Consider the following 72,089-nt stretch of genomic DNA (forward strand, 5'->3'; position numbering starts at 1 on the left):
CTGTAAATTCTCATAGATTTTAATTATGCATAGAGTCAAAATGTACCTAACATATGACAGGCATTTGTTGATTAAGTAAAGAAGTTAAGATTAGAATGAGGTAAGTTTGCCACCAGCAACAAAAGCATTTGAACCATAATTAACTGCCATGGCTTTATGGGCATTTATCCAGACCCAATCTGTGAACTTTATTAGCTTCACTTTATGTTTGCATAAAATCTAATGGGGTGTTTTATTTTGTTCTTGCAGATACTCTAATTGTAATATATTTTGTAGGGTATAACCATCATTTACATGGATGCTAAGATATAGCATCACTTGCATATATTAAGGAAAAAAGAGAAATACTGTGAACTATTTAAATATTTTCATATAACACTGTATTTCAGTATTAGAGGAGAGAATAAGTATTAAAACATATGGAATAAACAAACTTATGTTACAGAATAACCCAATAAAAATCAAATGCATTTCTAAAACTAGGATCTCATTAGTTTCTTTTTATTAGTTTTCTAAGAAAATATAGAAAACTTCAAGAATAGTAGAAAAAACAGCTAAATATAAACAAGTTTCTTTATAGAAAATTAGAAAATGTTTTTGTAATCCTGTGTGCCTAGGACTAAGACCTATTAAAACTCCAAATAATTAAAACTAATCTTATCTTACCTGAAATTCTATTTTATCCATAGGGGTTCTGCATCAGATTTTAGTAAAGAGGATTATTTCTAAATAGGACTATAATGATATATTTTTATTGATACAGCAATGTTCCTCAAGCTTGTACAATTGTTCTCTGACTCAAAATGATTGAAAATAGCTTCAAAAGACTCTAATGAGTTTAAGGAATGCTATAGATTATTTTTTCAATGCCCTTTTCATGGAGGATGGGTCCAGAGATGGAGAAAAATTAAATAGTTGTGGGCTCTTACTCTCAATGAATCTAGAGAATAAACATTGTTGAGGGAAGCCCAAGGAAACATCTTCCCATTTACTGGGGAATGTAGACTCCAGGCTATCTAATTAACTAAAAATGGAATATAGTGCAAAGAGCATCTGACATACTCCATTAAGCATTTTCCCAAACTTCACAATTATTTTGCATTAGCTTGGGAGTTCTAATTTTAATTTAATTTTCCCCCAAACATACACTTGGCTTTCTTACATTTGCACCACTGTTATGAGAGAGCTTCCTACTCAGTCATGGGGCAGAGGGAGAGCTCACTAATTTAGACAAGGAGATTATAGTCACTAGGTTGGGGTAAGTGGAATTTGGAGTATTTTCAAGTAAATTAATCTTAATATGTCTGAATAACAAACACCTGAAACTAAAATATTTTAAATTTCTTGGGTAACTTAATTTAATCTATAAAATATTTGTATTAACATCATTCTATGAAAAAAATGTACTTTAAAAATGCCCCAAAAAAGAAAAATATATGTCTCAAACAATTTAAATACACTTTGAACAATCTTCTTCTACAAGGAGGCAATATAATAAAGACAACTGATACCCTCCTTGAGAGTCCTGTGGGCTTTTGTAAAGTATATGAACCTCAAGTTATTTAACAGTCTGAGCCTCAGGGTTAACATCTGAAAAAAAAAGACAATAGTAATATCTAATTCATTATATTTTTGTGAAATCTAAATAAAATAATGTTAAACAGAGTATAACTTTTGGTATTACAATAGAAAGTAAACATGAGTTCCTTTTCTGTCCATTCACTGAAATGATTGGTTTCAGGTTAATGATTTAGTTTCAGGTGTTTGTATATTCAGACATACATCCACAAGAAATATAATATGAATTAATAAAGCATTGCCTTGTATGAAATGCTATTGATAAAAGATTGAAGTCATGTTTGCATAAAAGTGATGAAAGTATGTCCTATTCCTACTTATGCTATAAACATGAAATAAATATGCTGAGGTTATAGACTATGGGAGGGCAAGAAACAAAATTAATAGAAGCAAAATCTAAGGTATAGGAAAAGAGGAAAACTGGAGGGAAGATGAATCCTAAATAGTGAAAATGGCTCACACTGTAATCATCTGAAGACTGGAGGAAAAGAACCAGGAGAAATACACCAGATACAATAAAGGAATAGCATTTTTAAAATTTTAGAGAGAGAGTGATAGAGTGCATGAGTGGGGAGAGGGGGAGTGGAGGACGGAGAGGGACAAGCAGACTCCTCACTGAGCACAACGCTAGATCAGGACCTGTACTGAAACCAAGAGCTGGCTGCTCAACCGACTGAGCCACCCTGGTGCCCCAGGAATAGCATTTTAAAATATAAAGAACCTTTATAGATCAATATAATGGACATTAAAGCTTCTATGGAAAATGTGACAAAGACAAAATGACAGCTTAAAAGAAAAAATAGGCATTAAACATATGAAAAACTTTTCTGCTTTTATAGGAATAAAGTAACCTAAATATCATTTGTCACCTAGCAAAGTAGTAAACCTCATAATATAGTAATAGTAATAGTAGTAATAGTAATAGTAATAGTAGTAGTAGTAGTAGTAGAGGAAGAAGAAACAGTACAGTAAAACCGATGCTCTTACCAACTGCTGATGTGAGTGTAAATATGCTATACGTACACCCTTTCTTGGAAGCAACTGCAAAATATCTATTGAGAACTGTTAACAAGAGTTTGTATTTTCTAAGTAATTCCACTTCTAAGAAAATAATTAGATGAAAAAATTACATGTAAGGATGTTATTTTCAACACTGATTTACAACACTGAAAATTATCTAAATATCTCAATTAAGGATTGAATAGAAAAAATGGTAAGTAAGCTACGATATCTGTACAGTAGACCATTAAAGAACCAATAAATATATTCCTTTGAATTTTTAGAAACAGGCATTGTTTTCCCTTCCCACAAAAACATAAAGTGTAATATTCTGGAAATTATAGAATCTTGAATAGATACAACAAAATCTTGTCATAACTTTGGTAAGAAAAAATTGTATCTACTAAACTTAAGAAGACAGAGATGGGGAAAGGAGAACAGAGATTTAGGAAAGTGGATCTCTGTGCCAAGGAAGCACACTCATGAGTTAGAGCAGTCATTTATTTTTATTTTTTTAAAGATTTTTTTTTTATTCATTCATGATAGACAGAGAGAGAGAGAGAGAGAGAGAGAGAGAGAGGCAGAGACACAGGCAGAGGGAGAAGCAGGCTCCACGCCAGGAGCCTGATGCGGGAATCAATCCTGGGACCCCAGGATCATGCCCTGGGCCAAAGGCAGGCACCAAACCGCCGAGCCACCCAGGGATCCCCAGAGCAGTCATTTAAATACCCATACTAACCAATATATTAGGCTACTAATTTAAAACTTAAATTGACATTTTTTATTCATAAAATACATTGAGAAGAAATGAATTCAATGTAACTCTTGAATTAAGAATATGAGCTTTGAGGGACACCTGAGTGGCTCAGTTGGTTAAACAACCAACTCTTGGTTTAAGCTCAGGTCAAGATCCCAGAGTCAAGAGACAGAGCTGGGGCCTCTCCACACTCAGCAGGGAGTCTGCTCAAAGATTCTCTCTGTCCCTTCACCCACTGACATGCACACACTGTGCATGCTCTCTCTTCCTAAAATAAAGAAATGTCTTTAAAAAAAAAAAGAATTTGAGCTTTGAGTTCATGCAGTGCTGGGATTGAAAGTCCATTCTTTCCAATTGTTGATGATTTAGGAAAGTTATTTAACTCTTCCAAGTCTTAGTGTTCAACTATAAGACGACCTATCATACCTGAGGAATAGTGTTAGGATGAGGTTTGGATTAATGTCTAATTGTATGTAAAGTATGTAGCCTATGGCTAAAAAGATGGCAGTGATTGCTAGTGTGGTTTCATGGCATTTATTATTACCCAAGCCCCAAAAAAACCATTTATTTAAAAGCCTTTGATTCATTAATTCTATTCACAATTCTTAAAGACCACCATTTGTCAGGAGCTATGTGCACAGCTTCCTGGATGTGAAGATAAATGAGTTACAACCTTAGTTTGCTGCCTTAGCTCTATCTGGTAGTGTGCTAACTAGGGCAAAGGATGCTACCATCACCTCTGCCTTTAAAGCCCCATATCCAGAAGAGTAAAAAATTATAATATAATAGTGAAAGTACCATTAGAGAATGATGTGAAAATGGCTTTAGGAGCTCAAAATAAGAATAACTACCTTGACAATGAAAAAAAAAAAAACCTTCAAAAACTGAAGGCAACTAGAATATTCACTAGAATAGATTTAGAATAGATTTTTGTATCTTTCCCTGTGACTGAAAATAGCATGTTCTCACTTTTCAAAAAAACAAAAAATGAAGATACCTGGTTTGTTTTAGAGGTGTAAAGAAAAAAGCAATGGCATTTTATTTGTATGTCATGTCTACAAATAAGGAAATATCTGACATTTAGGAATTGTAACGATCCCTAAACAAATTTCCATTCAAATTGCCAAAATATATATAAAAGCAGAAGTCAGCAGAAAGGAGTAAGAAGAACATAGGCAGGTTTGACAAGCATCTAAAGCATTATTGTTGCAATAGGGTCTTATATACAATTTCATCTATATCATTCAGCAAGTTCTACTGCAATTACCTAGACAGAGTGGCTGCTGGAGAGGAAAGCAGGGAGATGTTTCAGTGCTCCATTCTGTTCCTGCAATTACTTTGCCGTAGATAGCACCCTAGTTTCAAGGGGAGACAGTGGAAGGAGATGCGATAAGGTGTTAGCATTTAAAGGCATAAGTGAAGGATAACTTTTAACAAAGAGAAGTTTCAAGTCACAAGGAATTTATTTAAGTATCTTATTAAATGAAATGTCCTCTGCAAGCTTAAAAGAATTTGGGCTCAATCCTGGTAAGTAGAGAGATCTGTGAGTTCTGATGTGGAGGGTGGAACCCAGCTGGGGAATTCCCCAAGAGAAAGGGGAATGGGTAGAAAGGAACTTATCTCTGGTTTAAGCTGGACTTCAAGTGGTAGCCATGGTGGAAGTAACCACTATGGTGACTGGAGGTTGGGGCAGAGTGGAGCTCAACCAGAGAGAGAAACAGCTGGCCAGGGCTGGCATATTTCTCAGGCTCAAACACATGGGATGTTGTTTAGAGTAAGGAATCAGCATAGCTCACTCCTGGGAGTTTCCAATTTTATCCACAAACATTATACAAGGAAGGTACTACTGATCACTAACCTGGTTTAAGGTCCTTCCTATGGAGCTTCTCACTTCTGATCTCATTAGTTCTCTGTCCTTCCTTGTGCTTATGGGTATCTTGGGGTATTACAGGTAGGAGAGTAGGGGAAATAAATGTGTTTCCTGGAATTGTAGAAAAAGTAAATGTAAGCAAGAACATATGGTGTATGAGGGATAAAAGGGAAGCTGAGACTGAGAAGATGGACTGGTGCATGGTTAGAAAAAGCCTGATTAGTCACCACCAAGTTTAGATTTTAATTGTTCCATAGGCAATAAGAAACTAGTGGAAGGGTATCTGCAGGGGAGTGATATGCTTCAGCCAGGCATTTTGAAAAACGTAACTATGGAGGGTATTTGGGTAGGGTAGGGAACAAGCATTTGAGACAAGGAGATCAGTTAGGTAACTATTACTATAGTTAAAGAAAGAAATAACAATGTTGAACCAAGACAGCGTAGCAGTAAAGGGAGAGAAAAATAAAGAAAAAGTTTGGGAAAGAGAGCCTTAAATGTGAGAGAGAGGGACAGGAAGAAGTGACAATGACTAATGCTTTTAATCTAAGCAAATATAAAGCTAGTGATGCCATCTATACAGGATGAAGGAAGGAGGTTGGGGGAAAAAGGTAATGAATTTATTTTAAAGTATGCTGAGTGTGGAGTAGCACTATAACCATTAATGGAAAACAAAACAAAACCAAAAAACCCAAAACTTAAATTTTAAGGCCATTTTTTATTCCCATCATGTAGATGACTAAAGGAAATCTTAATGTTTTGAAACCTCAAAGCTAGGTGGTGATTTCTTACATTACAAAAGGATTCTTTATTCTGTACAAAGTGGTTCCCCTTAGACTCAAATCATAATTTTGCCCGATGCATCAAAACTATGATTGATTATTTAATATTTAGTTCTAGCAATAAATAAGAAGGTATTACTTTGTGATAGAATAATGTAAATGCAAACAAAAATTCCCTAGAATAAAGTGAGGCGATAATGAGAGGAACAGAAGGAAAGGAGAAGGCGAGGTGAGGAGAAAGGCAGAAAAAGTCACAAAGGGAGAACTTGAATCTAAAGGCAAGAGTAAACAGGAAGAGCAAGAGGGTGAAGCATCTACACTTTGTAGATGGGTAGAGAATCATACTTAAGGAAAAAAAGAAATACTCTGATGTAAAAGATCACACAGAGCACCTTTCTCCACTCCAATACTCAGTTTGTCCTGTGTGTTCTTGAGAGTTAAAAGAAAAGCCTCCTTCAGGGAGAAGCTTTGAAATCATCTTGCAATCTCTAAAGCCCCAAATTCTGCCCTTTAATAGCACTGTGACCTCAGGAGAGTGGTGTAACCTCAACCTCAATGTCTGTATGTGTGAAACAGAGATAATGCCTAAATGACTGATCTGAAAATTGAATGAGATAATGTAGTTTGGTATCTGGCACATGGAAAGCATTCAACAAATGGTAATTATTATTATGAATAAGAAAAAATTCATACATGGTTCCACATAATTTCATATTCCACCTTTAGGTATTTTTTTTTATAAATTAATTTTTATTGGTGTTCAATTTACAAACATACAGAATAAAACCCAGTGCTCATCCCGTCAAGTGTCCCCCTCCGTGCCCGTCACCCATTCACCCCCACCCCCCGCCCTCCTCCCCTTCCACCACCCCTAGTTCGTTTCCCAGAGTTAGGAGTCTTTATGTTCTGTGTCCCTTTCTGATATCTCCCACACATTTCTTCTCCCTTCCCTTATATTCCCCTTCACTATTATTCATATTCCCCAAATGAGTGAGAACAAACACTGTTTGTCCTTCTCCGATTGACTTACTTCACTCAGCATAATACCCTCCAGTTCCATCCACGTTGAAGCAAATGGTGGGTATTTGTTGTTTCTAATGGCTGAGTAATATTCCATTGTATACATAAACCACATCTTCTTTATCCATTCATCTTTTGATGGGCACCGAGGCTCCTTCCACAGTTTGGCTATTGTGGACATGGCTGCTAGAAACATCGGGGTGCAGGTGCCCCGGCGTTTCATTGCATCTGAATCTTCGGGGTAAATCCCTAACAGTGCAATTGCTGGGTCGTAGGGCAGGTCTATTTTTAATTCTTTGAGGAACCTCCACACAGTTTTCCAGAGTGGCTGCACCAGTTCACATTCCCACCAACAGTGTAAGAGGGTTCCCTTTTCTCCACATCCTCTCCAACATTTGTTGTTTCCTGCCTTATTAATTTTCCCCATTCTCACTGGTGTGAGGTGGTATCTCATTGTGGTTTTGATTTGTATTTCCCTGATGGCAAGTGATGCAGAGCATTTTCTCATGTGCATGTTGGCCATGTCTATGTCTTCCTCTGTGAGATTTCTCTTCATGTCTTTTGCCCATTTCATGATTGGATTGTTTGTTTCTTTGGTGTTGAGTTTAATAAGTTCTTTATAGATTTTGGAAACTAGCCCTTTATCCGATATGTTATTTGCAAATATCTTCTCCCATTCTGTAGGTTGTCTTTGAGTTTTGTTGACTGTATCCTTTGCTGTGCAAAAGCTTCTTATCTTGATGAAGTCCCAATAGTTCATTTTTGCTTTTGTTTCTTTTGTTTTCGGGGATGTATCTTGCAAGAAGTTACTGTGGCCAAGTTCAAAAAGGGTGTTGCCTGTGTTCTCCTCTAGGATTTTGATGGAGTCTTGTCTCACATTTAAATCTTTCATCCATTTTGAGTTTATCTTTGTGTATGGTGCAAGAGAGTGGTCTAGTTTCATTCTTCTGCATGTGGATGTCCAGTTTTCCCAGCACCATTTATTGAAGAGACTGTCTTTCTTCCAGTGGATCGTCTTTCCTCCTTTGTCGAATATTAGTTGACCATAAAGTTCAGGGTCCATTTCTGGATTCTCTATTCTGTTCCATTGGTCTATGTGTCTGTTTTTGTGCCAGTACCACACTGTCTTGATGACCACAGCTTTGTAGTACAACCTGAAATCTGGCATTGTGATGCCCCCAGCTATGGTTTTCTTTTTTAAAATTCCCCTGGCTATTCGGGGTCTTTTCTGATTCCACACAAATCTTACAATAATTTGTTCTAAGTCTCTGAAAAAAGTCCATGGTATTTTGATAGGGATTGCATTGAACGTGTAAATTGCCCTGGGTAGCATTGACATTTTCACAATATTAATTCTGCCAATCCATGAGCATGGAATATTTTTCCATCTCTTTGTGTCTTCCTCAATTTCTTTCAGAAGTGTTCTATAGTTTTTAGGGTATAGATCCTTTACCTCTTTGGTTAGGTTTATTCCTAGGTATCTTATGCTTTTGGGTGCAATTGTAAATGGGATTGACTCCTTAATTTCTCTTTCTTCAGTCTCATTGTTAGTGTATAGGAATGCCATTGATTTCTGGGCATTGATTTTGTATCCTGCCACGCTACCAAATTGCTGTATGAGTTCTAGCAATCTTGGGGTGGAGGCTTTTGGGTTTTCTATGTAGAGTATCATGTCATCGGCGAAGAGGGAGAGTTTGACTTCTTCTTTGCCAATTTGAATGCCTTTAATGTCTTTTTGTTGTCTGATTGCTGAGGCTAGGACTTCCAATACTATGTTGAATAGCAGTGGTGAGAGTGGACATCCCTGTCTGGTTCCTGATCTTAGGGGAAAGGCTCCCAGTGCTTCCCCATTGAGAATGATATTTGCTGTGGGCTTTTCGTAGATGGCTTTTAAGATATCGAGGAAAGTTCCCTCTATCCCTACACTCTGAAGAGTTTTGATCAGGAATGGATGCTGTATTTTGTCAAATGCTTTCTCTGCATCTAATGAGAGGATCATATGGTTCTTGGTTTTTCTCTTGCTGATATGATGAATCACATTGATTGTTTTACGAGTGTTGAACCAGCCTTGTGTCCCGGGGATAAATCCTACTTGGTCATGGTGAATAAGTTTCTTAATGTGTTGTTGGATCCTATTGGCTAGTATCTTGTTGAGAATTTTTGCATCCATGTTCATCAGGGATATTGGTCTGTAATTCTCCTTTTTGGTGGGGTCTTTGTCTGGTTTTGGAATTAAGGTGATGCTGGCCTCATAGAATGAATTTGGAAGTACTCCATCTCTTTCTATCTTTCCAAACAGCTTTAGTAGAATAGGTATGATTTCTTCTTTAAACGTTTGATAGAATTCCCCTGGGAAGCCATCTGGCCCTGGACTCTTGTGTCTTGGGAGATTTTTGATGACTTCTTCAATTTCCTCCCTGGTTATTGGCCTGTTCAGGTTTTCTATTTCTTCCTGCTCCAGTTTTGGTAGTTTGTGGCTTTCCAGGAATGCGTCCATTTCTTCTAGATTGCCTAATTTATTGGCATAGAGCTGTTCATAATATGTTTTTAAAATCGTTTGTATTTCCTTGGTGTTGGTAGTGATCTCTCCTTTCTCATTCATGATTTTATTAATTTGAGTCTTCTCTCTCTTCTTTTTAATAAGGTTGGCTAATGGTTTATCTATCTTATTAATTCTTTCAAAGAACCAACTCCTGGTTCTATTGATCTGTTCCACAGTTCTTCTGGTCTCAATTTCGTTGAGTTCTGCTCGAATTTTAATTAACTCTCTTCTTCTGCTGGGCGTCGGGTCGATTTGCTGCTTCTTCTCTAGCTCCTTTATGTGTAAGGTTAGCTTTTGTATTTGAGTTCTTTCCAGTTTTTGAATGGATGCTTGTATTGCGATGTATTTCCCCCTCAGGACTGCTTTTGCTGCATCCCAAAGATTTTGAACAGTTGTATCTTCATTGTCATTAGTTTCCATGAATCTTTTTAATTCTTCCTTAATTTCCTGGTTGACCCTTTTATCTTTTAGCAGGATGGTCCTTAACCTCCACGTGTTTGAGGTCCTTCCAAACTTCTTCTTGTGATTGAGTTCTAATTTCAAGGCGTTATGGTCTGAGAATATGCAGGGGACGATCCCAATCTTTTGGTATCGGTTCAGACCCGATTTGTGACCCAGTATGTGGTCTATTCTGGAAAAAGTTCCATGTGCACTTGAGAAGAATGTGTATTCAGTTGAGTTTGGATGTAAAGTTCTGTAGATATCTGTGAAATCTATCTGGTCCAGTGTATCATTTAAAGCTCTCGTTTCTTTGGAGATGTTGTGTTTAGAAGACCTATCAAGGGTAGAGAGAGCTAGATTGAAGTCACCAAGTATAAGTGTATTATTATCTAAGTATTTCTTTACTTTGGTTAATAATTCGTTTAAGTATTTGGCAGCTCCCACATTCGGGGCATATATATTGAGGATTGTTAAGTCCTCTTGTTGGATAGATCCTTTAAGTATGATATAGTGTCCCTCTTCGTCTCTCACTACTGTCTTCGGAGTGAATTTTAGTTTATCTGATATAAGGATGGCTACCCCTGCTTTCTTTTGAGAACCATTTGAATGGTAAATGGTTCTCCAACCTTTTATTTTCAGGTTGTAGGTGTCCTTCTGTCTAAAATGAGTCTCTTGTAGACAGCAAATAGATGGGTCCTGCTTTTTTATCCAGTCTGAAACCCTGCGCCTTTTGATGGGGTCATTAAGCCCGTTCACGTTCAGAGTTACTATTGACAGATATGAGTTTAGTGTCATCATGATATCTATTTAGTCCTTGTTTTTGTGGATTGTTCCACTGAACTTCTTCTTAAAGGGGAATTTTAAGAGTCCCCCTTAAAATTTCTTGCAGAGCTGGTTTGGAGGTCACATATTCTTTCAGTTCCTGCCTGTCTTGGAAGCTCTTTATCTCTCCTTCCATTTTGAATGAGAGCCTTGCTGGATAAAGTATTCTTGGTTGCATGTTCTTCTCATTTAGGACCCTGAATATATCCTGCCAGCCCTTTCTGGCCTGCCAGGTCTCTGTGGAGAGGTCTGCTGTTACCCTAATATTCCTCCCCATGAAAGTCAGGGACTTCTTGTCTCTTGCTGCTTTAAGGATCTTCTCTTTATCTTTGGAATTTGCAAGCTTCACTATTAGATGTCGAGGTGTTGAACGGTTTTTATTGATTTTAGGGGGGGATCTCTCTATTTCCTGGATCTGAATGCCTGTTTCCCTTCCCAGATTGGGAAAGTTTTCAGCTAGGATTTGTTCAAATACATATTCTGGCCCTCTGTCCCTTTCCGCGCCCTCGGGAACCCCAATTAAACGTAGGTTTTTCTTCCTCAGACTGTCATTTATTTGCCTTAATCTGTCTTCATGGTCCCTTAATTGATTGTCTCTTTTTTCCTCAGTTTCCCTCTTTGCCATTAACTTGTCTTCTATGTCACTCACTCGTTCTTCCACCTCGTTAACCCTCGTCGTTAGGACTTCTAGTTTGGATTGCATCTCATTCAGTTGATTTTTAATTTCTGCCTGATTGGATCTAAATTCTGCAGTCATGAAGTCTCGTGAGTCCTTAATGCTTTTTTCTAGAGCCACCAGTAGCTGTATAATAGTGCTTCTGAATTGGCTTTCTGACATTGAATTGTAATCCAGATTTTGTAGCTCTGTGGGAGAGAGGGCTGTTTCTGATTCTTTCTTTTGAGGTGAGGTTTTCCTTCTAGTCATTTTGCTCAGTGCGGAGTGGCCAAAAACAAGTTGTATTGGGAAAAGGAGAGAAAGAGAAGGAAAGAAAAGAGAAAAAGAAAAAAGAAAAAGAAAAGAAAAAGGAAAGAAGAGAAGAAAAAGGGAAAGAAAAAGAAAGAAAGGTGAAAAAAAAAGGGGGGGTGGGGGAAGCAATCAGAAATCAAAAAGAAAAGAAAAAAGAAAAGCAAAAAAAAAAAAAAAAAAAACACGGGGGAGTATTTCTGTAGACTTTAAGTCCCTTGACTTCCCCTGGAACTGGTCCGTCCAGCTGGTCTTCTGGGGGAGGGGCCTGTTGCGCTGATTTTCAGGTGTTAGCACTTGGGGGAGCTGCTCTGCCCCTGCCTGCTGCAGGGCTCAGCGGGGGTTGTTTACCCCGTGAGGTCTCAGGAGGAACAGTCGCAGTTTCTATGGCAACTCTGGAAGCCTGGATTCAGCCTCCGCAGGAACTTCGGGGCTCGGGGCTCTCGGCTCTCCGTCCGCAGGGCCTGGAGGCTCCGGGGCGGGGCCGCTGATCTGCTCAGCTCGGGGCAGGAGCGTCCTCGCTGTCCTGGGCCCTCCCGGCCTCTGCCCGTCCCGGGGGAGGCCGGATCCTGGGCTGTGTCCCGGCGCCCTGTGCTCCGGGGCCTGCGCTGTGGGATTCGCGCTCCCGCCCCGCAGCCCCCTCCGCGGAGCCGCCGCCCGAGCCCCTCCGAGCTGCTCCGGTCGGTCCCCGCCGTGCGCGCTGCAGCCCTTAGGGAGCTCGGAGCACTCTCCTGCGCTCGCAGGTGTCTGTTAGTGTCCCCGGGAGCCCGAGGGCATCCCCGCCCTCCTGGGTCCTGCTCCAACTCCCTGCGAGCCCCTTTCCGCCCGTCCGGGAAGGCTGGTGCAGCTCCTGCTCCTCCGGGACGGGGCTCTCCTGTCTTGGGGACACTCGCCCCGGCCTCAGCCCGGCTCCTCGCGGGGCCCCTCCCCCTCGGAGGCCTTTTGTTCCTTTATTTCTTTTCCCCGTCTTCCTACCTTGATAGAAGCGTGAACTCCTCTCACTGTAGCATTCCAGCTGGTCTCTCTTTACATCTCAGGCCGAATTCGTAGATTTTCAGGATGGTTTGAAGGTTATCTAGGTAATTTGTTGGGGACAGGTGATTTGGGGACCCTACTCTTCCGCCATCTTGCCCCTCCTCCCCCACCTTTAGGTATTAATTCATTGCCCTTCCCAGCTGTCTTTCATTAATGAAAGTCCACCCTGGGAAGAATAACCTCTTCCAGGTCCTAACATAGTGTGGACTATAATCCTTCAATTGATCCCATTTTCTAAGCACAAGGAGGGACTTAGGATAGCTTGATTCCAAAACTACATATAAAAAAAAAAAAATAAACAACACCACCTCAAAAACCTACAGGGGTAATGGAGAAAACACCATTTAAGAATGGCATGGCCTGGAGGGGATCCCTGGGTGGCTCAGCGGTTTGGCACCTGCCTTTGGCCTAGGGCGCGATCCTGGAGTCCCAGGATTGAGTCCCACGTCGGGCTCCTGGCATGGAGCCTGCTTCTCCCTCCTCCTGTGTTTCTGCCTCTCTCTCTCTCTCTATTATGTCTATCATAAATAAATAAATAAATCTTAAAAAAAAAAAAAATAATGGCATGGCCTGGGGATCCCTGAGTGGCTCAGCGGTTTGGCGCCTGCGTTTGGCCCAGGGCGTGATCCTGGAGTCCCGGGATCGAGTCCCGGGATCAAGTCCCAGATCGAGTCCCGCATCGGGCTCTCGCCATGGAGCCTGCTTTTCCCTCCTCCTGTGTCTCTGCCTCTCTCTCTCTCTGTCTATCATAAATAAATGGATAAATCTTACAAAAAAAAAAAAAAAGAATGGCATGGCCTCCCCCAACATCAAATATAACGAAAACAATTAATATGATTCCTGACTTTCTCTTAATAAAATCATTGTGTATGAGACACAAAATTTCAAAGAAAATTATGAGAAGGAGGCACAGAGTAAAAAGAGTATAAATTTTAGCAAGAAGTGCCAATGAGAGTGTAGAAGACGTATGAAATGAAAATTTGACATTGTGCTCAGGATTCTCAAACGTAAGCAAAGATATCAGAGATGAGTTAGGGGGAAAATCCTCAGAAATTAAAGAACAAGTCTGAGTCTAGACACCAGTCTACAAACAAAGGACTCCAGGATAGAGAGAGGATAGAGTTTAATGAAAAGACCATCCAACCACCAGTAAAAGTGGATACCTATTGGATTTCCCATCTAGAATTTCATTGCTTCATTTATGTTTCTTTTTTTTTTTTTTTTTTTTTTTTTTTTACTGAAAAAGTAATATTTACTGGTATTTCAGAATCAACATTAGCTGTCAGGAGAATTTCCACATATCCTCCTTGTCAAACTTGTTCAAAATACCTTTAGGGCTCTTTTTTTTTTTTTTTTTTTTTGAAACTGGACCACTCTCTTGCACCATACACAAAGATAAACTCAAAATAGATGAAAGATCTAAATGTGAGACAAGATTCCATCAAAATCCCAGAGGAGAACTCAGGCAACACCCTTTTTTTTTTTAATTTTTATTTATTTATGATAGTCACACACACAGAGAGAGAGAGAGAGGCAGAGACACAGGCAGAGGGAGAAGCAGGCTCCATGCACCGGGAGCCCGACGTGGGATTCGATCCCGGGTCTACAGGACCACGCCCTGGGCCAAAGGCAGGCGCCAAACCGCTGCGCCACCCAGGGATCCCGGCAACACCCTTTTTGAACTTGGCCACAGTAACCGGAGAAGGACAGTGTATGTTCTCATTCATTTGGGGAATATGAATAATAGTGAAAGGGAATATAAGGGAAGGGAGAAGAAATGTGTGAGAAATATCAGAAAGGGAGACAGAACATAAAGACTTCTAACTCTGGGAAATGAACTAGGGGTGGTGGAGGGGGAGGAGGGCGGGGGGTGGGGGTGAATGGGTGACGGGCGCTGAGGGGTACACTTGACGGGATGAGCACTGGGTGTTATTCTGTATGTTGGTAAATTGAACACCAATAAAAATTAATTTATAAAATAAAAAAAAGAGCCCCATTTATGTTTCTTTTACAACAAAATTGTCTCTCAATATTGATTCATGAGATTCTATAAGCTATTTTTGATGTTACTATATTAATAATTCTTCAGATTTCCTGTAGCAAAAATGGATATTAAATTTTAAAAAATTCAATCTTTATAAAGAGAAGATAATTTTAAAGGTGAAAAGAATTTAATAAAAATAAAAAATGCTATCATAAGTTTATAATACTACATGTGCCCACTTCCCATTTTAAAGGTGATTAATTCATCAATTTGTGGAATAAAGAAATCAAAACTTGATACCATGTACTATAATCTCTGGTGTTATTATAGTATCATGTTTTTAAACTAAATGGGGGCACCTGGGTGACTCAGTCAGTTAAGCATCTGCCTTCAGCTCAGGTCATGATCCCAGGGTCCTGGGATCAAGCCCCACATTGGGCCCCTGCTCCATGGGGGTCATGCTTCTCCCTCTGCCTGCTGCTCCCCCTGCTTGTGCTCTGTCAAATAAACAAATGAAATCTAAAAAGTAAAAATAAATACACCCTAAATATAACATTTTTTTCATCATGATAAGTATATCTTTAATCCCCTTCATCTATCTCACCCCCCCCACACACACACACACCACCACCTCCCTTCTGGTAACCATCTGTTTGTTCTCAATAGTTAACATTCCATTTCTTGGTTTGTCTCTCTGCCTTTTTTTCCCTTTGTTCATTTGTTTTGTTTCTTAAATTCCTCATATGAATGAGATCATACGTTATGTCTTTCTCTGATTTCACTTGGCATTATATTCTCTAACTTTATTGTAAATGGCAAGATTTCATTCTTTTTATGGCAGATTAATAGTTCATTATATGTACAAACAACATCTTCTTCATCCATGCATCTATTGATGGACACTTAGGCTGCTTCATAGTTTGGCTATTCTGAATATTGCTGCAACAAACATAATGGTGCATGTATCCATTTGAATTAGTATTTTTGCATTTTGGAGGTAAATACCTAGTGGTGCAATTACTGGATCATAGGGTAGTTCAATTTTTGATTTTCTAATGAACCTCCATACTGTTTTCCAAAGTGGTTGCAACAGTTTGCATTCCCATCAACAGTGCACAGGGTCTATATCCTCACCACCACCTGTGGTTTATGTTTCTTTTTTTTTTTTTTTTTAAGATTTATTTATCCATTCATTCAGAGAGAGCGAAGAGAGAGGCAGAGACACAGGCAGAGGGAGAAGCAGGCTCCACGCGGGAAGCCCGATGTGGGACTCGATCCAGGGTCTCCAAGATCACACCCCGGGCTGCAGGCGGCGCTAAACCACTGCGCCACCGGGGCTGCCCTTCTGTTTCTTATTTTAGCCATCCCAACAGGCATGAGGTGATATCTCATTGCAGTTTTGATTTGCATTTCCCTGATGATGAGTGATGTTAAGTATATTTTCATGTGTTTGTCAGCCATCTCTAAGTCTTCTTTAGACAAATGTATGTTCATGTCTTCCTATTATTTAATTGGATAAGTTGGTTTTTTTGTGTTTGTTGAGTTATATAAATTCTCTGTATATTTTGGACACTAACCTTTTATCAGATATGTCATTTGCAAATATCTTCACTCATTCAGTATACTCTCTTTTACTTTTGTTGATAGTTTCCTTTGCCGTGCAGAAACTTTATTTTGATGTAGTCCCAAGAGTTTATATTTGCTTTAATTTCCTTTGCCTCAGGAGATATATCTAGAAAAATGTTACTATGGCCAATGTCAGAGAGAATACTGTCTGCGCTCTCTTCAAGGATTTTTATGGGTTCAGGTCTCATATTTAGGTCTTTAATCCATATCGAGTTCATTTTTGTGTATGGTGAAAGAAAGTCGTCCAATTTTAATTATTTTCCATGAACCTGTCCAGTTTTCACAACACCATTTGTTGAAGAGATTTTTTCATTGTATATTCATTCCTCCTTTGTCAAAGATTGACCATATATTTGTGGGTTCATATCTGGGTTTTCTATTGACTCTATTGATCTGCATGTCGATTATTAGGCCAGTAACATGCCATTTTCATTACTATCACTTTGTAATATAACTTGTAATCTGAAATAGTGATATTTCTAGCTTTTCCTTTTGCAAAACTGTTTTGCCTATTCAATGTCTTTTGTGGTTCCATGCAAATTTTAGAATTATTTTTTTCTAGTTCTGTTAAAAAAGCTATCGGTATTTTGATAGGAATTGCGTTAAAGCAATAGATTGTTTTGGGTAGTATGGATATTTTAACAATATTTTTTTCTTCCAATCCATGAGTAGAGCATGTCTTTCCACTTCTTTTTGTAGGTTTAAATTTCTTTCATTAGTGTTTTATAATTTTCAGAGTACAAGTCTTTCACCCCTTTGGTTAAGTTTATTCCTAGGTGTTTTACTGGTTTTGGTGCACCTGTAAATGGGATTGTTTTATTAATGTCACTTTCTGTTGCTTATTAGTGTATAGGAATGCAACAGATTTTGAACACACTAATTTTGTATTCTGTGACTTTACTAAATTCTTTTATCAATTCAAGTAGTTTTAGGGTGCAGTCTTTAGGATTTTCTATGTATCATATCATGACATCTGCAAATAATGAAGTTTTACTTCTTCCTTACCAATTTGGATGATTTTATTTCTTTATGTTGTCTAATTTCTGTGGCTAGAACTTCCAGAACTATGTTGAATAAAAGTAGTGAGAGTGTTCCTGACCATAGAGGAAAAAGCTCTCAGTTTTTTCACCATTGAGTAAGATGTTAGCTCTGGGTTTTTCATATAAGGACTTTATTATGTTGACATCTGTCTCTTCTAGACCCACACTGAAAAGAGTTTTTAGAGGGATCCCTGGATGGCACAGTCGTTTGGCGCCTGCCTTTGGCCCAGGGCGTGATCCTGGAGACCCAGGATCAAATCCCACGTTGGGCTCCCAGTGCATGGAGCCTGCTTCTCCCACCGCCTGTGTCTCTGCCTCTCTCTCTGTGTGACTATCATAAATACATAAAAATTAAAAAAAAAAAGAAAAGAGTTTTTAGAAATGAATGTTGTACTTTGTCAAATGGTTTTCCTGCATCAATTGAAATAACCATGTGGGTTCTATCCTTTCTCTTATTGATATGATAAATCACATTAATTGTTTTGCAAATATTGAGACACCAGTGCATTCTGGGAATAAATCCCACTTGATTGTGGTGTATGATTTTTAAAATGTACGTTGGAATTGGCTTCCTAATATTTTGTTGAGGATTTTTGCATCTATATTCATGAGAGATATTGGCCTGTAGTTTTCTTTTTCTTTTCTTATCTTTTTTTTTATTTTTTTTATAATGTCGTTACCTGGTTTTGTTATCAGGATGATACTGGCTTCAGAATGAATTTGGAAATTTTCCTTCTGCTCCCATTTTTTGGGATAGTTTGAAAAGTATAGGTATTAATTCCCCTTTATTTTTTTAAGATTTTATTTAAATTCCAGTTAGTTAACATATAGTTAATTTACAGTAAAATTAGTTCAGGTTCAATTTACTGATTCAACACTTCCATACAACATCCAATGCTCATCACAAGTTCACTCTTTAATCCCACCTTCTTTAAACATTTAGTAGAATTTGCCTGTGAAACCATCTGGTCCTGGACCTTTGTTCTTTAGGAATTTACTGATTACTGACTCAATTTCATTGCTGGTAATTGATCTGTTCAATTTTTTTTATTTCTTCCTTCCTTAGTTTTGGTAGATTATATGTTTCTAGTAATTTATCCATTTCCTTTAAGTTGTCCAATTTGTTGCCATATAGGTTTTCAAAATATTCTATTACAATTGTTTATACTTCAGGATACCCAGTTGCCTCTGTGGTTAAGCATCTGCCTTTGGCTCAGGATGTGATCCCAAGGGTCCAGGATGGAGTCCTACATTGGGCTACATGCAGGGATCCTGCTTCTCACTATGCCTGTGTCTCTGCCTCTCTCTGTGTGTGTCTCTCATGAATAAATAAATGAAATATTTAAAAGAAATTGTTTATATTGCTGTGGTTTTTGTTATTTCTTCACTTTTCTTAGACATTTTGTTTATTTTGTTTTCCTTTCTCTTCCTCTCTGTTTCTCTCTCAATGACTCGGGCTAGAGGTTTATTAACTTTATCTTCTCAAAGAATTAGCTCCTGGTTTCATTGATCTATTGTTATTTTTAGTTTCTATATCATTTATTTCTGCTCTAACCTTTATTATTTCCTTCCTTTTGCTGGGTTTGAATTGTGTTTATTCTTTTCTAGCTCTTTTAGGTGTAAGGTTAGATTGAGATTTTTCTTGCTCTTTGGAAGTAGACCTATGTTGGTACAAGCTTTCCCTTAAAGCCATTTTTGTTGCATCCCAAAGATATGGGGCCATTGTGTTTTCATTATCATTTGTTTCCATGTAATTTTTAATTTCTTCTTGGATTTCTTGGTTGACTCATTCATTATTTAGTAGCATGTTGTTTAACCTCCATGTATTTGTGCTCTTTCAGATTTTTTTCTTGTGGTTGACTTCTAGTTTCATGGTGGTCTGGTCAGAAAAGATGCATGAAAGGACTTCACTTTTTATGAATTTGTTGGGACTTCTTTTGTGTACTAAGCGATCTAGTCTGGAAAACATTCCATGTGGACTTAAAAAGAATGTGTATTCTCCTATTTTAGGATGGAATGTTCTGAATATGTCTGTTAAATCCATCTGGTCCAGTGTGTTATCAAAGGCACTGTTTCCTTGTTGATTTTCTGGTTAGATAATATATCCATCAGTGTAAGTGAGGGGTTAAAGTCCCCTAGTGTTATTGTATTACTATTGATTATTTCTTTTATGTTTGTTATTAACTGTCTTATGTATTTGGGTGCTCCCTTGTTGGGTGCATAAATGTTTATAACTGTTCTCTTTTTGTTCCCTTTATGATTATATAGTGTCCTTCTTTGTTCTTGTTACAGTCTTTTTTTTTTAAGATTTTATTTATTCATTTGATAGAGAGCATAAGCAGAAGGGAGAGGCAGAGGGAGAAGGAGAAGCAGATTCTCGGCTTAGCAGAGAGTCCAACACAGGATCTGATCACAGGACCTGGAGATTATGATCTGAGCCAAAGGCAGACACTTAACCATCTGACCCACCCAGGTGTCCAACAGTCTTTGTTTTAAAGTCTATTTTCTTTTATATGATGCTGCTACCTCAGCTTTCTTTTGGCATCCATTTGCATGATAAATGTTTCTCCATCCTCCCACTTTTCCCCTAGGTGTCTTTCAGTCTGAAATGGGTCTCTTGTAGACAGTAAACAGATGGGTCTTGTTTTTTAATCCACTGTCACTCATCCAATGTCTTTTGATTGGAGAATGTAGTCCATTTACATTCAGTATATGTGCTGCCAAAGTGAGCATAGTCCATTTTCATTCAAAGTAATTATTGATAGATATGTACATATTACCATTTTGTCACTTGTTTATGGTCATTTCTGTAGATTTTCTCTGATCCTTCTTCTCTTGCTCTCTTTCATGGTTTGTTAGCTTTCTTTAGTGATATACTTGGATTTCTTTCTCTTTACTCTTTGTGTATCTATTACTGGTTTTTGATTTGTGGTTACCATAAGGTTTGTTTTATAACATCTTCTGCATAAGGCTGTCTATATTAAGTTGATTGTCACTTAAGTTTGAATGCATTATTTACTCCTCTGCCTCCCAAATTTTAGGTATACAGTGTAATATTTTGCATCCTTTTATTTTATTAATCCCTTGACTGATTTTTATGGAAATACTTACTTTTACTGCTTTTGTGGTTTTTTACTTTTCATACTATCTCTTCTGGTCTTTCCTTTCCACTCAAAGGGAACCCTTTAATATTTCTTCTATGGCTGGTTTAGTGGTCATGAACACCCTTAATTTTTGTTTGTCTGAGAAACTCTTTTTCTCTCCTTCTCTTCTGAATGACAGCCTTGCTGGATAGAGTATTCTTGACTGCAGATTTTTCCCTTTAGAACTTTGAATATGTCATGCTATCCCCTTTCTAGCCTGCAAAGTTTCTGCTAAAAAATCTACTTATGGGGTTTCCCTTGTATGTAACTGTCTTCTTTTCTCTTACTGCTTTTAAATTTCTTTCTTTGTTGCTACTGCTACTTTTTGCCATTTCAATTACTATGTGTCTTGGTGTGACCCTCCTTGGCTGAATTTCGGGGGAGATCTCAGTGCCTCCTGGATCTGAATATGTTTCCTTTCCCAGATCATAAAGTTTTCAGCTATTCTTCAAGTAAAATTTTTGTTTCTCTCTCTTCTTCTGAGAACCCTATCAAGCAAATGTTATTATGTTTGATGGAGCCACTGAATTCCCTAAGACTATTCTAAATTTGCATAATTTTCTTTCTTTTCCTTTGCTCAGCTTGGTTACTTTCCATTATTCTGTCTCTAGGTCATTAATTAGTTCCTCTGCTTCATCTATCCTGATATTTATTCCATCAAGTGTATTTTTTTATTTCATTTATTGTGTTCTTAATCTCTGATTGGTTCTTTTTTTTATCTCTGTGTTGAAAGTTTCATTGATTTCCTCCACTCTTTTCTCAAGTCTTTATGATCATTACTTTAAATTCTCTATCAGGTATATTACTTATATCCATTTCACGTAGGTCTCTCCCTGTGGTTTGGTTCTATTCTTTAATTTGGGACATATTTCTCTGTCTACTCATTTTTTTCTAACTCTCACTGTCTGCTTTTTATGTTAGGAAAGTCAGCTATTTCTCTTATTCTTAATGGTAATAGCCTTATGAGAAAGAGGTCTACTAGTGCCCTGCAGCACAGTGCCCTCTGTTCCCCAGGGCCTGGCACTTCAGGGTATATAAATATAATTTTAAATTCTATTTTATTGAATATACATATACTGTGGCACACTGTTTGTATTTATGGTCCTAACTCTATCTCTGTCATTGTGTGGGGTGTTATGCTTTAGCCCTTGACCCTGAGCTTGTTCATGTGACCTACTTTGGCCAGATTAGCAGACATGGTATCAGGCAGAGACTTGGAAAACCTTTGAGAATATCTCCTAGCTTTGCCCTAGGGTTTCCATTTGTGGACCTATGTTCTCACCACAACTGAGCTACTCCTTTACAGGATAAGACATGTACAGAAGGGTTGCATCTCCCTTCATCCTATCTGAAACATTCCTAGTCCCAACAGTGCAATTAATCCAGAGCTACAGTACCTGAGTGAGTCCAGTCAAGATCAGCACAATCTTCTAGCCAATCTATGGACTTATGTGTAATAGTAAGTGCATGTTGCTTTAAGCCACTGGTTTTGGTATGGTTTATTAGTACTATGCCAATTGCTCATTGATTCCTATACACATCCACACACACACATTTGGTTACCTAACCAGAACTATAAATTCATACTTCTTAGTTTCCATCTTAGCATTATATACTCTGAACATAGTTAAAAGTTTTTTGAAATACTGATTGATGAATGGATTATAGAATATGTTAACCAAAAATTTTAATGTATTCAAATGTTCTAGCAGTGATTTTTTTTTTTTTTGGATTCAGAACTCTTTCACTTTCAAATATTGTTGGGGACCTCAAAAAGCTATTGTTTGTGTATATTATAATTATTTATATCTATTGTATAAAAGTTTAAAACTGAGAAATATTTAAAGTGCAAGAATAAAAGACATGATAGCCTCACAAGTCATGTGGTTTCTGGGAAACTCCACTTTATACTCTTCAGAAAATGAGAGTGGAAAAGTCAAATGAGTTAAAATTTGCAAAGGACTTAAAAACACTACTTGACAAATAGTAAGTGATATATGATGTCAAATAAATAAAAGTATGACATAGCTAGTCTGTGTTTGTTTCACTACTGTATACTCTTTACAATCATCAAGCATGAGATGATTTACAATAATATGTCAGCTGAGGAAGATATTTAAGTTTCAAATAGGGACTATTACAGTATCTACATTTCTGCACAATGAAGGATTCTTTCCAATGCCAATTTAATTAGGATGTTACTTTCCTCATCAAAAAGCAAATCAGTTAAAAATCCCTGCACTTCAGAGACAAAACACAAAGGTGGTTGAGTGAAAAATACAGACATTGCTCAAAGCCACAGCAAGACACGAATAAAGAAATAAGCTTTCAGTTATTATAATTGATTAGCAGCCTGTATTTTGCAGATTATGTAGAGGGATACAAATCCTGTTGGTTGCCATTCAATATCCATTATTTCATTCTCCCTTAATTATAAAACCCTAGTTTAATTCAGAGTGGCAATGTTCTGTTTTTTAATTGTCTGGGCTTGAGATATGCTCTAGTGTGGACTAGAGCCCCAAAAGCCATCTCAGACCACAGGAAAATCTGAAGCATGGAAACCAGACATTGAGAATGAAGAGCATGACATAGAAACTTGTATTTATGATGGAAAATTAGAGTCACCAGATACTAGGGAATTGCTTTCCTCCAGACTTCTTTTACATGGAAGAGAAAGAATCTTCTATCTTTCTTAAGCCACTCTTTGGGATATTCTCTTAGTCACTTATGTATAGCTAACTTTATCTTAAACAGATACAACAGCTAAGTGATAATAAATTTTTTGAAACTGAACTCTAAAAAGTCATGGAAGTAAAGACTGGTAACTTTAAAAGAAAAAGGTAAGACAAACATTTGATTGAAAGTTTTCAATAATTTCAATTGATATTAATTAGGAATTAATAGTGAAACTTCACTGTATATCATTTGGAGTAAAGTGTATGCAACTATTCTTTATAGTACCATGGATTATATGTATTTGTCATCTCACAGTTCGTTTTCACTTAGTCTAAATTAAAAAGTTTGGATTGAACAAAAAGGCAAAGGAAAGGCAAATATGCTGCTCTTTGCCTTGGCTATGACATTCATCTTCTCTTGCCCTCAGATATCAGCATCTCTGGTTCTCAGGCCTTTGGATTTGGACTGAAATTATGTCGCCAGCTTTCTAAATTCTCCAGCTCGCAAATGGCGGATTATGGGACTTCTCAATCTCCAAAATTGTGATCTAATTCCTATAATAAATCTTCTTACAGAGAGAGAGAGAAAGAGGAGAAAGAGAAAGCAAGAGAGAGAGAAGTATAGGTATAGGTATTGTATTGATTCTGTTCCTTTGGAGAACCTTGACTAATGCAAGAACAATAAATTTTTAAATTTACATTGCTCTTCCATTTTGTTATTTCTATTTTTTTAAAGGTTGTATTTATTTATCCATGAGAGACACAGAGAGAAAGGCAGAGACATAGGCAGAGGGAGAAGCAGGCTCCCTGCAGGAAGCCTGATGCAGGACCTGATCCCAAGACCACAGGATCATGACCTGAGCCAAGGCAGATGCTCAACCACTGAGCTACCTGGGTGCCCCATTTCTATTTATTTTAAGATTATTTATTTTAGAGAGAGACAGAGTGAATTCAAGTGAGGGGAGGGACAGGGGGCAAAGGAGAGAGAATCCTCAAGCAAACACCCTGCTGAGTGGGGAGCCAATTGTGGGACTTGATCCCAGGACCCTGAGGTCATGACCTGAGCTGAAACCAAGAGTGGGATGCATAACCAAATGAGCCACCCAGCTCTGCCCCACTCCAAATTTTGTTATTTGTAAAGGCAGTTTGTCAAAGCTGTTGAATAAAGTTTTTTAAGTGGAAAAACAATGGTTGAAACAGAAAAATACACCCCAAAATATTATTTTTATTTATAGTTTCCTAGTGAATTATTTTCATAACATATGGAGGTGGAGAAGAATATTTGAGGGAAAAAATGTGTCTAAAGCTGAGGAAAATACTTCAATCTATTGAGTAGGTATTAGCAGGAACAAAGATATGAAGTTGCTATATATTTCTTTCTTCAATCCATCTTAAATTTTCTCATATTTTAATTTCCTTATCTGAAAGATGCAAGCAGTATTACAAGCTAACTCTCTTGTTCCAGCTGAAGGATACTTGATGAAAGAACATAGAAAATGTTTGAGCTCTATTCACAGACATTTGCACCAAGAAGAAATCTTAACTTATTTTCTGAGAACAGCCTTTACAAAAAGTGGCATAAAGAAAAATATTATATTGAGAAGGGCTTAAGTAAATTAATTCCAAAAAGAAGTCCTCCAAATTATTAAATCATGAAATTTCAAAACCTCTAGGATTTAAGATAATCCACAATTATTCATCTGAATTTGGTTCAAGAAGAGTTTTACTTTGAGGAGACATACGAGGGAAATGATTCCCAAATTATAACTGATGGTTTTACTAAGCAAAGAGCAAGGTTATAAACAAAGAAACAAAGAAACGCATAAAATGTTCTCAGAAAAACTACATAATTTCAAGTGTTTGGGGAGAAGAGTATATTATGTTAATATTTCTCATTATTGAGGAAATCCTTATTGTTTGCTTTTTACCCAATCTCTCTAAACTTCCATGTTTGTTTACATATTAATATATAAGAACAATAAAGAAATGGCTATAAAATTTGTCAAAAGATCAAGGGGGCTAGAGCTAATACCACAATGGTGGATAATATTGACATAACCATATAAAGTTGCAATTATTTATCTATTTTAAAGATGAGAAAACTAAGGCTTGCAGGCATTAGGTAATCTCACCTTCATCACAATTCAACTACTTTGAACCTAGGTTTCTAGGAACCCAGATATCACTCTCTCTATTATGCCACATACTGAGTCTTTTGGTCTTTTCCCTCATGGACAACAGTTTCCCCTGGGAGAAAGAAAAACACTATTACACTATTTATAAGCACAATAGATAGCATAATATAAGTACAAATGTAATAAGATATAGGCATAAACAGGAAGGGGTATAGAATAACAAACTACTGGATTATAGGGAGTGAATCTAGAAAGATTTAATACTGAAGAAAGCATCTGAGTATAGTGTCTTGAAGTACAAATCATGAGAGGTTAGAAATGGGAGGATAACCCAGGTTAATATGACTATGAATGAACAGAGGTAAAAAATAATAAATGACATTTACATAACACTCTCCCTATGCAGATCATAAGTACTTTACATATACTAATTCATTTAGCTCTCACCATAACCCTATAAGATGGATACCATAATTATCCTCATCACAAAGAAAACACTGAGGTACAAAGAAGCTAAGCAATTTGCTTTATGTCACACAGCTGGAAATAAACATTGTCAGGAGTTGAAACGTGGCTATATGGTTCTAAAGTCTGGACTCTTTACCCCTCCCAGTACCAAACACAAAATTTCCTTAAGATTGAAAAATAACCAGGAGCTGGTAGAGTGTAGAATGAATGAAAGAATGAAAAGACTAAAGAAGTGGATGAGGGCTAGAGGATAACAGCCTTGAATGCCATTCTAAGGAGCTTAGTTTTCATTCTGTAAGCAGTGCATAGAGTTCTCGGAAACAAAGGCATCATATTCAGAACAGTGTTTAAAATTTTTTTCTCAAATGGTGAGAAAACAGACTGCAAGCTAAATAATAGCAGTAGACATCTCAGAAAAATCATTGGAAAATTTCCTTGATAGTTCAAGGAAAAATTGAAGGCTTGAGCTAATCTCACTTGGAAGGAAAAGATGTCATGAAACAAGACACATCATACTCAAGACTTCTCTGAAATTGCTTTTCCCTTTGGGATCTGGAAAAGTACTCAACAGAAGAAAATAATCTTGTTAGCATTTTCCACAGCATCCTATTTTTATTCAAACCAATTCTGGATCTATTGTTATTTCAGTGGAAGTTATCAGAAAGAAGCCAAACAAAATAATCTCCATTAATAAAATTAATAAGACTTGCTTTTGGCTCAGGTCATGATCACATGGTCATGGGATTGAGCCCATTTTGCGCTCTGTACTTAGTGAGGAGTCTGTCTACTTCAGGCTCTTATTCCCTCCCCCTTTGCTCCTTTTCCTGCTTGCTTATGCTCTCTCTCCTTAAAATAAATCAATAAAATCTCTAAATCTTTTAAAAAATCAATAAAATAAAAAGAAAGAAAGGGACCTAACTCTAACAGTATAGATCCTTTTTCATGAGCAAGAGCGTGAGTATAATAAGATGACCTAACAATTGTTTTAAGGTTTGAATGAAGTAATATATGGAAAGTGCTTATTATAGGGCCTGGCACATACTAGGCACTTAAAAATAGTACCTGTCATATCATCACTATTATTATTAGACCTTCACCTACATCCTATTTCTTCAGCCCTATCTCTTCCCTAAAGAGTGCTGTATACTCACCAGTCACTGCAGAGAAGGGTGTCAGTCAAGAGACTTTAAAGTCACCATAACACTATAGCACTTCCTTTTGTTAAAGAGTTATTTATTTATTTGAGAGAGAGAGTGGTGGGGGGGGGGTAGAGGGAGGGAGAGAATCCTGAATCAGACTCCCCACTGAGCTTGGAGCCTGATGAGGAGCTCAATCCCATGACCCTGAAAGCCTGACCTGAGCCAAAATCAAGAGTTGGAGGCTCAACCAATTGAGCCACCCAGGCACCCCAGCACTTCCTATTCTTTAAGTGCTTCAGGTGTTTGTGTTGTTTTTTTTCACCAGAAAATAAGGCAGTTGCTCAACCATATGGTCCAGAATATGACAGGTACTCAATAAATGTACTCTCTCAAAAGGGTAAGCAAAAACGTGTCCCTTCTTCCACTCACCTGCCAATTAAACAGTTAGGAAAAAGAAGGGGGAAAGACACAAAGGTAAATCTTGAAAAAACAATTTTATTCCAAAAAAGGAATAATTATGATAACATATACAGCTATACTGATCTATATAAGAAAATAATGCAAACTAAGGTAGTGTTTTTTGTGGAAGAAAGTCTATGAAACAATAGAAAATCTATGTATTGGTCTCTCCACCCCATTCCTGGCAAAGAGATCCTAAAATTCTTGTAGTTTCCTAAAAGATAAGAGCACTGGGGTTATCTTTTATTCTAATATTTGGTCTTTGTTCCTGGTTCCTAATACAGAGCTCCTACATCCCTAGGAATGTCCAGGGTGATAGGAGTGTCTTTTGTTCTAATGAGGCTGTTCTGGGTAGCTTCAGGATGGGGCTAGTGACCAGAAAGACCAACCCATGATTAGTGATTAGATACTTGGACCTTGTAGCTCTACCTCCATCCTCTGGCTGAGATCAAGTTGATAATAAATTATGTCTGTGTGATGCGGGCTTTGGGGTTGGTGAACACATCCAAATGCTGGGAGAGTGGTATACCCTAACTCCATAGAGACAGAAGCTCCAACACTCGAGACCCTCCCAGACTTTACCCTATGTAACTCTTAATCTGGCTACTCATCTTTATCTTTCATTGTATTCTTCATATTACCAGTAAATTGTTTCCTGAGTTCTGTGGGCCACCATAACAAATTATTGAACCTGATGAGAGGTTCATGGGAATCCTGCTTTACAGCCAGTAAGTCAGAAGCACAGGTGACAACCTGGAATTGTAATTGACACCTGAAGTGAAGGACAGTATTATGGGACTGAGACTTAACTTAGCGGGTCTGTGCTAACTCAGGTTAGTGTCAGAACTGAATTGAATTGTAGGACACCCATCTGGTATCAGAGAATAGTTTGGTGGGGAAAACTGATACATCTTGTCACAAAAGTGCTCTGTGTGAATTGAAGAGAAGAAACACAGGAGGGTTTTTCTTTTACAAAGTCCAAATGACTTGTTTGTTTAATGAGACATCATCTGAAAAGAAAAATGTGGCTATATATCTATTGGTCGAGGATTCATCACCGACACACACACACACACACACACACACACACACACACACGATACTCTAACCAAGTCCTTGTGAAAATCAGATGCAATGATTTACCTCCAAAGAGTTCTCTGCCTGAGTCCTTATTGTATAGTTTGCAGAAAAGTATAGTAAGATGCAGTCTGTATGGCTGTTTTAGAAGAGATTGAAAGAGCATCATTTCAATGAATATAGTTTGTTTTGCCCAATATTCTGTAGGTAATAACTAAAAGGAATAACACATCATAGAAACTATGTTTTTTTTCAGAATGTTTTCACACTATGAAAAGCTTATAAAGAATTATATTCTGAGAATCTGGTCATATTTAATTATCAAGGAGAGTACCCTACCCAAATTCAATAGTACTGAAAAATGTCCAGCCTCAACTCTCAAGTTGATTAATTATTAAGGAAAAATTCTAAATTTGAAGAGAAAAACCCAGAGTGGTATAATTTTTCAAAAGGCCAGCATAATTGCTTCTTGCATTATGTATTGAATCCCTTACAGCCAGCTCCTATTTGGATTACATTTCTCCAATTATAATTTTCTCCATAACTGAATGAGGTGTTTATCTGAGTCTCCCTTTCTTGAATTTTGTTATGATTCATTAGTGACTACAAATCCTGCTTTAATATTTAATTAAGATAATTGTTTAAATTTTTAATATAACCTAACTCATAAGTTGGAGTTTAACATTACAGGCAATAAATAATGTTTTAAGCAATAAGACAAGACAACAACAACAACAACAAAAACAAGTTAACATTGTAATAAAATTGAGCTATTCAATTATACATCCAAAGATTTTAGGTAATTTTACTCAGCTTTGCATGGCTACAGGTTTTGTTAAGCCCTGGAAGCAAACTCTTGCCAATTAGACCATAAAATTAAGAGACTCCCTTCATAAATTCTAAAGATATAAACAAATATTATCTTGAAGGTTGAATTGTTTGTCATACAGCTTCTGTTTTCACAGTTTATCCCTCTTCTCTAAAATTTCAAAGTATTTAAAAAACATTTTTTAAATATCTGATGGGCACTGAGAAGGGCACTTGATGGGATGAGCACTGGGTGTTATACTATATGTTGGCAAATCGAACTTAAATAAAAACAAATCTAATAAAGAAGTAAGTAAATAAATAAATAAATGACTGACAAAATTGCATATTGACATAAACTAATGCAAAGCTCTAATGACAAGCAAAATTTATAACCACCAAACTTGAAGACTAAAATAGTCAATAAATCAGTAAGCACTTACTAAGGTCTTACCTTACTCTGCCTACAATGCTAGGAGGAAAATTTTAATACACAATACCTAACACCTTAAATAAGTTGCAATCCAGTGATGGTGGTTGGTGATATACATCCTGAATTTAATATTAACATTTACTCTAAGATGCAAAATATCTCAAGTCATATGGTTAAGGAAATTAGCAGAGAGAGTAAGCAGTAAGAGTTCAGGAGGAATATTGGAAACTTGTGAGACTTAGATGGCATTTTGAGAACAGATTCTGTTCTTTTCATCTCTGTAACAGAGTACTTGACATAAGATATTTGTTTCATAAATGTTTGTGGAATTACATCCAGTTACTATCCATAGGCAAAGACATTTCACTTAAGTAAAATGCACAAAGGCTGGAGGAATGGGGGAAAGAATAATTATGAGCAAAGAATCCTAATTCAGTGAGTCAGTTGGCATTTTGAGGAGTGAGAGGTAAGGTTGAAAACATCAGCTTTTTTATCATTTCTCCTTCTCTGATGTTTTTGCTTGTCCACATCTAAGTTTTCTGATATTTCTTTCCTGAATATTTAGTCTAGCTTACTTAGTCCCTTAGCAAGTTCTGACTAAGGCAAAAAGTACATCAACAATCTCAGTCCTTTTATCTGATGAGTCTTAAAATTAAGTCATTCTCAAACCCAAACCCCAAATCCACCAGACTCCTATACTACTGCTGCTTTATCTCTACCAGTGAGATTCTGGACCTCACCTTCAGATAAAACCTAGCACCTGTTTCTTTACCCCTTTGGGAATATCTCTTGCCTCTTCTTATTTTTGATAATCTACCTTCTCCACCATTTCTTCTGTATATTAGAACCTGATATTATTCTTAAACTGCTGGCATAAATCACTTCTCATCCCTCTCACCCAGTGGTCTCTGGTACCAACTACTGGATTCCCTACACAAGGATCCTACCAGGTTGAACCTTCCACCCCAGCCTCAGCATTACAACTGAGATGACTGGGCATTTTCTGAGGTTGACTGGTGTCCCATCCTCAGAGCAATCCCTAGTGCAGGCTCTATATCCCATATCTCTCCTGTCCTGCTATGTGAATCTTGAATTAATTTTCAACTCTGTCCAATCCCTGCCTTCTGTGATGTGCTACTACAAACAAACATTTATGTTTTGTCCCTAGGTGGTGAGGCTTGACAGGAAAGCTAAGTTGGAACTGGGTTTCAGAAAGTATTGAATACCACATAAAAGAATTTGGATATGTCCAATAATCAAAGGAGAGTCTCTGCATAATTCTGAGGAGAGATATGGGACGAAGAATTAGGAATTTAGCACGATTAATATGGAAACTGATTATAGTAAAAAGAAAAAAATCTGAGATTGATATACACAGCCTAGTTGATAAGATGGGTCCACTTTGCTTCCTGTTACATATGCCATTGCAATGATGGCCATCTTCTTCTGGTACTTGATTAAAAGTTTTTAAATGATTAAAATTAGCTGTGAAAAGTTGCTAAATTATTATAAAGAAATTTCAAGTAAAATAGTATTATTTTGGTTGACATTAAAAATAGCTACATATGGAAAGGTTAATCACTAGTAAAGAATTGATTGTTTTGGAAGAATTTGAGAATAAAGCTTTTCTGGAATATTTTCTAAAATAAAATAGAATGTTTTTAGAAGGGTAGATCAATTGGGTATCTTCACCAGGAAGTTCACCATGTTAATATAATTCTGCAGCAAAGCTTGAGAATAGATGAACTATATTCTACCTCAGGCTGTTATATAGTATACTGTATACTCAAAAATTTGTTAAAAGGCAGATATCATTGTTCTATGGTTTTTATCACAATAATAAAAAAAATCAATTTGTTTCATGCTTTGAGATGAACTATGTTTGTGTTTTCCTCTGTGAATAGGAAAAAGAACATGTGTCAGTGAATGTTCTTTTCCAATCATATTATGTAACATTGTTTTCTTCTAAAATGGCTTTACTTTTATTTTCTTTTTCTTTTTCTTTTCTTTTTTTTTTTTTTTTTTGACAGATCCTGCCACAGGTTTATTTGTACAAATAGCACAGGAGGACACCAGGCCCATGCAGACAGAAGCCCAGGGGTCATACCAGTCCTTCCGTCCTCACACTGGCAGGCAGAAGCCTCTACACTGGAGCCTTTGTGGGGGCCTGGGCACCTTTGGGAGCCTGCGCTGCAGGAGTAGAAGCAGGAGCCGGAGCCGGGGTCGCAGCTATAGCCTGGGCCTTGGTTTGAGCCTTGGCCTTGGCCTTTGGCCAGCAGACCTTTGGCAATGTGGGCACGAGCATGTTTCCCAAGCTTGGGGTGAGCGATGTAGGCAAGTCGATTGAGCTTGCGGCTGCCACCCTTTGGGATCTTGGGCTTGACAAGTGCCTTAATAACCTCAGCACGCACAGTCATGGCCTTGGCATTGTTGGCCTGCATCTTCAGGCCCTCCTTGTTGTGCTTCTTGGCAAAGCGCATGTTCCTCAGGAACTTGGGGTCTACCCCCTTAAGAGATTTGTATCTTTGTGACAAAGATACCATGTGACTTTGTGACAAATCTTGATGCCATTTCTGTGCCGTTTTCATGACTGGTTGTGCGTGGTGTGGTTCTTGGACTTGGCCATATCTGCACCAAAGCCCGCAGCTCTTGATTTTCAAAATAACAAATATTTTCAATATATACATAGTATTTCTTAATGTTATGACAAAAAATCTAAAATAAATGATCAGTTTTCTGTTTAAATAATCCAATCACAAATAACACATATTTTAAATGGATATCAGTGTTTACTTGCTTTGTTAAAAAACATATTTTTAAATATAATCATAGAATTTTCCAATGCTTAAAAAAGCAATGGAGCAAGAGGCAGAAAAAACTAATATGTCTGATTCTTAAACAGCTGACTTTGCTAACTGATTTATTATTTCAATTCTCCAATTAAAATTGATTCTTGAAGCTATGTTTCAAATTATCAATAGAAGTGAAAAATGGCTTCATATTTGCCTAGATTTATTTAGTCTAGGATTTGAGTACATAATTCCTTTTTTTAGTCTCATTTAAGCAAGTTACAAATAGATTCCACATAATTATAAACCTGAGAATATGCAGTGTAATTTATGTTGAGGTATAGTTCAGGTAAATAGAAAAGGGATTTTTATCAAAAGTCTATGTCATTATTTGGGAGTGTTAAATAAGTTTAAAGGCAGGACTATTTTTCTGAGCCTCTTCTCTTAAATGAGAGACCAGGGGACCACCTTCCCAGTATGGTCCTGCAGAACTGATAGGTAAAGAAATGCACCTCTCTCACAGGTTGGGGATTCCTAAAACCTGAGAGATGTGAAAGCCATAAATGAGGACAGTAGGTCTAGAAAGGTAAGAAATAAGACGACTTGCTTTAGAAACCAGAAAGGCAGTTATAATCATCATTTGCATTCACCTGGTTCATTCACTGTTCACTGGTACTTAAAGTGCCAAGATCAATGTTTTATTCATCTTAGTAAGTCAAGCTTTTAATAGAGAGCCTCAAATATAGTAGATGCTTAACACGTTTAATTACTTAAATAAAATGTATTTATGAAGACCAAAGAAATGGATTGTGTGAATTTACAATTAAGCACTTATAGATAAGTATATATTAGATATAGGTACATACATGTATATACACATGCATTTATATAATTTAAAATTCAGAGTGAAGCTTGTGTTAATCACCAGTCCCTCCTCAACAGGGAGTGAAGACCTGAAGTTTTTGAGGCATATACAAACCTAAAGCTGATCTGGATCTTTCTCTTTTTTATTGTCTTCTGATCTCTTTTTTTACATTCATCCCATTTCAGTCTATACTGCCCCAGTATATCCCCAGCATCAATGCTGATGTTTCTATGGCCAACCTGCTCTCTATTTCTCTTCCTTTTTACTACTGCAAAAACCTATGCAATAATAATTTAAAAAATCCAGCACTGCAAATTTTCAATAAAATCACAACAGCCAGGCAGCCTGGGTGGCTCAGTGGTTTAGCGCTGCCTTCAGCCCATGGCCTGATCTTAGAGTGCCGGGATCCAGTCCCACGTCAGGCTCCCTGCATGGAACCTGCTTCTCTCTCTGCCTGTGTCTCTGCCTCTCTCTCTCTCTCTCTCTCTCTCTCTCTCTCTCATGAATAAATAAATAAAATCTTTTAAAAAATCACATTAGCCTGTCGTTCTGCCTTTCCAAGTGACTTCACAATAACTCTGCCTTATTCTTCATGTTCTAGTAATAACAAGTTGTAATAACCTTCATATCCCATGCTATTTTTACATCTTCATACTCTCATACAGTACTTGCTTGTTAAACCACACTTTCAATTGTTACTCAGCTAACCCACTCCTAATTACCTTCCCCTATAGCCCTCAAAATCTTTCTTAATGAGCACTGTTATTTTAAACTTGGACATGGTTATCAGGTGTTAACTATTTTTCATGCATAATTCTGATATTGTCTTGAATATATACAGATTAATATAATGGCAGATAGATATAGATACAAAAGTTGTTATATATTGATATATATTAGACTTCATATTCTTCTAAAATTTATTTTCAGAAGTTTAATCTTTTCATTTGTATATTTATAGCTATATATCCATAGAATACTTTAATGTTGTATAACTTAGATTTTAGAGTTGAAAATTATTCCATAAGTTGTCTTCTTGAAGGTTGAAATTTTCAAGTGTTAGCAGATAATATCCATGAGAGATGAGGTCTGATCTTTGAGTTTATCATTCCCTATCTTGACAAATAGCAGATTATATCATTTTTTATCTCACTGAAATCTTCTATTGATAAGTTTTTTACCTTTGGCTTTGAATGGAATGCCTAGGATACAGTTGGTACTAAATAATCACAGATTAATTAACTAAACAGAAATGACTTTTTTTTTTTAGTGCCTTCATGTGTTATCCATCTGTCAAATGAGAACATAGTTTATATAAGCTCAGATTTGGGAGTAAGATAGATCAGAATTCCATTCTAGGCTCCACAAACAGCCATGTGTTCTTGGAATAACTACTTTGATTTATTCTCCTGTCAAATAAGGATATAATATGTTGAAATTATTGAATATCGTGTTCGATACATATGAAAAACATTTAACATAATGCCCAATAAATTTGTGCATGGGTTAATCCCCCAAAAGCTCTATGTGCTCAATGAGGGTGGAGTATAGAGGCAAGAAAACTGAGGGTCAAAGAAGTTGACCAAGTTGCAGAGAAAATAAGCAGCAGAGCTGGGATCCAAATCCAGTTTAATGGTGCTTGCAATCTGAAGGAAGTTTCAATTATTACTGTAAGAAACATTATTGGAATTTCCACTTCAGTGTTCTCTTAAAGGATACATGCTGCTGAATTCCAGTTCATTTGTCAGATCTCGTCTCCCCCAAAATCGCTTTAAATCAGAGTTCGCATCATTTTTTAGCATTTCACACTCTGCCCAGTATGTTTATAATTGGATGATCCTACTGATAAATGATAAATGATCCTACATGAGCCAGCATATGAACATCTCTGACCTTCCTCTGTCATTTCCTGTGAAGAATTCCTCTGAAGTGCCTTGTATGTGCCCTCTTTCATAGCAGATATGCATTGATCCAAGCATCCTCTATGTCTAAGCTACCATTTGACTATAAATAAACACTTTTAAAACTTCTTTCATCATTTTATCCAGGTCATTGTTAAGTACCACATTTTAATATAATTATTTCTTTTTAATATCTGCCTTTTTAGCTTGGTAGTGAGCTTCTCAAGGATGAGAACAATTTCTTCATCTTTCTAGATGGAGCATCTATTGTGGTGCTTGCCATATAGTTGATGCTCACTAAATATCTAAACGCCACTATAACAATCTCTAATAGTTATGGTTTTCTTATTCTTTATTAAGAACCCTAAAGAGCAATACTTGCCATATTTTAATGATCCTGTCCACTTTATGTCTTACTGAGAAATTTTATTGTCCTACCTCAGAAGGGAAACATAAAGAATTCCCAAACAGTTGTTGCAGAAATTGCTTGGGTTTCATGCCACATTTCCTTTACTAGGTAAAGGAATAAGCACAGATTCCCTGTATTTAAGTGAAGTCTCAATCATTATAAAACACACTGCTGGGATCCCTGGGTGGCTCAGTGGTTTAGCACCTGCCTTTGGCCCAGGACGTGATCCTGGAGTCCCGAGATCGAGTCCCACATTGAGCTCCCTGCATGGAGCCTGCTTCTCCCTGTGCCTATGTCTCTGTTTCTCTCTCTCTCTCTCTCTCTCTCTCTGTATCTCTTATGAATAAATAAATAAAATCTTTAAAAAAAAACCGCACTGCTTTCTTAAGAATGCCTCTTTTGGAATTTTTAGTCTTCAGGGGCAAGATAGGGTCGGTTGGAGACAAATAGTGTACAGTACTCAACAAGAGAGAGACATAAACTTCCAGTTATCAATAAATAAATTCTGAGGATGTAATGTATGACATGGTGACTACAGTTAACAATACCGTATTATATATTTGAAAATTGCTAAGAGAGTAAATTTTAAAAGTTCTCATCACAAAACATTTGTAACTATGTGACGTGATGGATATTAACTAAACTTATTGTGGTAATTATTTTGCAGCGGATACATATATCAAATCATTATGCCATATACCTTAAACTAGTACGGTGTTGTATGCCAGTTTTACCTCAGTAAAACTAGAAAGAAAGAAAAAGAAGAGACAAGGGCTTTTTATAGCAGTGTTTGGAAACTATTATGAAGAGCTGTGGATATAATACATCACAACTTTTTTTAAATCTTTTCTGTTGTTCCTGGAATAATTTATACCCCTTTATCATACCACAGTCTTTATCTTCTATTACCTCCTCTGACTACCCAAGAAATAATTTCCTTAATCGTGTAATGGTATGCTACTGAACATTTATAAAAAGAAAAAAAAATGAGTGGAAACATTTTATTTTAAAAAATGGTACAGACCACATGTAATTAATTTATAAAAGGGTCCTTCATCTTATTTTGCTAGGACTTGCTATACTCAACAAATACTGGCCCTCTGAGTCCTGCAAAGAAAAATATACTAAATTAGTTATAAAATTTAAAGGCTAAGCACAGGGCAGCCCGGGTGGCTCAGCGATTTAGCGCCACCTTCAGCCCAGGGCGTGAATCCTGGAGACCCAGGATGGAGTCCCATGTCAGGCTCCCTGCATGGAGCCTCCTTCTCCCTCTGCCTGTGTCTCTGCCTCTCTCTCTCTGTGTCTCTCATGAATAAATAAATAAAATCTTAAAAAAAAAAGAAAGTGCATACTAATTTATAAAAAAAATAAAGGCTAAGCACATATAAAACTGAATATCTTAATTAAATAAAATTTAGGACAAAATTAATGGCACCTTTTTTTCTGGTAGATTGAGAGTTAATAACAAGATAGAAATTGCCTATATGAACATAACAATAATTCACTGTTGTAGAACTCAATACACATAAATGTCTCCCCCAGTAGCTTCAAACTGTATAAAGATTTTTTTTTAGTCTATCCCTTCCTTTCCCCACTATATACATTTTAATCCTTTAGTAGAAATTTGGTTTAATTAGATATTTTGTTAATACATGTTAACGGAAAAAAATGGATATAAGATGAGGGGGTTTTGTTTGTTTTAGACTATCTCTTGAGTGTGGGTGCTTTAATCATGTGACAGAACCAGGTTCTGTGCCTTTTCACATTATTTGTCTGGCCCCGTCCTCCCCCAGCTTAACCACCAAGCCACCCAGGCATCCCTTCTCCCCGAGCTTAATGGAACAATCCATCTACTGTTCTTTTTCCTTCATTCTTTCAGTCTCTCCCCATCTTTACTCCTGGTAGACAGAAAGTCTTCATGTATAAGAATATATCAAAATTATCCTTTGAGAAATTGATATTAATAAAAGGATAGTCAGTTTACTTTATTGATGTTCCACTTAAATATTCAGGATACCTGGACATCTTCTTAGAGATAAATGAGCTTTGGCTACAGGGAAACTGAACTTACTTAAGAGGGAAGAAGCAAAGAAAATGAAAAAGGTGACAGATAAGAGAGCTTCCAGTGCCCTGAAAAAGCGAAACTAGCTCAGAGAAGTGACCTTGGGAGGACACATAAAATTTTTTTTGCACTATCCTGGACTCTGTGTATTTCTAAGTAGCTCCACATAAGATTAGGTCCATTCTGAAAATGGGCTGAGTTGATAAGTTTTTCCAGCTATTGCCAATATATATAATCAGCACAACTTCACTCGTAAGTCTATGGGACAGGGTGCTACTTGCCCACAACAGATAATGAAAAGGGAAAAGTCAAGACTTCAACAAGGGTCTGTCTGAATTCCAAGTTTGCATTTTTTCCTCTCTGTATCTTGCTGAAAGTTTTATTTAGAAGGTAAAAAAAAAAAAAAAGTCAGAAGCAGAGAAAATAAGGGACAAAAGTAGCGGGGCTCAGAGCTAATTTGAGCTTTTCCTAATGAGCAGATCAAGGTAGCGTTCAAAGTTAGAGCCTGTTTGAGGGAGAAGGAAGAGCAGAGAGGCAAAGATCAGAATGAAAACCTAGTACTCTAAGACAGGGGAGATAACACAAAATTGAAAAGACCTTAAAGTCAAACTTTTCTTTTGAATTTTCCTAAATTACAGCTGTCCCTTAGTCCCTCCCCTCCCAAATCCAATAGAATCTATCCCAAGTAACTACCCTAATTCAGCCTAGCCTACCCTCTAATCTCCCTCCCTGGATTCTGCCTAAAGTAAGGTTTCAGCCCAAATAGTTGTAATTCCTCCCAACAGCAGTGGTGATTTTATACACTGTGACTGAGGGAAGCCTTTCAGCATAATAAAGAGCTCAGCTCATAAACTGGTTTATGCTTTTAAAAAACAAACACACAAACTGGCTTATGATGATACAAATAACCCCTTATGCAAGACATTGCTCCCAAAAGCACAGATTATTTTAGACTTTGAGGTTGTTACAGAAAGCAAGTTTGATTTACCCTATTTCAATTATATTTGCTTAATGCCTTCCAATTTAAGAGATTTACAGAATCTAGGAAATCAATAAGCAATAAAAAATATCTACTGATCATGGTGAACATGACAAAGCAAACAAAGAGATGTCTACATTATCCAAAAAGAAGCTACTCCTCAAAAGAGGGTGTTTTTTTTTTGGGGGGGGGGGTTGCCCTTCTAGAAAGAAGTTTAAATTCAGAAAAGTAGAAATTCAGTATTAAATAACAGACCTTCAGATATCCCATTGCAGAGGTCCTTCTCTCATCTTTAATTGGAACTTTCAAAGTCTGGACCATCTTCTTAGTATCAGTAATTTATTTAAAAATATATATTAAATATCTGCAGTGTGACATCAACATATTGAGAGACTTGGCAAATAAATAAATATATATATATATACACATATATATGTATAAAAATTGTATTCTTCAAAGACTAAGATAAGTAAAAATAAAACATGATATTTGATCATCTAAAGAAAAGAATTCTATCTTCTCTATCACAGTTTCTCATAATTTCTGAAAACTACTTAGGTATATCTTCCACTGCATCTAATGTTTGTCCTTGATTAAATATAAAACTAAGAATAATGGCTTTTATAATAAGAATCATAACCTTTGAATAATTAAACAAGTTAAAAACCAGCAGAGTTTTTGTTAGATAATATCCTCATAATCCAAACATATATCTCTCCTTTTGCACCACATGCCAATGGTTCTTAGAAAATAAAGCATTACCTTCTAGCCTCTACTAGGCAATATTAAGTTTTCTCAATAAAATCTAGCCTTGGGTTTCATTAGTTTCTTGTTGGTAGCTGAAATTATACAAGGGATGAGATCCCAGGAAAGTAGTGCAGAACAAGAAAAGACAAGAGCGAGGCAAACTGGATTCAATCGAAATTTGAGGAAGTGGCACAATTTAACTGATATAATAGTTCAGGTGACATAAGCAAAATTATTTCTCCTGTATTCATTTCTTTGGGATGAGTAGCCCCTAAACTTTAAAAGTCTCAAAGTTTCCTCCACTATTAAAAAAAAAAAAAAGTGTGGAGTAGGGATCCCTGGGTGGCGCAGGGGTTTGGCGCCTGCCTTTGGCCCAGGGCGCGATCCTGGAGCCCCGGGATGAATCCCACGTCGGGCTCCCGGTGCATGGAGCCTGCTTCTCCCTCTGCCTATGTCTCTGCCTCTCTCTCTCTCTCTCTCTCTGTAACTATCATAAATAAATAAATAATTTAAAAAATTAAAGAAAAATAAAATAAAAAAAAGTGTGGAGTAGCTGGTGGCAGAGCTGGAATAAAGGAGCTAGTGGTTTAGGAAGCAATTGCCATCACACTCAAAGCTGTGATCCTGATTGGAGGTCTCAAAAGAGGACTCTCTTCAGACCTTTGTCTTTTGAGATCCCCAAACCCCTGTTTCCAGTGGTGGGGGTCCCAATGACACAGTACCACATTGAGGCCTCTGCCCAGGTCTCTGTGATGCAGGAGATTCTGCTCATTGTCTTCTACCACCCTGATGAACCTCTCACCCAATTTCTAGAGGCTGTCCAGTAGGAGTTTAACCTTCCAGTCAGATACCTGCAGGAATTTGCACCCCTCAGCACAAGAGGTAGTCTCTACCATTCCTAGGACCAGATCCTGGCTGGGGTCCTGAGGCCTTCTTGGTGCTCAATGCTGATGTCTGCTCTGACTTCCCCTTGAGTGATGTGTTGGATGCCTACAGACACCAGCCTCACTCTTTCTTGCTCCCTGGCACCACAGCTAATGGGACATAATCCCTCAACTATAGCTGCATCATAGAGAATTCACAGACACACAAGGTCCTATACTATGTGGAGAAACCCAGCATTGTTAATGACATCATCAACTGTGGTATGTATCTCTTCTCTCTGGGAGCCCTGAAGCCCCTTGGGGATTTCTTCCAATGTAACCAGCAGGATGGGCAACTGGGGGACTCTTCAGGTCTGTGGCCAGGGGCAGGCACCATCCACCTGGAACAGGATGTGTTCTAGTCCCTGGCCCAGCAGGGCCAGATCTAGCCATGCCCCACTGATGGTATCTGGAGTCAGATCAAGTCCACAGGCTCAGCCCTCTATGCCTCCTGCCTCTACCTGGGCCAGCACCCGCTCACTTACCCAGAACAACCGGCCAAGCACACCCCAGGGGGTCCATAAATCTGAGGAAATGTTTATATCCACCCAATAGCTAAGGTGGCTCCCTCAGCTGTGCTGGGCCCTAATGTCTCCACTGGGGAGGAGATGACCATAAGCAAGGGTGTGTAGCTCCAAGAGAGTGCTATTCTCCACAAAGCCATGCTAAAAGGAGCACACATGTGTTCCACATACCACTATGGGCTGGGGGAGCACTGTAGAGTGTTAGGCCCATGTGGAGGTACCCCAATGACCCCAATCCCAACAACCTGCGAGTGCACATGAACAAGGGAGATCCTCTTCAAGGGTGGGAAGCTGCTGCCTGCCATCACCATCCTAGGCTGTTGTGTCCGGATCCCTATTGAGGTGCTTAGCCTGAACTGGATTGTTCTGTCACACAAGGAGCTAAGCAGCAGCTTCACCAACCAGGTTATCCTCTGAGGGGGACTACCAGAAGGCACCTCTCCAAGTCCTTCTCGCTCCTCTTGAGACTACTGCCTGCATGGCTCGCCTCGGTCCAAAAGGACCAGAGGAAGCCAGGCAGGATCTTCACATGCCAGGAGCAATGTGAGTGGCCAGGACACTCCTGGCCTCCCTCTCCACTCCCCAGGGAACCTTGTTGGGGCGGGGGGGGGGATGTTGTCATTTTGACCTCCTATAGTAGGATTTAAAATAAAGCAATGAGAAATATTTATATAAGAATTTTCTACAGTGCAGCTCAGCACTTTGGATTAAAGCAAAAACACAGCCATTCCCTATTCTTTTTTTTTTTCTCTTTAAATACAAAACTTATGGTTCTGCCATACGCTTTCCCCTTTTCCAAGAATGGATGTTTTCTGCTTTTCATCCATTACTAATCAATCTTCAAACAGACTAAATCCAATGATTATAACACAACAGAGTGGGAGCAGAGGACTAATATACGAAACAAAGGTTTAACAATGTGCTATTTTCACAAAGAAGTGCTAAGTCTCTCTTCAATTCATCCTCCTTGGGAACAAACAGAAAGTGACTCTAAACATTTGGGTTTGGTTGTTTTGTTTTGTTTTGTTTTGTTTTCTATCTTTCCTTCTCATTTTCTCTGGCGAGTACCTTCCACTTATTTCCAGGTACACATTAGTTTACACCACTGACAAAGCAAAAAGAACAGCCTTGAACCCCCAATAAAACAAAGTTCTGTTCTTATCACTTTCCTGTACCATGCAATTTTTCTTTAATTTATGCAATATGTATCATTAGTAAGATCTGCTATCTTTGTATAGTTTGTACACACCCGCATGAAGTCGGTCCTACGTAAGACAATGCATAAGGCTATGAAAGTGACTAGGAAAGAAGGCAGTTATTCCATGCAGGGGACAGACAAAAGATAAACGAGTGGACTGAAAGTCCTCTATAAGCTCCATCCAGCTCTGTGCTGCAGGTTTCAGAGCACAAAGCAACATTGCACAGGGCAAGCACTGGGCCCAAAGCCTCTGACTCTAATTAATAAAAGAAAAGTCTTCCAAGGTAAGAAGTTCCTTAGCCCAGCCACATTGACTAACTCACAAACTGCTTATGATCCTTTTGGGATCATCTTCCAGGATCCAGTAACAGATGGTTCAGAAAGTAAGAAGTTTCTCTAGGAATGGGGTACTGATAATAGCGCAGCACACACAAGTCAGTTAACAAACTGATCCTGATGAACAGCAGTTTGAAAACTTCAGCCACTATGACAAATGTCAAATGATGGAAATTCCCTTTAGAAATGACTTAAAACACCGTGTCTTAAAATATCAGAAAGCCCAGGATTACTCTCCACAATGTCATGATGCTCTGCCTTCTACCAGTATAAGCACAAGTGTTTATAACCCATATCAAGGAGGAAAATCAGATCTTATTTCCACTTTTTCCAACATGCTGATATTTCCTATGCAAAGTGATTAAGGAGATGTTATTAAATACACATACAATGATAAATATCTCCAAGACATTTTGTGATCCCCAAATCCAAGTGTGGATAGCTTCTACAACATATACCAGTAAGGTAGTAAATTATAACTGAACAATTTAAGTGACTTAAATCCTTAATGATTCTATAAAAAGAAGACTAGAGTATTATATAAAACTTTACAAATACATTCTGCCACCAAATAATCTCTACCCACATTATATTACATCATTGCCTGATAACATTAACCATGAACTTATATATATTTTTGATTTCTATAAAAACCAACAAAGCTGTGGCAATAAACGTGTTGCTTGCCCTTATTATCAAATCATTCATTTCAGGGCAGTGAGTCTTGTTTGAGAGAGCATATTCATAAGCAAAAATTCTCTGCATGATGCATTGAATAAGGCAATGGGCATTTTAATCCTATTTCTGGTGAATTCTCATGTCAATGGGTTAAGAAATTAACATTTACTACTGTGGAAGCATCTACCATGTGCCATATGCTTCAGGAAGTTTCAACTGCTCATTCATGAGTATAGAAATGTTTGTGAGAGCTTGTGAAAAATGAAAATTCCTAGGCCCCAGTCCCATGAATCTGACTTAGTAGATGGGACTAAGCCAGGAAGTATTCCAATAAATAATTACAATGCAGCACACATCTGAAATCCTGACAATTATGATTTTAAAATGGTATAAAAGTGTTTTAAAAGCAGCAGGGCATAAAAATAAAATTAAAATAAAATAAAAGCAACAGATGTTTACAATCTTAGGCAGACAGAGGTAAAAAAAAAAAAAAAAGACTGATAGTTTAATAAGGGACTTGGTTGTTTAAATCTTGGTTCCTTTGACCTGCAGGCAGGGTCTCAAGCCCAAGGATTCAGACTTCAGATGAGATTCAGTTTTCTGAAGAAACTCTTGGGAAATCACTGACTTTTCTGTTCTTAACAATGGGTGAACTTGACATGAATCTCTCCTATCTGTAGAGAGGAGCTGAGCAGGAAAAGAGTCAGCCACTGATAACATTTGATACTTTTCACTCTGTGGGTCAATGACCAGAAGTGCAGCAACTGAATTTTCAGAGATGGAAAAGTTGAGTGAGAAAGTAATTGCAGAAACACTTGGCTCATCTTGCATTATTGACTGGAGACTGGGGGCTCCAGAACAAAAGGCAGTAGGCCTGGCAGCCCGCATAGAAGCAGAGAGGCAGTGGTATGAACCACAGACCAAGGAGAATCTGATTCTCCATAGCTAATCCAGAGCAAGCAAAAACTGCCTAGAGTTAGAGCCAAAGTTCTGGCCTTCTAATTAATTAAAACTAAATATCAAATCACAAATGGGGACCAACCTTGTCAGCTGTGCATGAAGACAAACTTATTTTCCCCCAGCATCCTTCCTACTTAGTACACAAGGGTACAGGGAAAGAGGTAGATGATATCTCTATTTAAATCATATTATTTAAGTCATTCTGTACTTCATTAATAAAACTGTGCAGCAAGATCCTCCACTGTCATCAATAATACTATTAAGGCTCATCAATGTGTTTGGTAAAGGCATTTGAGAAATAAAACCAGCAACCAATGTTTTGAAGCCACTAGAATACAAAATAAATACGACAAAAACAGAAGACACTAAGAGACTCCAAACCTACTTAACTACTAGTAATCTTGTTTGGAATGTTACATTCTTCACAAACTTGGCCTCAGGTTTGTTCAAATCGCTCTTTCTTGAACTTCTGCAGTAAAATGTGCATCAGTGATCCACATTGTCCTCATTGACCTGTTGTTGCTCAGTACTTTCTTCAACCATACCCACAGCAAAACCCAGCACCTCCATCTATCTTACTGAACTGGGAGCCCTGCCACACCTCCCAACCCTTCATTCTGTCCAGTACAGTACTGACTTTTAATGCAAGTTAAAAAGCATCTCAATGATCTAATAGATGGAGGAGAGCTCTTTTCACTCTTATGGAGCTCCTAGTCTCCTAAGCGTGCCACCAAGTATGGCAGTGCTGCAGACCTCACCCTTTAGATCTATAATTTAACTAACAGAGTGCTAGTAAAAAAAAAAACAGAAAGCACTCAGTTGGGATTCATAGGCTTTTAAGCACTGAAACTGTTATATTCCCTGGCAAGTTTAATGTTCCAAATGCATCTCTTCAGTGTCAGTCCAGCCCTCCAACAGGAAAAAGCACAAACAGGGAAAAAGGGGAAAATACTGAGATATTTCTCTTTGAAATGAACGGCAGTGGAGATCTACATATTTAACAGCTGTGGGATTATGCCATGTTTCAGATGCCTTGGTAGCAGTGGGTTGACAATGGCAGGGATGGGGATGTGCAGTCCCTGTCTTTGTGTCACAAACAAACAAGCTGATAAATACATAGTCATGAAGAGTGATAAGCCCTATGATGAGAAAAAGAAAACAATGTTATAAGTAATAAGAACAATCTGCTTAGAATGGTCTCTCTGGGGAGTGGACATTCAGGGTAAGCTGTGCTAAATTGATAAACCGTAGGGAGTGAGGGAAAGAGTATTCCAAGCCAAGTGAACAGCATGTGGAAAAGCCCTGGATGAGTAACAGCTTGATACATTTCGGGAACTGAAATAAATGGCAAGCATGGTTGGAATATAATGTGCAAATAGAAAGACAGGAGCTGCCGTGGGTGAGTTGGAAAAGAGCCACTTAGGGCTTACAGGACTCTGGATTTCATTTGAGCCACAATGGGAGCCACTGAAGGATTTTAGGAAGAAGAATGACATATCCTGAGCTCCAATTTTTTAAAAGATGTATTTATTTATTTTAGAGACCGCATGCATGCAGAGGGAAGGGGCAGAGGGAGAGGGAGTCTTATCAGACTCCACACTCAGCATGGAGCCCTCCACACGGGGCTCACTCTACAACCTCGAGATCACAACCTGAGCTGAAACCAAGAGCAAAGTGCTCAGCCAACTGTGCCACCAACTAGCCTCCTGAGTTTCATTTATTAAAGTTCATACTGCTGACTATGTGGAGAAAGCAAAAATAAAAGCAAGTAGAGAAATACTGTAGGCAGATAAATATGGCAAATAAAGTGATATGACAGAAATGGAAAGAGAGAGAAAGAGATAGGTAAGTAGACAGAGAAATGTAATTAAAAGTAAAATCTCCTCCCAGAAAAATCTCTTCATGAAGACAGGAAAGAAAGAAAACACTTTTGTTATTGAATAAGCATTAATATGATGCACATTACAGGCAACTTGCTAAGAGAATGCAGATGCAATGGAATCTCACTCTTTTAAAGAGCTGAGCAGACACGACCTATTCCATACGTGTTCTCAACATTAGCAATGAGTGGTCTTCAGTAAGAAGCCTTGACAGCACCATTTGTCACACAGTTCATCCTACATTCACCTAGTAACTAGGGTGGCCATACATGTTTGCTAATTGGCTTTATCCAAAGGAAAAATAAATTCATATCATCAGGAAAGAGATAGCTTTGCAACTTGCGGTGCGGCACTGCCAAATTAGATGCCTACTCTCCCCCGGACAATGGAAGACAGGGGCAATAGCTCCTGTGATGTTTACATTTCAAAGACATGGTTCCCAAGTCTTTGAGAAAGACATTTCTGGATCATATCTGTAAAGAGATTATCTGTTAAAAAGATTTATGTACATTTCAAAGAGACAGAATTTATAAGTTTTCTAAAGTAAATGCTCTCAAAGGTGGACAGGGGGGGATCCCTGGGTGGCGCAGCGATTTGGCGCCTGCCTTTGGCCCAGGGCGCGATCCTGGAGACCCGGGATCGAATCCCATGTCGGGCTCCCGGTGCATGGAGCCTGCTTCTCCCTCTGCCTGTGTCTCTGCCTCTCTCTCTCTCTCTCTCTCTCTCTCTCTCTCTCTCTCTGTGACTATCATGGATAAATAAAAATTAAAAAAAAAAGGTGGGCAGGGGGAGTAGTTAGTCTCTTCCTTTATTTTCAACAGATAATTAAACTTATTTTTAATTTGTTTTGGCCCTTACAAGTGATGGATAGATAGAGAGCTAGATAGACAGATTTGAGATTAATGTATTTGGGATAGATGTGAGGACCGAAGAGGGAGGAGAAACTAAGATGACCAGAAGTTTGAGCACTTACATCAGGTATACTGAAAAGAACGTCTCTATGTTCTAAAACACATAAAATGCACATCTGCAGTTTGAAGTGGCTGTCCCATGTGAATGTGATGAAAAACACAAGTAGATGCAGCATCTCCAGGAGACTAATTTCATAAAGTTGCCTCCAACAGCATTCAACACCCAAGAACCAAAGTGCTCAGCTCAGCAATTATGCAGGCAGCCAGCCCCCTAAAAGAGCAGCCACATATCTGTAATTTGGACATGTCCTCGGGACTATCACTAAAACAGGCAAAGGACTTGTTCCAGTTATTAAGGGATTTTCTCTCAGCAACAAACTCAGTCTTCTGTCCTCTGCTTGGATAGGCTGAGTGAGACTTGGTGGGCTCCACTGCTCCTTTAGCCTGTCCCTGAGTGCTGTAAGGTTTTATTCAACTGAAGCGTTTGGGTGGGTGGGAGCAGTTCAGAATAATATGCTCCTTAATAAGAGACACTTTTACCTTTTCTTGAGCTCAGCCTCAGCTCTAATGATGACAATTATAAGAGTAGTCATCTTGGTTAACACTTAGTGACTGCTTATTATGCTGTACTGCTAAATAGATTAGCTCATTTAATCTCTTTTATGGTGCAGTGAGGCAAAAACCCATTTAGTAGATGAAGAAAGTGAAGCACTGATTGGTGAAATAGTCAGTATGCAGCTAGGATTTAAAGTCAAGTCTCCCTCTGACAGACTGTCTGCGGCTGTTTAGTGTTCCTGGTCTCAGCAGATAAGTTTGCTACCTGCGGCCTGGGAATTTCTGTAGATCCTGTGCTTCCTGTGCTCTGTGGAGTTAGAGCCTCAGTGCTTTCCTGTCTCCTGTGTGAGAATGAAGCCTACATGGATGGAAAGTATGTCTTGTACACTATGGTTTCTCTGGAGCCTAGTACTATACCTGGTACCTAGCAGACACTCAATAAATACTTTATAAATGAATTAATTACACCTTTTTAAATGTTGGCTTCATAGTTACTTATCTCAGCATTTTAAGTATTTTATTATTTCCACATATAACTATGCCAATTCAAACATCAAAAGAATAACTTGGGACTATATGATAGGATTATAGGAGAAAGGAACTATAGAAAGCTAAACAAGATTTTTAAATTATGTTTAAGATTATCATCTACCATGTTTCATCTAAAGAAATCTCATGCCTTTGGCATTCTCCCAGATGTATTCCCAGTGAAGACAGTGTTAAGATGTTTAAAATGAGTTTGGGGGCTAATAGATTTGGTTGAAATCCTGGCTCTCTTCCTCCTGCTGCTAGTGTGACCTCAGTTATTAAGCTCCTCTGTGCCTCAGTTTCACCAGCTCTACCTAACAGAATCTATCCCATATGATTGTTGATAAGGTGAGTTAACATATGTAAAGCCATTAGAACACCATATCTGGCACATAAACATGCTTATTATTACTTTTACCTAGAAGATGTAACAAAAGAGCTCAATAACTTCAGTAATGTAGCATTTGTGTGACCTCAAGATGGTTTCTTAAGCTGAGCCTGTTTATTCATCTATAAAATATATATGATTAATTCATACCTTGAAGCAAAATTGAGAGTCCTTTATGATTTTATTTCTATAAAGTTATAAATGAGAATCCTACCTCTTAGGAGGTGCTAAATAAGCAGCAGGTATTAATAGTAAAGATGAACTTCTCAGCTAGCTGAGAAGAACTTATGGAAGCTCAAAAGTCAGATTCAGTCACTACACACAGGGATATAGCCAGGCTGAAGCTCAGGTCTGAGGGGAAGATGCAGAATAGGCAGGGTAGTCAAGCACACAGTGGAATAAAGCTACAAAAAGGGAATGTGTAAATGAGAAGGGCAGAAACTCTCAAACTGACCCCTCTCTAAACTACTCCCCTAAAGCACTAACAGTAGACAAGAGCTAAGGAAGAGAATCCTGCAAAGCAGACTGAAAGAAGAGATAAGAGGAAAACCAAGGACATATGGTAGCAACTGAATAGGAAAGAAGAAAGGGGTTGAAGAGAAAGGACTTATCCTAGTCAAGGTGGTCAACACCCAAGAAGTTAGGAGGATAAATCCTGATGATCATCCATCCACTGGAGAACACCTACCAATCAGGACTGGCTACATAATTTGCAGGGCTCACTGCAAAATGAATATGCAAGCAAGCCAGGGGCAGCGAAGTCTATCTCCTTTCCATGACCTAACACATGTTGGACCAGGGATCCCCAAAGAAATGCATTCTCCATGTGAGGATGAGCTGTGTACCTAGATGGGGGTTAGCAAAAGGGCCCTGACATATCATCCCACCCTCCACCCCAACTGACCATGGTGCTGCCTGCAGGAGGAGAATAGCTGACATCTTACCCTCCCCCATCCTCCCACCCCCATGCTCATGGCCAGGTGACCACTGAGTTGGAGGGCAACAGCAAATGCAGGCCCTCTTCTCCAAAACAACCAACCTAATTGCCCTCTGGGGCAGAGTGACCTCAGTCTCTGTGCAGGGTGGTGGAGCCAGCTAATGAGAACACCTCTCAGGGAGACAGAAAGACTGGAAGGCAACCTCACGCAAGAGTTGAAGCTCCAAGTCCCCAAAGGATACATACAAAGCACCCATTCAAAGGCAAAATTATTAAGAATTTCAACATAGCCACCACAGATCGTCAAATTTCAAATCTGGGTGCCATGTGCAACTTGCCCTGGTCTCACACCCAAGAGGCCTGCCCACAATTGGGAGGTGGCTGTCAAAGTATTAGGTAGTCATTGAAGAGGGAGCAAGAAGTACTAAGTTAGCATAGTTGACTGGTTTAAAGAAAGTTTGCGAGGAAGAGGATGTCAGAGCAGTAGGAAGAAAATAAATTTTTAGATTAAGGAGGCAGGATGGGAAAGGACCCAAAACTCAGGTCAGGGGTTGGCTTCAGTTACAAAGGCAGGGGTCATTAGTGTCTAAGTGGAAATAGAGAGGGCCTTGAGAGTTGCGGGAGAGGAAGACGGGAACAGAACCAACAACATTTATCTCTGATCAAGACACTCAAATATGACCAACACTGAAGTACTGGCAGTCAAAAAAATAGCATTAAAGAAAAGCATCAGTGGAGAAGGTGGTCCCCGACATGACTATCTAATATACTCACTTGGACCAAAGTCCCACAGAAATTTGGCCTGATTTAATTGGTCAATTAAGAACATTATGTCCATGACAGATTTTATTTCTGCTGATTTGCTTTCCTCAACGTTCTATTCATAAAATCAGTTTTAATCTTTTCCCAATAAATTTCCCTGCACATAACAGTACCACCTGCCAACTTTTGAATGCAGTTTTTATTTTAATGGGGTAGACACTTTTTCCATGCCCTAACTTTAAATTGAACACTGTTTACTGCTTTGTTTAGAGGCAGCAAATTATAGTGGAGACTGGGTATACAGGGAAATCAAATGTCAGCTACTAAATGATCACAAGTTTCTTTTAAATGTTACCACTTGTGTGGGAGATATCAGAAAGGGACACAGAACATAAAGACTCCTAACTCTGGGAAACTAACTAGGGGTGGTGGAAGGGGAGGAGGGCGGGGGGTGGGGGTGAATGGGTGACGGGCACGGAGGGGGACACTTGACGGGATGAGCACTGGGTGTTATTCTGTATGTTGGTAAATTGAACACCAATAAAAATTAATTTATAAAAAAAAAAAAGTAAATGTTACCACTTGTCTTAATGGAATAATCGGAGAGTCAATATAATGGGCCAATCCCTAAATTCCATCGTTCTGCTCCAATAAACATAAAACTCTGACAGTGACAGCACTCCTCTGACACTCTGCATGCAGTCACAGGAAATACTGCTTATTGATGCTATTACTTAGGAACCTTGGAAAGAAAGAATATGTCAGTGCTTCTGTCCGTCTCTCTCTCTCTCTCTCTCTCTCTCTTTCCACCTCTCCCTCTTCCCTCTTTTTCTCTCCTGTGCTCTCTGTCTTTGCTTTCTTCTTTCTTGTTTTGTTTTTCTTACTCTTTCTCTGACACTCTGAAGGTTCAGTGCAGTTTAGCAAACCCAAAATTTATCACTATTTTGAGTTGTCTCTTAGTTTGTCCTCTAAGATCACTTAAATTTAAAAAATAAATTTTTTCAATGTGAATAGAAACAAAGGTAATTATTTGTACAAGCAAGTAGTCACTTAGTAGTCATAATAGCAAAGTATTTGTAAAAGCTGGTTCCTTTGTCTCAAACAGTGAAAACGTAGCAGGTTCTTGTTTGATAATCTTTTTTCCTTTTATAGTTTAGATCTCCTTTTCTTCAAAATGCATGGTACATCAAAATTTTAGATAATTTTTTGAATCCTCAATTTTTGAAAACCTCACAATGGTTAACCCTCAAAATCTATGAAAATGTGGAGTTGCTCTTCATTCCCAGTCCTGAATTAAGCATCTACAATCTAAATATACAAATCCATTCAGAGTCCCTCTTTTCCTATAATTTAGTTAACTTTTTAGAGACAAAAAAACAATCTGTTGACACTAGAATTTTCATTCCTGAGAAATTCTCATATATATATGTATATACATTTTGCATATATATTCAAGTTCTTTTTCAGATAATGACTTGATTTGTATAAGGAGGGAAGACAGAACTGTGAATAAATATAAATACCATTATTTTTTCAAGCTCTAAAAGTAATACCCACTGAACTCTGTATTTATCCATACTTCTGTCTGCCCCACTTATACAAATAAAAATCCTGAAAAATTACTATCTTAAAATGTTTGCACAATGTTGGGTATATGTGTCTATGCATATACACAATATCACATGTGTACATATATACACATGTTTAAGCATATTAGGTATATATATACAAATGTAGATAGAGAATAGAATAGAGATATAGTTGGGTCTCCATAATGATTAATAAAGCTATAAAACCAGGAAGCCTTGGTGGCTCAGTGGTTGAGTGTCTGCCTTTGGCTCAAGTCATGTTCCCAGGATCCTGGGATCGAGTCCCACTTCGGGCTCCCTGTGGGGAGCCTGCTTCTCCCTCTGCCTATGTCTCTGCCTCTCTTTCTGTGTCTCTCATGAATAAATAAACTCTTAAAAAATATAAACTATAAAGCCAAGTGCATTTAAAGGGAAAATTGAATTAAGCAGTACTACTAATATATAGGAATTTCCTGAATGCCTATGGTGTATTACCAGTATGGAAATATACTGGAACTATCTTGTAATTTATGCTGATGTTGCTTTTCTCATTGCTGCTTTTGAAAAGCCCATATAAAGCCTGATTTCTCCGTACATATTTCACCTATGAGAACAGAAGAATTTCCCAAATTGCAAATTTTCCATACATGCACTAATTTCTTCCTAAAGGCCCAATTTACTAGTAATTCAGTATTAACATTGGAACGGACATGAAAAAGCATAGCTGGAGCAAAACAATGACCATACCTTACTTAGCCAGTTAAATCCTCAGCAGCAATAAAGATAACACAGAACTCAAAAACAGAAAAATCTTCAATCAGCACTGGGAATAAAAAAATGAAAGAGGCAAAGTGGTTTAAAATAACCTCATAATTGAAAAACCGGAAATCTAAAGACTTTCGCCTTACTCTTTCCTTCATTTTCTCAATTCTGCCCTACCAAAAGCTAAATAAACTTAATTTCATACCTAGGTTTCCTCTTAGACTATTGTTTTTGAATCTAGGTGAATTCAAATGAATGCCAATTATATATCCAAGACTGACTCTTATTCAAAGGAGGGAAAAGCGATCAGCAAATGCTGCAATTGCACTTTCATGCTGAAGTTGTACATCCAAGTAACTGCTATTTGCAATAACTACAGAAAAGCCTATTTTCTTGATTATAGCTGTTAGTAAATGAAAACATATTTACACTTCACAAATATGTTAGGAGTTTCACAAGTCTTAAATTTCAGAGAATATCAAATTATCCATTTACTAATTAGCATTTGAAAAGCTATTTGCATTTGTTTGCTACTGATAAATATTTAGTTATACAAATATATAGTTATTACATATACAACAGGAAAATTTAAATATCTAAATTTCTATATGCATAGTTGTCTCTATAGTTAATCTAGAACTTATGACTCCAACATAGACTCACAAAAATATTCATGCACCCACTGATTGTCACTGGAGGTTATAGCCTAACACAGACAATATAGACAAATATACTAAGAAATTAAAATACATCAGAAACAAAAAGTGCTATGAAGAAAATTAACATGAAGACATATGAGAACAGCTGGATGGTTAATTTAGCTGTATGGCAAACAGAACTTCACCTAACCTCACTGAAGAATGTAGAAGGATATAACTAATCAACTGCCAAGATTGATGTCAGAGGCAACCACAAAAGGTACTGCTAAAGAATTACGTAAAACAGAACATCAGGATGACTTATAATGTAAATACTAACAATGTAAATACTAGCATGAATTGAATATCTGCCAACCAACTGTAGGATAATGTATAACGACTATAGCTTGAATAAGAAGAGCTGAAAATCAATTACTGTTTTGTAGCCACTTGCTGGCTATCTGTATGCACTCAGGATAATTTGTTCCTACACCACAACAAAATCAGTTAATTCTCTATTTATGAATTGGCATGTTCATTTGGGTCCTGAATTCTTCCTTTTTTTCCCCCTCTCAACAGGAGGTTAAGGAAGGTCTCTCTGAAGAGCTGACATATAATATGATATCTGAAAATCATGCAGATGATAACCAAAACTCAGGAGATCATTTCAGAGAGAGAAGAGTCAGTTGAAAACAATTACTTTGAAAAATAATAACCGTCACCAATGAAATGATATCTCCTTTATCTTTGACTTTTGACTGCAATATTTTGTGTATTTAGTGTTGAAGGAGAATAATTCAGGCTGATGAAAGTAAGGCATTCTTTTTTTAAATTTCCCACAGCAGTCCACATAACTTATTCATAAGGAAAGCTTTCCTTGCGTAACTCTGGATTTTACGGTAAAATAGGTTGTCATACCACATAATGACCTCCTCTTTGGTTCTGATTGAGTTAACTTTTCTTAAGCGCCCATGCACAATGAAATAAAATATGTATAATAATACACATAATATATATGTAAAAATACAATACAGATACAGATAAATAATACAATACATAATGTAATAACTATCTTCATATCCTCATAGTATAGCACAAGACCTTGCCCATAAAATATGTTCAATAAGTGTATATTGAATAAATAGGTTAATTAATGACTGATTTCTGTGAGCAAAGTGTCCCAGTGTTTTTTTCCACATTCTAGAGCAATCCCACAATATGCAAGACAAGGATATTTGAAAATTAAGATCTCTAAACTGTGTCCATTATGATGGGTAAAATGCACAGACATGAGTACCAATAGTTCTCAAAGAAAGCTAATCATAGGGATGGTCAACTGGGTGATGGGCATTAAAGAAGGCAAGTGATATAATGAGCGCTGGGTGTTATATGCAACTGATGAATCACTGAGTTCTACCTCTGAAACTGATAACACACTATACATTAACTGAGTTTAAATAAAATTTTTAAAAGTAAAATTAAAAAAAAAGAAAGCTAATCATTCAAATCACCTTAAGAGCATATTTTTTTGTAATATCAGGAGACCCTGATTCAATAGATCTGATATGGGGTCACAGAAGTGGTATTATCAAGTTTAATAACCACAATTCTATGTGGTATGAATGCAGGGCCACTGAGAGGACCTCTTAGCGTGAATAGCTCCTCAAAGATTCCTCATTTCCAGATAATCTACCATTTGAGGCAGTCTCCTCTTTAAAGTGCAACATGTAAGTCTAAGAGAAGGATGTATATTAAATCATTAAAAACTTCATATGTGCTAAAGATATAGAGAGAGGGAGAGAGAGATTCTAGAGCTTTGTTCTGTAAGGCAGTTCAGTTATTTGGTAAGAGTTTGATCTTCTTAAAAAAAAAGTTTGATCTTCTTGATACTTGCCTTTAAAGTTTTTTAAGGTAGGTGCAGAGCAGTATATAGTCTAGGATTAATTTTTCCTCACTACTTAGGCAATGCTCTTCTGAATATTCCACCCTATGCACCATGAGATATAGTTTTCCACTCTGGCTGGTGGGAACATAATCTCTTCCCAGCTTTTTGTGATCTCTGTATACTGCTCCTTTTTGGACAATTCTTTCCCCAACCTCAGATAGTTTCTTCACATGCTGAAGACATGCAGGATGCCATCTATGAATCACTGGAGCTCTCTCTCTCTGCAATGCTCTTCATTCTCCAGTATTAGCACCTGAGAATTCTAGTTACCCTGGGCTTCCCTTAACTTCCATATTTGTCTCCTCAACTCAAAAAGACAGTTGGACTCCACCTGGTTCTCTACTTCTGCAGAGCAGCCTAGAAGCCCTATCTAGGCAGAAAGCTGGGGTAACTGTAGAAGTCACCACATTTTTGTTTCCCTTCTTTTAGGAACCACTGTCCTTCCTTGCCTGATAGCCAACTGTTGTTTCATATATTTCATTGAGCTTTTTAGTTCTTTCAGTTCTTTAAATTGGTTCTGTTGCTGCATCTTGGCTAGATACAGAAGTTTGTGATTTTTTTTCAATATTCCACTTTGACAGAGTGGTGGGGGACAGTATTAGAGGTTTCCATTTGGCTTTACTTAATATGATAGCTTGATCACCACCAACCCCAGGTGGACTCAATGTAAGGTTTTCTTCAACTGCCAAATATGTCAATCCCAGTTGAACATTCAAGTATGGAGTAATGACCACAGTGAGGTCACAGACCCAAAGGACCCACTGTAGATTAGATATTGCTAAGAACACTATTATTTCCTGCCTCCCTGCCCCTCACCTTTTCACCTCCCTAATAGGTGAGCCATGGTGACATTTTAAAGCCTCCTGTGTGCAACAGCCCTAGAAATGTCTGGGTATTCCCCTTTCCTCACTGTATAATCATCTGAGAAAATAACCGTATGAACCTTTTGGGAAGAAGTGGGAAAATCATTATAGTATATATCTCATAATGTTGCAGGTTCTACATCCCGGAGACTGACCACCTCTACAGTCAATGGGTATTGGGTCTAAATATTGTCTCTTGTCTGTAAACATTACAAGACCATGTAATTTTATTGAGCTGACCATTCTTGGCTTCCTATTCTTGCTTTCTTTCATTTGTTCACTTAATTTTTATTTATTTTTGACCAATAAAAATTGTAGGTGTTAAAAAACTTAATATGAATTACTTTAGTAGATTATTTTAAAGAGCTCAAGGGGTACCTGGGTGGCTCAGAGGTTGAGCATCTGCCTTTGGTTCAGGTCATAATCCCAATGTCCTGGGATCGAGTCCTGCATCGGGTCTCCCCACGGAGAGCCTGCTTCTCTCTCTGCCTATGTCTCTCCGTTTCTGTGTGTGTCTCTCTCTCATGAATAAATTTTTAAAATCTTAAAAAAAAAAAAAGAAGGATCTCGGGAAAACTGGAGGGGTGACAAAAGGCTGCAAAGGAAACCCAGAAAGTATAAAAGGAAAGCACAAACAAATGCAGACAAGAAAACAATTTACCAGAATCCAGGATAGCCCTCAATTTTTTCTCTTTGATGTTTAAGCTAAATAATGAAAATCTAAAGAGAATAGAATGACCAAACCAGTGGAGATTGCTGATTTGCTCTATCTTACCATACTCAAATATTCATTCATGCATCAGGTACTATCTACAAATTGACCAAAGCATAGCAGAGGGTGAGTGAAGCTGTAAATGTTGATAATCCTGTTTGATCAAAATGACCAAATTTCATTTACCATGCTCATTTAGAGAAGAATGCCATCTCAAAGCTGCATCAGTCACACTAAGGAAGAAGCTAATGTTCATTCAGCCTGAGAAGATACCTGAAGAAAGATTGATAAATGCTGCTTTATTAGGATTCTCTTTAAAATTCATTTCTTCTTCATCAGTGATTCACTGCTTTTTTTTTTTTTATCCTGATTCTTAGGTCATCTCAATAAACATTTGAAGAACTTTCACTGAGTAATAAAAGGAAATAATGTCTGAAACAACTTCTCTTAAATCATTGTTGATGCTTGAAATTGTACTGAAGCAGTTCTCTTTAGCCTCCCTACCTTGTAAAGAAGGTATTTCATACTGATGCAATAAAATCACAAGGGACACTTTAAATTTTGTGTACCTCAGTTTCCCATTCCCTTTCTGCAAACTGATAATAAAAATATATTCTACTTAATAATTGTTTTTATATTCAGACGGTGAAGGCAACTTAGAGAATACCTAATTCATCCTTCTATTTTGCAGATAAGTAATGTAAATTCATGAAAAATGTAATTTTGCAGGTAAATAATGAAGTCAAATTCATAAAATGAATTGTCCAAGGTCACATACCAAGTTGGAGGCAAAGTAAAGGTGATATTAATGGCAAAGCCATACTCAATTCAAGATACTTTCTTATCTCTAGAATTAAATTTATATATTTTAAGCCATTTACTGCATACTAATAACTGCAAAGCAATACTGAGAACAGAGCCATATTTTAACAGAGCAGTGAGGCGAGTGATTGCATTCAGTTTCAAGGTAATGGCTTTTGTTTTTACTAAATGATGATAGGACTTGCATGTTAGAAAATAGAAGAGCAGTTAAAAAATACGTTTATCAAATTAATTGCCAATACATACATATGGCATAACAGTTTTGGTGGTGGTATATTTTTAGTTTGAATGGCAATTGTCTAATCTGTGTTTTGGTGTACTTTTATTTGCAAATACCCTATTTTTAAAAAATTATGTTTATGATAGAACTTCATATTAGTTTTAGTCATAAAGTTCTTCAGATTTCAAAAAGATTTGATAGCTCACTGAAATTTTTATCACACTTCATAATAGATGTTATGACAATCCACTTGATACAGTACAGAATATCCATGGGCTGAGTAATAGGCACAAACTTAGGTAAAGGCTATAGACATTTAAGAGATTTGGCATCATTCATTTAAAAATGTGCTAATGCTCTCACCATGAAGGAAGCTGCACTTTACGAAATTATAAAATGATTTCCCATGAGTCATGCTAGCTCATCTGCCATAAGTAGAAGCAGCACTTATGATATGTTTTAAAGTTTTCTTCTCGTGTCAGTGTTCTCAGTTGTTTAAGTCATGAAGCCCATTACATTCCTTCTTAGATGAAGGTCAAAGCAGGTATAGAGGGATGCCTTGGTGGTTCAGCAGTTGAGTGTCTGCCTTTGGCTCAGGGTGTGATCCTGGAGTCCTGGGATCCAGTCCTGAGATGGAGTCCTGCATGGGGATTGAGTCCTGCGTCAGGACTGAGTTCTGCATGGGGCTCCCCAAGGGGAGTCTGTTACATCTCCCTCTGTCTATGTCTCTGCCTCTCTCTATATCTCTCATGAATAAATGAATAAAATCTAAAAAAAAAAAAAGGCAGGTATAGAAAGAATCAGGAAGGACTTTTTTCCAAAATGATAAATTCCTGGTTTGGTTTTCTTTTTTAAGATTTAGAGACATGTGTTGCAGGAGAGACACATAGAGAGAGGCAGAGACAGCAGCAGAGGGAGAAGCAGGCTCCCCACGGGGAGCCCGATGCAGACTTGATCCCAGGACCTCAGGATCATGCCCTGAGCCAAAGGCAGATGCTCAACCACTGAGCCACCCAGGTGTCCCAAATGCCTGGGCTTTTAAAACCAATTCTAAAAGTAATGCATGAATGTCTGTTATATGAAGTGAATTTAACCTCATGCAGGATTTAATCCAGCTTCAGCCTGTTTGCAAGGAGAACTCAAAGGATGAGTTATACCTCAGAGCTGTCCCAAAAAAGGCAAGGGGTCTGAAGTAAAATGAGAGCTCTAATAAACACATAAAATTAAAGATAATAATTATGTGCTTTCTTCAGCAATACATATGCAAAGATTGGAACAATACAGAGAAAACTAGCACAGCCTCTGCACAAGGATGACATGCAAATAAAGATTATGAATTTTGGCCTTTGCCAGTCTTTTCACCCACACCTATATCCTTCGGAGTTCCAGATGGACTACTTATCCATACTGTTTCAGATACATTGGCCTAGCCAGTAGAAGCCCTGGAAACTGGTATAATTTCAAATCAGCCATCAGGTAGTCAGATGGACTCCTGAGCAAATGATCCATTATTGCCTCGGACTTGTTAGCTTTGGAACAACCTAAAAACCAGTGGCACTCTCCCTTCTAAAGACGGGTTCAAGGTCTCATTTCCTTCATCACTCAGTGTTAAGACCAAAATACAGGAGGTCCTCAGTGCTAACAGAAAGGCTTTAGGGATGTTAAAAGTTCTTACTTCTTTGTAAACAGCCTACATTTAGAGATTCCTTTTATGATCTTTTCTTTAGGATTGTTTAGTGCTCTCATTTTCTAGTCTCTCTTCTCCCATGCATCTGGAGCAGTAGGATGAGTTAGTGCTTTCTACAACCAAGGAGGAAGATTCTCACTTTTAGAAGGCTAAACAGGGATCAGAATGAGGAAAGAGGATACGAAGTGAATACCTTAGGCTAATTATCCTAGGCTTCATGGAATATTATCCATAGGAATGATATTAAGAAAAGTCAGTGAAGGTAAGCTACTCTTTCAAGAAAGTCAGAGAAACAAGGGCTGGAGATGAGACAGGTAAATTAAAATGTAAAGGATCAAAGTATAGAATTGTTCTACTCTGCTTTATTCCTAAAGTAAAGATTACTCAAATGAGTTAATTTGCTGAGAGGGAAAAATTAGTAAGAACAGACAGTTGGAAGGTAGAAAATCAGGGGTGTAACTGACAACTTCCTGGAAGAGCCTATATGGGAATAGACCAAAAGTATAGATAAAGAAGTCAACCTTAAAATGGAAGAATCTTTCTTCTTCTAAGCCTAGGGATAAAAAGGGAAACTAATGGGCCCCTGGGTGGCTCAGTCATTTGAGCATCTGACTCTTGATTTTGGCTCAGGTCATGATCTCAGGGTTGTGAGATTGAGCCCCACCACTTTGGGCTCCACAGTGGATGTGGAGCCTGCTTGGGATTATCTCTCTCCTTCTCTTAAAAAAAGGAGGGTTAGAATTAAACAGAAAAAATGTGAGGGTGAAAAAGAGAAGTATACACAAATCTCTCAGTAAAATAAGAAGTTTATCTGCTAAATGTGAGCTAGGTCCTGAAGACATTGAGGACTTAACAAATATGGAAAAGTTTAGGTATATTTGACCTAAAGAGGTAATAGAGAATTGTCAAGGGACTGAATTAACAGTTCACTAATAAGTAATAGCAAGAACCTACACAGGGCTAGAGAGCTTGAATTTTTAATGCATTTACTCAATGTAATTTTATGACCAAGTGTTAGATCCTAAGAAGGAGAACTGATGAAGTGATTGACTGGTTGCCTAGATTTGGGGCAAGGGGTGGGGGATAAAAGGTCTAGGCAGAAACTTCTGGGTAACAGCAAGAGTGCAGTGGCATTGGATGACCACTGAATCCATGTTGGGTGATAGAATGGGAAAGGATTAGAAAGAAAGAAGAACCAAGTTGCTGGATGACATACTGAAGGCTACATTCAAGAAAAGCAAAGAGCTGGGAGAAGTAGCAGTCAGGGAGTTTAAATCAAATGAGGATATTTTGTTGATAGGCAATACATACATGTCCTGAAGCCAGACTTTCAGGGGCCAAATCCTAGCTCTACCTCACTAACTGTGGAGCTGGTGTAATTAGGACTGTTTTTGAGAACCCATAAATGACTACATGTAAACTATTTAGGTCAGGGTCTCCAATATAGTATCTACTTGATAAATTATCTATCACTATATTCCAGAGTTTGCCATTGTAGAAGTAGCATAACCCCAAATGGTGAAGCATAACTCAAAATGATGAGGTATAATTTCAGATGATGTATGGTTTTGCTGATGGAGAGGCATCACTGAAAATAGATGGCTTTATGTTATCAGAGAGCTGAAGTTCAGTGAAGGTAAAAGTCAATGGGTTTAAGGAAATAATTTATGTTCTATTTTCTGGAACTCTACTATCAGTAAATAGGGATGACAAAGGATACATTAATGTTGATAAATGGAGGAGTATTTAGTTGGAAAAAACCTAAATTACTGTTTCCTTTTCAGATTATTCTTACATTTGGATTCCTCAAAACATCAGCATTATATATGCCTACCTGTCAAAAGACACATGCAATTAGTTCAAAATGAAAACTTTCACATTTCTGAGTTGTCCTGTCTCAATACTGGAATGCCCTCTTTGCACTGTCCTGCCAAGATTTAGGAGAGTTCTGAGCAAGTCGACTTGCAAGACCATGAAACTCTCTCATTTAAACTGAGATGTGAGTTTGACATGCTTCTTAATAAAATATTACGAGAATTTAATTCCAATTATGGGTTAATATATATCTTGGATGCATCTCACAAAATTAAAATGGAATTGATATACTAATTAGTTTCAGCAAATCAGCATAGTACCATCTATACCTACTGGCATACTAAATATCATCTCATGAGCAGAATGACAAGAGAATCACTTCCAATCAGAACCTCATATGATTTCAGTGCGATTTTATCCAATTGATTAATTGTATAATGTCCTTTTATGTTTATTTTTCCAACAAATAGGTATCTAGTATTACAGCATATGTTAGTTGCTACCAGGAATAAGTGATAAAAATTGGAGCAAAACTTCCTACCTTGGAACTTACATCTATGGTAGGGGCAGACAAATATATATATACTATATATATACTAAAATACAGGCCAGAATGGATAAGTGGAAATACTAAAGAAGAAGCAATTGATTCCACAGGTGATGTTCGTAGAGGTGATATAAACACAAACATTCAGGGGATCCCTGGGTGGCGCAGCGGTTTAGCGCCTGCCTTTGGCCCAGGGCGCGATCCTGGAGACCCGGGATCGAATCCCACGTCGGGCTCCCGGTGCATGGAGCCTGCTTCTCCCTCTGCCTGTGTCTCTGCCCCTCTCTCTCTCTCTCTGTGTGTGTGTGACTATCATAAATAAATAAAAATTAAAAAAATATATTAAAACAAAACAAAACAAAAAAACACAAACATTCATAGGGTAGAGACTCTCCACACTAATGACCAACACGAGATTAAACATGTGAGGGTGTGACTTGGCGAACATTTATATGAGTCAGCATGTGTCCTTGCAAATTCCTAGCCTATTCAACAGCCCTCTCTGTTGACCAACACTGTGTGAAATTCACACATTTTATAAAACTTCTTAAAAAGTACTGCCATCTCTGGCCTCACCTTTTTATTTTTTTTAAATTTAATTTAACTTTATTTCATCATGATAAGTGTACTCTTTAATCCTCATCCTATATTTCCCCCATCCACCCACCCACCTCCTCTCTGGTAACCATCAGTTTGTTCTCTATAATTAGCAGTCCATTTCTTGGTTTGTCTCTTTTTTCTTTTGCTTATTTATTGTGTTTCGTTTTTGTTTCAAGTTTTTTTATTTAAATTCTAATTAGTTAACATGTAGTGTAATATTAGTTTCAGGAGTAGAATTTAGTGATTCATCACTTACATACAATACCCACTGCTCATCACAACAGGTGCCCTCCTTAATACCCTTCACCCATTTAATCCATCCCCCATCCAACTCCCTCCAACAACTCTCAGCTTGTTCTCTATGAGTTAAGAGTCTTGGGGTGCCTGAGCGGCTCAGTCACTTCAGTGTCCAACTCTTGATTTCAGCTCAGGTCATGACCTCAGGGTCATGAGACTGAGCCCTGCATTGGGCTCTACATTGGGCTTGGAGCCTGCTTAAGATTTTCTTTCTCCTTCCTTATCCCTTTACCCCCACCCGGAAAAAGTCTATTTTATGGTCTGCCTCTCTCTCTTTTTTCCCCTTATGTTCACACATGTTTCTTAAATTTCACACGAGTGAAATCATATGGTATTTGTCTTTCTCTGACTGACTTATTTCACTAAGCATTATACTCTAGCTCTATCCATGTTGCTGCAAATGGCAAGACTATATATATATATATATATATATATATATATATATATATCCATTCACATATTGATGGACACTTAGGCTGCTTCATAGTTTGACAATTCTGAATATTGCTGCAACAAACATAAGGGTGCATGTATCCACTTGAATTAGTATTTTTGTATGCTCAGGAGGTAAATTACTGGATCATAGGGTAGTTCTATTTTTAATTTTATGAGGAAACTCCATACTGTCTTCCAAAGTGGTGGCAATAGTTTGCATTCCCACAGTCATTTTTCTCTACATCCTCACTAATGTTTGTGATTTCTTATATATTTTTTTATTTTAGCCATTCAGATAGACATGAGGTGGTATCTCATTATAGTTTTGATTTGCATTTCCCCAATTATTATTGATGCTGATTATCTTTTCATGTGTTTATTAGTCATCTGTATGTCTTCTTTGAAGAAATGTCTGTTCATGTCTTTTGCCCATTCCTTATTGGATTATTTGAGTTTTTTTTTATGTTGAGTTGTATAAATTCTCTATGTATTTTGGATACTAACCCTTTATCAGATACACCATTTGCAAATATCTTCACTCATTCAGTAGGTTGTCTTTTAGTTTTCTTGATAGTTTCCTTTGCTTTGCTAAATCTTTTTATTTTAATGTGGTTCAAATAATAATAGTTTATTTTTGCTTTTATTTTCCTTGCCTCGGGAGACATATCTAGAAAAACGTTGCTAAGGCTGATGTCAGAAAGATTACTGCTGGTGGTCTCTTCAAAGATTTTGATGACTTCCTGTCTTATATTTAGGTCTTTAATCCATTTTGAGTTTATTTTTTTTAATGGTGAAGAGAGTGGTCCAGTTTCATTCTTTTCCATGTAACTGTCCAGTTTTCCCAGCACCATTTGTTGAGGAGACTTTTTCTCATTGTATATTCATTCCTCCTTTGTTGAAGATTAATTGACCATCTAATTATGGGTTTATTTCTGGGTTTTTGTTCTATTACACTGATCTATGTGTCTATTTCTATGCCAATATCATACTGTTTAATTACTACTGCTTTCTGCTTTTGCAATATAACTTGAAATCTGGTACCTGATACCTCTAGCTTTGTTTTTCTGTTGTTGTTTGTTTGTTTTGTTTTGTTAAGACTTCTTTGGCTTAACACTTCTTTGGTCTTTGCAGATCCATACAAATTTTAGGATTATTTGTTCTAGTAGTTCTGTGAAAATTGCCATTGGTATTCTGATAGGGATTGCATGAAATCTGTAGACCGCTTTGGATAATATAGACATTTTAATAATATTTGCTCTTCCAATACATGAGCAGGAAATGTCTTTCCATTTGAGATTTAATTTTCTTTCATCACTGTTTTAGTTTTCAGAGTATAGGTCTTTCACCTCTTTGGTTAAGTTTATTTATTCCTAGGTGTTTTACTGTTTTTGGTGCAGTTGTAGATGGGATTGTTTTCCTAATTTCTCTTTCTGCTGTTTCATTGTTAGTGTATAGTAATGTAACAGAATTTTTGTACATTGATTTTGTATCCTGCAACATTACCAAATTCATCTATCAGTTCTAGTAGGTTTTTGGTGCTGTATTTAGGGTTTTCTATATACAGTATCATGTCATTTGCAAATAGTGAAAGTTTTCCTTCTTTCTTACTAATTTAGATGCCTTTTATTCCTTTTTCTTGTCTGATTTCTGTGTCTAGGACTTCCAGTACTGTGCTGAATAAAAGTGGTGAGAGGGGACATCCTTCTGTTGTTCCTGACCTTAGGAGAAAAACTGTGGTTTTTAGGTATGATGTTGGCTGTGCGTTTTTCACATAAGGACTTTGTTACTGTTGAGGTATGGTCCCTCTAGACCTCCTTTGTTGAAGGTTTTTATCATGAATTGATGTTGTACTTCATCAAATGCTTTTTCTGCATCAACTGAAATAGCCATATATGGCTCTTATCCTTCCTTTTATTAATGTGATGTATCATATTGATTGATTTGTGAATATTAAATCACTCTTGCAACTTAGGTATAAATCCCACTTGGTTGTGGTGCATTATTTTTTAATATATATTGTTGGGTTTGACTTACTTATATTTTGTGGAGGATTTTTGCATCTTCATTCATGAGAGATATTGGCCTGTAGCTCTCTTTTTTTGTGGTTTATCTGGTTTGGGTATCAGGGTAATAATCATCTCATAAAATGAATTTTGAAGTTTTCCTTCCCTTGTATTTCTTGCAATAGTTTGAAAAGAATGGGTCTTTTTTTTTTTTTTAAGTATGGGTCTTAACACTCCCTTAAACATATGGTAGAAATCACCAGTGAAGCTGTCTGTCTGATCCTGGACTTTTATTTTGGGGGAGTTTTTTGATTACTGATTCAATGTTGTTGCTAGTAATCACTCTGTTCAAATTTTCTATTTCTTCCTGATTCAGTTTCAGTAGGTTATATGTTTCTAGGAATTTATCCATTTCTTCTAAGTTGAAAATTTGCTGGCATATAGGTTTTCATAAATATTCCGTTAAAAATGTTTGTATTTCTGAGGCGTTAGTTGTTATTTCTCCACTTTCATTAGTAATGTTATTTATTTGGGTCATGTCTCCTTTTTTGTAATGAATCTTGCTAGAGGTATATTGATTTTGTTAATCTTTTCAAAAAAACAGATCTTGGTTTCATTTATCTGTTCTTTCGTGTGTGTGTGTTGTTTTTTTTTTGTTTTGTTTTGTTTTGTTTTGTTTGGTTTCTATATCATTTATCTCTGCTCTAATCTTTATTATTTCCTTGCTTTTTTAGAGTTTGGGTTTTAATTACTCTTCTTTTTATAGCTCCTTTAGGGGTAATGGTAGGTTGTTTATTTGAGATTTTTCTTGCTTCTTGAGGTAGGCCTGTATTACTATAAACTTCCCTCTTAGAACCACTTTGGTTGCATCCTGAAGACTTTAGATTGTTGTATTTTCATTTTCATTTGTTTACATGTAATTTTTTTATTTCTTCTTTGATTTCTTGGTTGACCTATTCATTGTTTAGTAGCATGTTGTTTAACTTCCATGTATTTGTGGTCTTTGCATACTTTTTCTTGTGGTTAATTTCTAGTTTCAGTGTTGTAGTCAGAAGAGATGAATGCAGTATAATTTGAGTTTTTTTTTTAATTTGTTGAGACTTGTTTTGTGGGCTAATAGATGATCTATCCTGGAGAATGTACCATGTGCACTTCATTTTTTTTAAGATTTTTATTTATTTATGATAGTCACACAGAGAGAGAGAGGCAGAGACACAGGCAGAGGGAGAAGCAGGTTCCATGCCCCAGGAGCCCGACGTGGGATTCGATCCTGGGTCTCCAGGATCGCGCCCTGGGCCAAAGGCAGGCGCCAAACCGCTGCGCCACCCAGGGATCCCACCATGTGCACTTCAAATGAATGTGTATTCTGCTATTTTAGGATGGACTATTCTGAATATGCTATTAAATTCATCTGGTCCAGTGTGTCATTCAGAGCTACCATTTCCTGGTTGACTTTGTTGATTTTCTGTTTGGATGATCTATCCACCAATGTAAGTGGGATGTAAGGTACCCTACTATTCTTGAATTACTATTGATTATTTCTTTTATGTTTTTTTATTAACTGCTTTATGTATTTGGGTACTCCCATTTGGGGCATATAAGTATTTATATTATTATAACCTCTCATTGGATTGTGTCCTTTTTTGTCTCTTGTTACAGTGTTTGTTTTTCTATTTGGGGGCACCTGGGTGGCTCGTCAGTTAAGCCTCCATCTTGGTTTTAGCTCAGTTCATGATCTCAGGATCCTGGGATCAAGATCCATATCAGACTGCACTCAGTAGAGAGTCTACTTCTCTGCCTCTCTCTCACTCTTCCATTGCCCCTTCACCTACTCTTGCTCGCTCACTCACTCTCTCTCTCTCTCTAAAATAAATAAATGTAAATAGATGATAGATAGATTGATAGATAGATAGATAGATAGATAGATAGATAGATAGATAGATGAGCATTGCTACCTTGGCTCTCTTTTGGCATCCATTTGTGTGATAAACATTTCTACATCCTTTCACTTTCAATGTGCATGTGTTTTTAGGTCTGAAATGAGTCCCTTGTAGGCAGCATATAGATGGATCTTGTTTTTTTTATTCACTCTGTTGGCCTGTCTTTTGATTGGAGCATTTAGTTCACTTACATTCAAAGTAATTATTGATGGATATATATTTACTGCCATTTTGTTACTTGTTTTATGGTCATTTCTATAGATTTTCTCTGATCCTTTATTCTCTTGCCTTCTTTCATGGTTTGTTGGCTTTCTTTAGTGACATACTTGTATTCCTTTCTCTTTATTCTTTAAAAATTTCTTAGTGTTTTTGGTTTGTGGTTATCATTAGGTTTTTTGTAACAACTTCTGCATATAGCAGTCTACATTAAGTTGTTGGACACTTAAGTTTAAACCCATTCTTTACTCCTCCCCCTCCCCACATTTTAGGAATATGGTGTCATATCTTACATCCTTTTACTTCATGAATCCCTTGACTGATTTTTATGGAAACACTTACTTTTACTGCTTTTGTGTTTTTTACTTTACAAACTATCAATATGGTCTCCTTTCCACTCAAAGAGTCCCCCTTAATATTTCTTCTATGGCCGGTTTGGTGGTCATGAACTCCTTTAATTTTTGTTTGTCTGAGAAATTCTTTTATCTCTCCCTCTATTTGGATAATAGCCTTGCTGGCTATCAGGTATTCTTGGCTGCAGATTTTTCCCTTTTAATACTTTGAATGTATCATGCCATTCTCTTCTAGGCCCCCCACTTTTAGATATGAGTGTATAGACAGTAATAGGCAACTTGCTTTATAAATTTGATTTGAATTTTTGATATTATAATTATTTTATTCAAATATCAGAATAATCTCTCATTTTAAGCATCACTCTTGGCATTTAAAAAAATTTTAATAATTTATGTCCAAATACAGCATGTAAATATCATTATATACACCATTAATATTTGAATGAATGTCAAAGATTTGTACTTAAGTTTTTAGTTGACAACTTTTTTTTTTTTTAAAGATTTTACCCATTTATTCATGAGAGACACAGAGAGGCAGAGACACAGGCAGAGGGAGAAGTAGGCTCCACGCAGGGAGCCCGACACGGGACTCGATCCCGGGGCTCCAGGATCATGTACTGGGCCAAAGGCAGACACCAAACCGCTGAACCACTCAGGGATCCCTCAGTTGACAACTTTAGATTTAGTTGCCAAATTTTAGTTGCCAGCTTAAAAAAAGCTAATGGGTATTCTGTCTCTTAATCATAGGAAAAGAGCTATTTAAAAATTCCAGAAAGGAGTGATTTATGTAAATAATTAGTCTGGGGGCAGTTCTGTTGTTCTTTTCCTTCTATCACAGCCTCCTTTTTATTCAGTCATAAGATTGTTTAGTCAATCCCAGCAGAGGAATTGCCAAATGCTTACAAGTTATATGCTTTTCTTGCTGTACAAAACCAATGCTATAAAATACCCATTCTACCCTGTATAACCTTTCTCCTCCATTTTCAGAGACTCTGCTTTGCATTTCCATGACCTCTTCCAGATAGGGGACATGCTGACAAGCTCAAATCCATTATTCACTGATCATAATATATTGGAGTCTTAATATGTCAAATGTCATACCATGCCCAGAAGAAATCCACATCTAGATTTCTTTACATTACAAAAACTAAACTTCTGCTTTCATTATCTAGCAATGTTATTGCAGATTTCAACCTGATGTCATCCTTTGATGTTACCTGATCTTTTCTCTTTCAACAGTGTAATTGCTTCTTACTTATAAATTCAGACAGAAATTGGCACCCTGATTCTTATGCCAACTCCCACTTCTGGATCTGTTTAACTCATATCAAAAACTACTGAAGGTTTTGTTTTAGTTTTTAAAATTATAACCAAAAATTAAAAATCAAATATACATTCCTATTTAATCCGAAGACAAAATAATGCTCCTGAAAGAATTAGAAAGATTTCCCAAATTCAATAGAATTGGAATTCCAAAGTGTCCAAAATATTAATGAAGTTATTAGAGCACATAATTAAAAACTTTAATTATGTTATAATGGTTTTTGCTAATAAAACATAAAGGGGCAAACAGAAAGACCTCTTACTATGTTTACTTACAAAATTGTAAGCAGTTATATCAGGAAAATGGTTAGTGAATGGCTTTTCAACCTGAAATCTGTCATGAAAATTATACCTGGGTGGCTTTCCAAGTGCACATCTCCATAAAGATAACGCGATGAGTCTTGCTGTCTTAGAATTGAGGAGTTCAGAGCTACTAAAGATTAGTCCTCATTTTCCTCCACAAAAAGCACCAGTGAGAACAGCCCTCCTCTACCTGAGTATATAATAAAAGAAAGATTTATCTATTAGATTTGCAAATATATTTGTAGGATGTGCTACTTCAATACCTCATACTCCTCTCGCTACAAAAAAAAATCCCTTTATCAAATAGAACAGGGAGACTGGCACTGATTTGACTGCTTCCTTGGTCTGGATTTATATTAACCTCTCGTCAAAGAAAAGGGAATGATAATTCTCAAACATTTGTGGTATTAGGGAAGGATACTGAATAACCTAGACATTTGATGTTTTTGGTTGTCCCTAGATAAAGAACTTAGAGTGTATTTTTCCTAATGGGGCCAGAAAAATAATTTTAATCTTTTTACATTAAAATTAAAACTAATGGTAAGTATTGATAGGGGAGTAAAATGTTTAGTTACTTGTTAAGTACTCATGTAGGAGTGAGTTCCCATGCTCTTACCTATGGGCCGCAAGTGCTAATAGAAACCAAAGACAAAAAAAGAAAAGGAAAACTCACGTAGCCTAAATTAGCCGCAGTTGTTTCCACAGAGTAATCTATAGAAAAATAACAAAATGGACTGCTTTAGTTTTATGTTTTTTTCCCTTTCAAGTTTATTTGAAGGCTGTGGTAAGACAGTGGAATATTTGAATGAACAGACACTTGAAGTATGGAAGAAAATGAAAAGATTTAAAAATCCACATTTGAATAGTCCCTTCAATTAGTAATTACTAGAATATAACTACTTAGTTGATTTTTAATGAAGATATTTTAATTTGATTTGGTCTTGACTTCCAGATTTTGATGTATATACCTAATTCACTAATATTCAAAAGATACAATGCAAATCTATTCTTATTTATATATCTATATATAATTATTTACTTATATATTTATACTTTATATACATAATTTTGTTTTATAACTTACTATTATATATGTAATTTAATTACTCAAATTTATATATATATACACACATATATATGTAACTTATCATTTCATTTCTCACAACTGCCATTTGACCTTCTGCCCTCTAAGTATGCTAGCACAGAGAAAAATCAAATCCTAGAGATGTATACAATCAGTATAAAATGAAATTCACTTTCTTTTTTTCTTCCCATGCAGGCATACTTTACTCTCCTGTTATTTTTTAGCCTAGATACCATGGGAATAAAAGCAATCATAGACCATGCAGTCAGCAAGTACAGAACACTAAACAAACACTTAAGATTATGACTAAAAGGTTTGGTCAAAAATAATCTTCCCTTGTGGCTTTTACTGTCTCCTAACATTCCTATGATATCATTTACTATAAAGTTCATCTACCCAGATTTTCATCTAAATTCAATAGCTCAAACATCAATGACAAAACAAAAATAAAACCATCACAGCCTTTTGAATCACAATCAAACTTATTTCTTTTAATACTGCTGATTATGGCAGTAGACATAGTTTCTCCTAAAAGGATTAGCATACACCTGAAAATAGATCATTGTACCCAAAGATCTGCAGAAGTTATCCATTTTTTTCTGTTTCTACTATCAAGGTACCTTCTTCATCACATGTGCCCACACACCACCCTCTCTGTACCTTGCTATGTTGGCTAATACCATCAGCATCCTCTTGAAGACTGAGACTTCAACCTCACCAAATACTGTGTCTTTTCTCTCATAAATTCTGTCTGCATTCTACATTTATCTTTCCAGCTTAAGTCCAAGCATCCATTATCACTCCCATCTGAAATATATTAACAACTATGCGGTTAGTTTTTGTTTCTAATTTCTCCCCTTCTGATTCATCCTGTGTTTTGCTGCCACCAGTTGCATCCTTAAAACAATGGCTTATAGATTCCCTTTTCAAAATTCCTACATGGTTTTCCATTAAATACAAAATAAGGGACACCTGGGTGGCTTAGTGGCTGAGCATCTGCCTTCAGCTCAGAGCGGCTCAGGGCATATCCCGGGGTCCCAGGATCAAGTTCCACATCAGGCTCTCCACAGGGAACCTGCTTCTCCCTCTGCCTATGTCTCTGCCTCTCTACGTCTCTCATGAATAAATATATAAAATCTAAAAAAATTAAAAGTAAATAAATAAATACAAAATAAAATGCAATCTCCTCAACCTGGAAATCAAAGCCTTCTACAATGTGGACTTGGTTTTCTTAACAACTATTTGCCACTAGACACAAAATGGACACGCACACACACACATATCCCATACTCTTTCCATTCCTTCAGTCTACACTTTGCTGTGTGGCTTTTATTAAGCTATTATCACAACTGTAAAGTTCCACTTCTTCCTAAGCCTTCTCCCTTCCTCAATAACCGGTTCAAATGCTACTTTTTCTCATCTCCATTAGTTCAAATAAATCTTTTTCTTGAATTTCCATTTTCCTTTATTTGTACTTCTATTTTGATACTGAGTATAATTTCTCCTATAATGTATTTGGACATATCCATATACATTATATGTGGATTATTGAGTTTCTTAAAAGCTGGGAACTATGCCATAGTAGTCTTGATCAATTAGAGTTCTAAAAATAGTGTTTATTAATTTCTATTTCAGAAAAGTTATTGGGCAATGATATTTTCCAAATAAGGAAGATGAGAGAAGAACTTTATTTTAATTTGTTGATATTTTGGCTAATTATAAAATACGAACTGGATTACAGGATAGGGCAAAGGTTAGATTAATGCAACTGTGGAAATACTTAGAAAAAAAAGAAAAAAAGAGGTGCCTAATTATTTGACTCTTTATGAAT

The 72,089-nt window shown here is 37.2% G+C and overlaps 3 pseudogenes; 2 read left to right on the forward strand and 1 right to left on the reverse strand.

The window, feature by feature from the left end:
- Positions 1-31,809: 31,809 nt before the first annotated feature.
- Positions 31,810-32,419, reverse strand: LOC129512774 (60S ribosomal protein L29-like; annotated as a pseudogene).
- Positions 32,420-39,654: 7,235 nt separating this feature from the next.
- LOC129512394 (mannose-1-phosphate guanyltransferase alpha-like) lies at positions 39,655-41,409 on the forward strand (annotated as a pseudogene).
- Positions 41,410-58,897: 17,488 nt separating this feature from the next.
- Positions 58,898-58,997, forward strand: LOC129513178 (U6 spliceosomal RNA; annotated as a pseudogene).
- Positions 58,998-72,089: the final 13,092 nt, after the last annotated feature.

Source organism: Nyctereutes procyonoides, unplaced genomic scaffold (assembly GCF_905146905.1).
Source record: "Nyctereutes procyonoides isolate TBG_1078 unplaced genomic scaffold, NYPRO_anot_genome, whole genome shotgun sequence".
NCBI lineage: Eukaryota > Metazoa > Chordata > Mammalia > Carnivora > Canidae > Nyctereutes > Nyctereutes procyonoides.